At 33.8% G+C, this 61542-nt stretch overlaps 3 protein-coding genes and 1 long non-coding RNA gene across 7 annotated transcripts; 3 read left to right on the top strand and 1 right to left on the bottom strand.

The window, feature by feature from the left end:
• The first annotated feature begins 1902 nt into the window (after positions 1–1902).
• Positions 1903–6143, top strand: LOC120080457 (arogenate dehydrogenase 1, chloroplastic-like). The gene is made up of 3 exons (XM_039035110.1): positions 1903–3149; positions 3864–4854; positions 5708–6143. Exons 1-2 carry the CDS (start codon positions 2059–2061, stop codon positions 4807–4809), a joined length of 2037 nt encoding a protein of 678 aa, XP_038891038.1. The 5' UTR covers positions 1903–2058; the 3' UTR covers positions 4810–4854; positions 5708–6143.
• Positions 6144–7695: 1552 nt separating this feature from the next.
• On the top strand, positions 7696–13455 carry LOC120080458 (probable anion transporter 6, chloroplastic). Of its 3 annotated transcripts, XM_039035111.1 has the most exons (15): positions 7696–8197; positions 8335–8480; positions 9244–9343; positions 9547–9599; positions 9954–10028; positions 10315–10395; positions 10962–11020; positions 11129–11217; positions 11961–12076; positions 12167–12203; positions 12338–12433; positions 12521–12662; positions 12775–12827; positions 12899–12985; positions 13087–13455. In XM_039035111.1, the coding sequence occupies exons 1-15, from the start codon at positions 7811–7813 to the stop codon at positions 13186–13188; spliced, it is 1623 nt and encodes a 540-aa protein (XP_038891039.1). In that variant the 5' UTR covers positions 7696–7810; the 3' UTR covers positions 13189–13455. The 3 variants fall into 3 exon arrangements, 1 of the variants encoding a protein (XP_038891039.1); XR_005482518.1 differs by lacking the exon at positions 13087–13455 and having other exon boundaries at positions 12338–12516; positions 12594–12662; XR_005482519.1 differs by lacking the exons at positions 12899–12985; positions 13087–13455 and having other exon boundaries at positions 12338–12520; positions 12594–12662.
• Positions 13456–13464: 9 nt separating this feature from the next.
• Positions 13465–17539, bottom strand: LOC120080459 (heparanase-like protein 3). 2 transcript variants are annotated; one of them, XM_039035112.1, is made up of 9 exons: positions 16940–17539; positions 16286–16322; positions 15460–15643; positions 15228–15376; positions 14795–15025; positions 14526–14715; positions 14315–14440; positions 14099–14198; positions 13465–13949 (listed from the first exon to the last, which is right to left on the bottom strand). In XM_039035112.1, the coding sequence occupies exons 1-9, from the start codon at positions 17168–17170 to the stop codon at positions 13578–13580; spliced, it is 1620 nt and encodes a 539-aa protein (XP_038891040.1). In that variant the 5' UTR covers positions 17171–17539; the 3' UTR covers positions 13465–13577. The 2 variants fall into 2 exon arrangements, with proteins under 2 accessions (XP_038891040.1, XP_038891041.1); XM_039035113.1 differs by lacking the exons at positions 16286–16322; positions 16940–17539 and having other exon boundaries at positions 15228–15326; positions 15460–15626.
• Positions 17540–24244: 6705 nt separating this feature from the next.
• Positions 24245–26529, top strand: LOC120079126. The gene is made up of 2 exons (XR_005482211.1): positions 24245–24757; positions 25596–26529. It is a non-coding gene; the product is annotated as an uncharacterized LOC120079126 (long non-coding RNA).
• The last annotated feature ends 35013 nt before the right edge of the window (positions 26530–61542 follow it).

The raw sequence follows: 61542 nt of genomic DNA, 5'->3' as shown, positions 1-61542 counted from the left end.
TGAATGTGATCCTAAATCGTTCATGTGGAGACATGAAAGTGGAGGCATCCTATGTAAAGAGTTTACATAAGACTGAACCATGAAATAGTCACTTTTTACGTTCTAAATGTCGTTTTATGTATAAAACTGACTATTTCGTTATTTGATGACCTAGGTAACTTAATGTTAATTCTTAGCTAACTATGAACTCCTGTTATGAAATATTAAAACTATAGGTTATAAATATACTATGGTAAGTTGGTTATCATATATATTTATAATAATATTAATTATTAGATAATTATCTTTTTTTCTCTAATAACCAATGGAGTGGGAGGTTGTTAATAGTTTCATGGTAATCGTGAGATAAAAAGAAAAAATGTTTTCCTAAATTTAGTAGTATTGAGATTTTCCATTCTCGAAAATTACTCACGGTGGCTGTCAAGTGAATAGGATTCACTAAATGACAGCTGAAGAGAGACTAGACGATCATGGAATGTTTCTATACGATAGTCACTCAGTTGGCCGATTAACTAAACGATCGTGCAACTTTTGCTAAACAATCGCATAACATTTGTTAAACGATTGGGCATTGTTTATACGATAGACTTTGACATCTCCTACTTCCTCAACCATTTACACGATTACTCTTCCTCCGATCTCGTCCTCTAACCATGTCCACATAGAGCCCACACTTCTAGATTCTCACACCGAGAATACGAAGGTAGCCATTATGGTGGTGTCGTACTCAACTCGACATAGTCAAGGTTTTTGGAAGCCGTTCATGGTTTCGTGTGGAGTTCGCTATGTTCTGATCTTGGAGATCGCAGTGTTCAAGTTCTTTGTTGGTCATGTTGTGTTGCGGTCGAAGTGTTCGAGCGTTCGTGGTTTTCGTCTTGCTGTGAACGAACGTTCATGATCAAGGGTATTGAAGATGAGTCTTTAAAGGTATGTTAATTCTATCCCTTGATCTTTAAGAAAACATGTTGTAATTTCGTTTGTGCATAGTCTGTATGTTTCTGTTTCTTGATTGTAATTGTTAATGTTCATATACGAATTGAATTTGAAACGATCATTCTACTGCTCATGGAAATCCTCATGTCCAATTTCCTTCAGTCTTAAGTAGCTTCTGACCAACATTCCCGCCAGGTCCCCGCCCTTTGTCGCTTGCACCTATGTTTCTTACCTTTGTTTATGCTTTGAACATTGTTTTCAACAATGATGTTTTGGGATTTATGTCAAACACAATCCTAAATGTAATAGAGTTTCTAAGCTTGTCCTTGACGGATTCTCTTTGTCTAGTCACATCGTCCAAAGGTTGCAATTTCTTTAAATACTCATTTGCCATACAATTTTTTTAAATACTCACTTGCCAACAACAACTTCACTGACATAATCAACTCTACTCTCACCTTGGAGGAAGTCCATCATTGTGGACATCCATAAGCTTCTAACGACCATTGTTGCTTGGTCGTAGGTTTTCCTCGCAAGGATCGCTAGAAGTGTTAAGGGCTATATGAGGTGGTTTTTAATTATTGCGCTTCTAGAATGTTTAGATACAGTGCATTTGTGGTATCTGAGTTTGTTTTTGAAGTATTGTATCTTTAAATTCTCGTTTACACTTAGTTTAGTTGTTTTTAGGGTAGTTTGGTCATTTACTAACTATATTTTCTATTATTTAAATTCATTTTGCTATTTTATAATTTTGGAACTTTTTTTTGTCATTTTTCTAAATGAAATTTTAAAAATTGCTATTTCTCTCGTAAATCCAACTTTTAAGTTATTCCAAAAAACACATTTAATTCCATCCGATCTGTGTACACCTCTACTAGCGCATATGAAATATTAGCATTATATAAATGCAAAGTCAACTTTTAACCCATAGTTTCCCATGGAAATTTGAGGGGGAAAAAAAAGAAAAATAGAAAGAGCCATTAAAGAAAACTAAAGGAAAAAACGAACCACAAAAAGAAATCTGATACTACGCGGCGGCACGTCTTCTACAAAACCTGTAAAACCTGTAACATTTCTCTCAACCTCTCACGACGGCGGACGCGGACCGGAGCAATTTCGCCACCAATGCTGTCACCGTCTCCTCTCCGCCGTCTCTCTCCTGCTGTACCTTCTCTACCTTCTTTCTCTCGCCATCTTCTCTATAATCATAAACCCTTTCCGGTTCTCCCCTGTTTTCACTCTTTTCCCAAACCCCTTCTTCGAGTTCGAGCCATTGATGCCGCTCAGCCTTACGATTATGAATCAAGAGTCGCCTCCCGTTTTCACAACTCCCAGAAGTTGAAAATCGCTATCATTGGGTTTGGTAACTTCGGTCAATTTCTCGCCAAGACTATTGTCCGTCAAGGTCACACCGTCTTGGCTCATTCCCGATCGAACCACTCCGATGCGGCTCGTAAGCTCGGGGTTTCGTTTTTTTCCGACCCGGATGACCTTGCTGAAGAACACCCAGAAGTGATTTTGCTCTGTACGTCGATAATTTCGACTGAGTGTGTTCTTAGATCGTTGCCATTGCAGAGATTGAAGAGGAATACATTGATAGTGGATGTGCTTTCAGTGAAGGAGTTCCCGAAAAGCTTAATGTTGGAGTTACTGCCTGGGGATTTTGATATAATTTGTTCTCACCCAATGTTTGGACCTGAAAGCGGTGCGAATGGATGGAATGAACTTTCTTTTGTTTACGAGAGGGTTAGAATCGGGTCGGAGGAATCTAGGGTTTCGCGTTGTGAGAAATTTTTGAGTATTTTTGAGAGAGAGGGTTGCAGAATGGTGGAGATGAGCTGTGCGGACCATGATAGATATGCGGCTGAATCGCAATTCATTACACATACTGTTGGGAGAGTTTTGGCTATGTTAATGTTGGAGTCTACACCGATTAATACTAAAGGGTATGAGACTTTGTTGAATTTAGTGAAGAATACTGCTGCAGATAGCTTTGATTTGTATTATGGTTTGTTTATGTATAATAAAAATGCATTAGAGATGCTGGAGAGGTTGGATTTGGCTTTTGAAGCATTGAAGCAGCAGCTCTTTGGGCGGTTGCATGATGTTGTGAGGAAGCAATTGTTTGGAAGTGCAGAGAAATTGCGTACTTGGCCTGAAATTCCTCCTCAAGATGGGGCTTCTCTTGCACTGACAACCTATTCAGAGGCTACCAGGCAAGGTCCCCGAGCCTTTCATTTCAATGATGTTTAGAGTGTGCTTTTGTTCTTTGGTTCAACTTCAACCAAAACTTGTGATGTGTTTGGTGTTGTATGTTTCTGCATAGTTTAGTGTGTAGTTTTGACATTAAGCTTTGGGGCCTGCGTTTGGGTTATATTCTAATGGTGTGTAAACTTTTGAGCTCACACTTCTAGGAAAAGGGCGAATTTCTGTGACACGCTAGTTTCTTTGCTATTTTGGGAGGACTGGGAGTTTGGCTAGAGAGAAACAATAGGATTTTTAGAGAAATCGACAGCAGGTAGGTTTGGGAGGTACGAGGTTTAATGCATCTAGTGGGCTTAAGTTGTAATTATGATATCTGCTTGATTTTGTTGGATTGGAATCTCTTGTAGTTTTTGGGTTTCCTTTTGTGGAGCTTGTTTTTTTGTCTGCTCTTGTATATTCTTTCAACAATTATGAAGAAAAGGATCAATCGAGAGTCGGTGGGAGAGTTACAAATTTATTTTCTATAAAGATGTTCATATTAGTTAAACAGTTCGATGATCCTGATTGTTTCTATCCTCATTAAGTTCCTGAATTGTTTGTGATATTTGTTTCCTGATTGGTTGGATTGTGATTTGTTCATAAGGAGATGTAAATAGAGAACAACTTGTGCTGTTCTTTGTAAGTCATGCTTCAGAAGAATAAAAGCCCCGATATATTTCTTTCAGGTTTCAGGAATTTTCTCCAACTTCCGACTCCAAACCTGCAAAACCTGAGGAAAACTCAAAGCTCAAAATTGCTATTATCGGATTTGGTAACTTCGGTCAATTTCTTGCCAAAACAATGGTAAAACAGGGTCACACTGTTTTAGCCTGCTCGAGGTCCGACTACTCAAATGTGGCTAAGGAGTTGGGCATTTCTTACTTTTCTGATGCAGATGATATATGTGAAGAACATCCAGACGTAGTTCTTCTCTGCACCTCCATTCTTTCAACAGAGAAAGTTCTCAGATCGTTACCTTTTCAGAGATTGAAGAGAAATACTTTGTTTGTTGATGTACTTTCAGTAAAAGAATTTCCAAGAAATTTGTTTCTTCAAATTTTACCCCCAGAGTTTGACATCCTCTGCACCCATCCCATGTTTGGGCCAGAGAGTGGTAAGAATGGATGGAACGATCTTTCCTTTGTTTATGATAAGGTCCGAGTAGGAAATGAGGAATCAAGAGCATGCCGTTGCAATTGCTTTCTCGATATCTTTTCAAGTGAAGGGTGTCGAATGGTGGAAATGTCATGCTATGATCACGACCGGCATGCTGCAGGGTCACAGTTCATTACTCATACAATGGGGAGGATTTTAGAAAAGTTGAGTTTGAGCTCTACACCAGCTAATACCCAAGGTTATAAAACCTTGTTGGACTTGGTGGCAAATACTGCTGGAGATAGCTTTGATCTTTACTATGGTCTGTTTATGTACAACGCAAATGCCATGGAGCAACTTGAGAGGTTGGACCTGGCTTTTGAAGCATTGAAGAAGCAGCTCTTTGGGCGTTTGCACGGTGTTCTCCGGAAGCAACTTTTCGAGAATACGCAAGGCAACATAGATGCACAAGAAGATCCCGTGATGAAGCCAAATCAAAACGGCACTGCTCTTTTACCCTTACCTGATTCTCGTTGATCTTCATTAGGAGTCATCTTTCACTTTCACTTTCACTTCTTACTTGTAAGTAGTAGCACTTATATTTTCCTTGTTCTTTATTATTATTTTTTCACCATATTTACTTGGTTATTTATCATAACTGCATTTGTTATCTGTGCCCTAAGAAGCTCAGGCACAGACACAATATGTTGATTTTTAAGATGTTCATGTATTGATATTGTTATTTCTTCGTTACAGAAAAAACAACATAAATTTAGCATAAAAAGTTTATACTTCAAAAAAGTATACAAAGTTAACTGAAATTTGAATAGTTGAAAGCTATAGACGGATTTAGTTAGGGATGACCAATGTATAAGGATTAGAGTCTAAAAGATAATCTCTATTTTATTTCCTAGGTTAAATTCTTTCCACGTCTTGTCCAAAATTAGATTTTTTTTCTTTTTTTTATTTAATATTGCCGACACGTTTCTTAGCATATCAAACACGGAGATGTGTAGGCACGTGTCAGTGTTTCCTTGTGTGTGCTTCCTCTCATTGGTCACTATGCCAATGTGTCTGCAAAAAGTTTTTATTCTTTTTCTGTTTTGTTATGAATCCAAGTTCTATTTTTCACTTTCCATGTCATTTCTAATATTTGAGTTTGTGGCTACACATCTTCTATCTTGATAAAAACATCTTCCTTTGTTCAATAATCTTCCTTCTCTTGCATGATAAAAAGCCACCATTTTCTCCATTTTCACTTTAACTTTCTGTTGTTGAATGCAATGTCATATTAAGAATGCCTTCTGCTTAGTTTTGTCTGATATTAACTTCATTTCATGCACTCGTTTCTTTTTCTGCTTAGTTTTGTTTGAGTTTTCTGTAAGTTCTTAGAAGCATCTTTCAACCACTATATATATATTTTTGCTCGTTTTAGGTATGCTGGTCGTGTACGCTTGTGCAAACGAATGTTGTCTTCTAAATCAACCATGTCAAAGGTGAGATTGGTGGCAATTGGACCCCCCCTACAACTCCATGGCAGTACTACTACATTCTCATCCTCGTTCCAGTCGATTCTCGAACAAAGATATTGTTTCCAGGATGCACCCAAAATTCGACTACTGATTTGAATTGATATGAAGCTGCTGCTGGGACTATGGTGAGTAAAATTTAGGTGCAATTTGGGGACTTTTAGGAAAACTAGCTTAGGCTTTGATAGGATATGGAACAAGATGAATTAAAAGTATTAGTAGGAGTGGATTCTGGATTTGAATTGGGAGATTTTGGGTTCTTTCTTCCTCCTTATGGTCCTCATTAAAATATAAATTCATTTTGTATCAAGCAATTTATACCATAATTTTTGTTTGTGATAATTTCTTCTTTGGATCACAATCATAAAAGGTTTCTGGCATACATAAAAGGTAAATGTATAAATTAGCATCTTTGTTGGGTTAGATTGAATTTAATAATTTTCTGACATCAGATAAAGAATGTGAAATCTATTTTCAAGTAGTGAATGTTAATGAAAAAAATTAACACCATTATTAATGACTAAACTAAATATAAATAAATCAAGAATTGGCTCAAGTTCATTGTGTTTGCTCAAATTTTAATCTTTTTTTTTTAAAAAAAAATAAAATTTTAAACTTTGTAAACATTAATTTTGTTCCATATAGGTTTAAAGTGTGTATTTTATTCTTAATAGAAGAAAAGCATCTATTTTAGTCCTTAAATGGTACTTTGCCACTTGATACTCATTCCCTTGATATGCATACTAAGTCTTTTGAAATGATTTTTTAAATATTTTAAAAACTTTTCTAAACTTTTTAGATCAAATATATTCTTATACATCAATGCAACTTACATAATCCATTTGTCAAAAGCAAGTGAGAGAATAAACCAAATTGTTATTATTTAAAAGTTAAGCACTAAAATGGAATAAAAAAAGTTCAACACCTTCAAGAGTTTGAGATAATGGATTACAATACCTATTTTCAAATCCAAAACCCGCTTTTTTAAACTTAAAAATTTTGTCCTCTACTTACATCATCACGAGCCAAAGTTACAAAACTATTCTTAGTTTTAGTTTTTTTTTCCCTTTTTCTCTTCTTCCCAATTTTCCTTCCTTCATTTGCATCGATCATTATCCATTTTTCCTTTCTTTATCTATTGCCAACCATTGAAACATATTTTTTGTCATCAGAACGTTGCTTGGAATGTCAAAAGAGATCAAGAGTGAGTGAGAGAGAAAAGCAAAAAGAGAGGGTGAGAGCAACACAGCAAGAGAGCGAGAAAGAGTAAATCAAGAGAAATAGGAGGTTGAGAAAGTGAGGAAAGCAAGAGCGAAAGGCTAAACTATATGCATGAGGGCTTATGTTGGTAATTTCACTCAAAGCAAAGGGTAAAAAAAAAAGCCAACTTCAAAAGGTCGGACAAATTTCATTTTCTCCCCAATTTTGAGTCATCCATATACCGGACCTTTTTTTTTAATAGTAATGAAGATAACGTTTAGATAGCTCTATTAAACATAACCTTTAATTTTATATTAATAGATTAATTAATCTTTTAAATTTCGAATATATATATTGAAAAAAAATGGAATATAGGTAAAAAAAAAACAAATTCAAGAATCTATGAAACAATAGACATAAAATTGAAAATTAAAAATTTATTAAACAATGTTTAAATTTTAAAGATCAAACAAATACCAACTTAAAAGTTCAATAACCTAGTCAATTGAAGTCGAAGAATCGATCTTTCATTCTCGTTGTATTATTATTATTTTTTTTTTCAGAAAAAAGTGCGCAGTTTTATGAGAAAGATGGGTCCCTTAATAGAGAGCGTGGCATTCCGGTGGTTCTAAATGCATGGGAGCCTCACAATCTGCAGACTTCCGTGGCCACGCCAACTTTCTTCCCAACTCCCAACCATGGCCGCACCTTCATTCCACGTCTTTCCTTCTTCATCTTCCCGCTAAAAAGGAAAGAAAAGAGAAAACCCACTTCACCCCTCACTTTTCTCCCCATAACTCAAAACCCCAATGGCGAAATTCTCAACTCGACCCCATAATAGCCCTTTTCTCCCTCACCCCACTAACCCCCGCAGTTCAATTTTCCACTCAGTTTCACCCACTCGCTTGATTTCTCAATCCCATCTCCTTCGATTAAGCCTCCGTGTTTGTTGTAGCATCAAGGAGAAAGAAAATGTCAAAGGCAATGAAGAAATTCCCCCTGTTCTTTCTGGCTTGCGAGTCGATGCATCGGAGCGAACTAGGTCTATTTCGAAATCTGAAAACGATTTGAGCTCTGGAAATGGGATTGATGAAGTGGGGTTTGATTCGAATTGGCCGCCGTGGAGGAATGTTCCTGATAGATATAAATTGATTGGTACTACGGCGCTTGCGTTCGTTATTTGCAACATGGATAAGGTTTGTTCCTCTGTTTTTTGTGACTTTTGAATTTGATTGAATAAAATGTTGATGGGTTCGAATTTTCGCCGTGGGTCGTCATGTTTTTAGGTGTTTTTGTGGGATTTAGTTGAGTTTGTTGTTGTGATTGTTGCCAGGTGAATTTAAGTGTTGCTATAATTCCAATGTCGCATCAATTTGGGTGGAATTCTTCTGTGGCTGGATTGGTTCAGTCATCTTTCTTTTGGGGTTATGCTTTGAGCCAGTTGCCTGGTGGGTGGCTTGCCAAGATATTTGGTGGGAGGTCAGTATTTAAGTACCACTGTTAACAGGTTTATTGTTTCTTTAGCGAACCCTTTATTTATTGGTTATTTTTTGATCAATGAATTCCTTGGCTGAAGCGATAGTTAAAACAATTGCTTCAAGAACTTTCTGCCTCACAAAACCATTGAATAGCACAGTTTATTGGGTTTCCTAAAAAGATTCTGAGAGAGAAACTTTGAAGCTTTTGTTTGAGATGCCTTGTTCCTTAACACTTTTGATAATGATTTTGTTCTTTCGTTTTATATTTTTGAAAGTTAATTCTGTGGTTAGCTAATTCTAGCATTTTAAGGTTTTTCACTTATTAAAATTATGGTTTTAAAACGATTCTGAAAGAAAATTTGAAAAAGAAGAAAAAATGTCAGTAAACAAGCATAATTTTTAAGAAGAAAAATAAAATGGGTCCTTAATGTTTACCTTGAATCTTAAAATCGGGCTGGTATTTGTCAAAGGCCACTTGATGTTCTTGTTTCTCCCTGGTTATCTCGAGTGGCAAGTATGCTTTAATTCTTGTCATGCTTGAACTATGGAATGCCACATTTGTACTGCCAGTAATGTCAATGGTAATCTTAATCTTTACCATTTCTAGAAAAGCAGCAGCTTCAGCACCATTCACTGCCATTCATTATCATTTATTAGTAGCCTCAACTGGAATGCTATATGCATTCTTTAAATTTCTGTATATCACACAATAAGCTGATGGAAAGAGTCATACTTCTTAGCACTTTGTGATCTTTTTTAATTAGAAAAGTTTTGGAGATCGGAGTACTGACATGGTCGCTAGCTACCGCGCTTGTTCCATTTCTTGCTGGATATATGCCTGGGTTGATTTTTTCCAGAATTTTGGTGAGTGATGCTACTTGTAAAAGTATAACCACTTCCTATGGTTTCTCTCTGTTTTATCTTTGGCCATGGCCTTGAAGTTTGTAATTTCTTGTGGCAGGTTGATCTACTTGCTTATTCTGTTTGCTTGAACATCATTTGCACCCTTCATTCTTCAAATTTGATGGGTTATCAACCTTACAATTACTATTCTTCACTGCATATAGGTTGGCATCGGAGAAGGGGTTTCACCATCAGCTGCAACTGACCTTATTGCAAGGCAGGTTTAACTTGCATTATCATAAATGGTCATTTTTTGGACATATTTTCATCACATTTATCTCAAATTATTCTAAACTTTTTTTTCCTTTAAAAGAATATTCTTCATCTAGCTCATTATTCGATTTAACTAAGGTAATATTACCATGTTTCTCTACTATCTTTCATAAATTTCATTTTATGGATGAACAGAATTCGTTATAAATTTCATTTTAACTAGTTTAATCCTTAAAAGCCTCAAAAACATGAATTACAGTATATGTATCTTAGGGACATAAAAGCGGTTATAAGTTTACAATATCATCAATGAAAACTTTACATTGAACGGATTTGACATTTTGATTGGTGCATGCAGGTCAATTCCTCTACAGGAACGCTCACGGGCAGTCGCATTTGTTTTTGGTGGGCTGAGTGTAGGAAGCGTTTCTGGGTATGTTCTGTTGAATGTGAGTTACGGGATAAAAGGGATCTAACAACATGTGCTCCGTTAGTCTGTTTCTGAATGAAATTTGGATAACTCAATCCAAAAGGCTGATATTTGAAATCTAAATATATTGAAAACACAGGTTCATGAAAATTGTTTCCCCTCCTGTTAGTTCTTTGGACAGAATATTAGGATTTTGAATTTTTGCAGCTGATGTAACTCCGGAGTATGGTTGATGAATCTAATTTCTTGGACTGCCTTTGTAGTCATATATATATATTTTTTTTGGCAGACTTCTTTTGGCTCCTTCTCTCATCCAAAATTTTGGTTGGGAATCTGTGTTCTACATTTTTGGCTTTCTGGGGATAGCTTGGTAAGTTGCTTCACCTGTTACTGTCTTTTCTTGTTATTCATACATTAAATTGTTAGGATTAACTTGTAATTCTTTTGTGCAAGTAATAGAGAAGTAATTTTCGGGGATTTATTTGAGATCTGTTCTCTAGGGATAATTTGGTTGTTTCTGGTTATTGAAAAACTGATTAATGATGGCTGGTTTCCTAAATATGCAAGTGGAAACAAAATAGTTATTCTTTAAAAACTAGATGAAAGTCAACAATTGCAAGTGTGGAGGACCAAACCATCAATCTTTGGGTTTATACTTGGTTTGATTTTTGAAAATGAGTTTTAGATCCTTTCTTGGATTCACTTTCAAGTGCTTTAAAATATATTTTCAAGTACTTAGAAAGTCAATCCAAACAGGCTTTTAATCCTCACCATTTCTTTTTTTCCTTTTCTTTTTTCTTATTCATTTTAGTTTTGGGTTTGTGGGTCTAATAGTAGAACTAGAACACCTACTTTGAGGAAGAATTATAATTGAACATTCAAAATTGAATGAATATGAATTGGATGCAGTAATGGTTAAAGGCTTTGTGGTTGAAGGTTTGCAGGATTTCAGTTTCTGGATGGGCAACCGTCAGTACCCCTTAAATCCATTTCAGGTTTGCCTTCAGACATTAAAAGAAAATATGGGTTTGAAATTTGAATGATTAACAATAATAATAGTGTTAGGTGTAAGCATTTACTTTATTTTATTCTTTCTGCCGTAGCTGTATCCGAATCCGAGTCTGAGTCCGGGTTCCCCACAAAGAAATCAACAAAACCCTTCAAACTCCAACAACTACCTGCTGCACTCAAGGTATCTATGTGTGTCTGATTTGAAGCCAAGTTAGTCATTACTATTTTAAATTTAATTAACTAAATGTTCTAAACAAAATAATTATTTCTCCCAGTGAGTTCACATTTTTTTAAAAAAGAGTTTGATATTGTTTTTGCTCTCAAATCAACTTAATTTAGGTTCAATTGATCCTTAAAAAAGGAAAAAGTCAATTTTTACCTTAAACAAGTTCATTAAAAGCCAAGTTTTGTATTAATCAAGTTTGACTTGGCACGAATAGATTATCGAATAATTCTGTCAAAATTCACAATTTTTTGAAACAAACATCTCTAATATTGCATTCTTCCAAGAAGGCAACCTAAACATAACTTAGTGAATAAGATACCAATTACTATCCTAAGATGATCTAATCTCCACTCTTGTAGTTGATGAATTCAAAACATTGTTTCTCGTCCAACCATATCAATTTTATGCTAGATATATAATTTATAATGTATTGAATATACAAAAATATTTTCTATTTTTGATTCTGCGAATAAAAATTTATTTGAAGGTAAATTACAATACTTTTTCAAGTTTATGGTAAATCTTGTAACACTAATCCTATTTTTTAGTATTTTCGTTAACATATTGATATTAATATCGATGCCATGACATAAAAAAGAACTAGTTTCAAATTTCTTTTTGTGTTGTATATGGAAAAAGGTTTAAATATGTTTTTATTAATCATCTTTCTTTTTTTAATAATTTTTTTGAATTGTTAGGAAGTACCATGGAGGGGATTTTTGGAGTATCCACCAGTATGGGCAATGATATATACTCATTTCTGTGGGAGTTGGGGTCACTACACTTGTCTCTCTTGGCTTCCTACTTATTTTAGGTACTTTCAGTTTTTTGTTTCCTCATCATCTTCCTTGCTTTGTGTTCAAATGGTAAACTGAATTTGGATTTCATCCACATTCTTATGCAGCGAGGAGTTGAACCTTAATTTGACTGAAGCAGCTTGGGTACCTCGCTCTCTTTCTATTCTCCTTTTTTTTTTTTTTTGGTTCATATTCATATCATTATTTTATTACCTGATTGCAACCATGTTGCATGATGATTTAACTTTCTTACGACTCCTAGAAATTATTCAATTCAGGTATCCATCCTGCCACCCCTGGCTTCAATCTTCGTGACAAGTGTTGCATCGCAGTTAGCTGACAACTTAATTTCCAATGGTGTCGATACCACAGCAGTATGGAAAGACGAACTCCAAAATTTTCTTTTCAAGAAGCATTCCATTCATAATTTGTTTGATCCTCTTCTGTTTTCCTCTATGTAGGTAAGAAAGATTTGCCAAACAATTGCCTTTGTGTCTCCAGCAGTTTGCATGACTTTGTCCTCTGTTGATTTAGGATTGCCACCTTGGGAGGTAGTAGGAATTCTAACCAGTGGTTTGGCCCTCTCTAGTTTTGCATTATCAGGTACAATCTACATCAAAGATACTTTTATCCTTGAAATAATATTTTTCAGAGTTATTGGATCAAAGTTTCCTATTTCCCATAAAGTACCAAGATCATTATCTGTTTTCTGCAGGACTCTACTGTACTCATCAAGATATGTCACCTGAATATGCAAGTGTCCTTTTGGTATGTAAGCTCTATAATATTCCGGTTCATATCAACATTCCTAAATTTCATGCCTTAACAATTCTCCTCAGGGCATTACGAATACCGTTGGAGCAATACCCGGTATCGTTGGAGTTGCACTCACTGGCTTTCTTCTTGATTCAACCCATTCTTGGAGTGTAAGTTAACAACTTCCTCTTTTTCTTTAACATTTGATATATTTCATTCATATCCTCTGACTTATTTCTTATCTTCAACATTTCCTGTTTGCTATGTGTAGATCTCATTGTTTGCCCCATCAATCTTCTTCTACTTGACCGGGACAATTGTTTGGTTGGTCTTCGCTAGCAGTAAACCTAAAAACTTTTCGAAGAATGAATAGTGTTAGATTACACGAATGTGCTGAGGAGAACTCCAATACAAGCCATCAACTGCATTTCATATCAGGTTCTTCAGTTGTATATCTGTAGTGAATACATGTATGATTCCCCACAAAGAAGCATTATTACTGATCATGTAAAGATTTTGTCTTCTTATTGTTAGTCAGAGTGATCCTGCCAAAGTTGCATATGTTCTGTAAAATTTGTATCTTCTGCCTATAGTGCTATCTACGGCTATGGATTGATTTTCCGTGGTCAATGTTGATCCAGAGAGACTCTTGCTCTACATTTTTTTCACCTTGAAAAATATGAATCAAATATTACAATTGTTCTCTTATTGGAAAACAACCAATCTGGAACTGATTTTCAGTTCCATACATTGCTACCTATCCTATCTGCATGCAGGGAGAACAATATTTGGTATGTGAATGAATACAATTGAAAAGGGAGCCACCATTATTGGTTCAGATGAATTTACATGCTGAGGTTCCAATGAAGGTATGTTCCCTGATGAATTTACAGACAAAATCTTTCCATTTAGCAGCACAGTTTGACTATGCAGGTTTCCATCCCTTGCTGTTATATGATATTCCTCTCTGAAGGCTTCGCCTTCGAGACCATGAGGTCTAGGTATCCGAACAACCTTTGATTTATGCTTATAGGATCTGTGTTTATGGTGCAACCCTCCGGTTTTATTGAATGCAATTCCAGCATGAACTGTTGTGTCACCATCTAGGTTGAGCAATAGTAATGTGATTCCTTTCTGTAAAAGATTGAGAGTTAAATCAGAGTTGAGAAACTAGTGGCATTTCTTCATTTTCTAGTTTTAGCTCCCAGTTGTTTATTTCATTGACTTAAGCAATAGGGAGAAAAACCAAATTTAAGGTTATCATGGTATATACTGCCACTTACGGATTGTTTAGAACAATGTGCATAGGCTCGTATTTTTTTTGTCCCGTTAAAGCTTGTGGACAGAACATTCCTTCCCATCAAGCGATGCCATAGGAGTGCACTGAAATGAAGAAAGAAACAAGAAACGAGCAAGCTGATTGTTAGATAATTGTCCAATAGTAATGGGAAGGAATGAAGAGTTTAAGGTCAGAAATATTGGCTTAATCTTTCTTTCACCTGTAATAGTCTGGATTTGGTTCAAAGGTTGTCGTGTTCAGTAAACCATAGTTTCCACCAATCAATGTCTGCCTGCAGTATGTTTTTGTATCGAAAGTGGCCGCCATACCGAGCTGGTCCAAGTACCTGGATAATGTACACACATAAAAGAGTGTTGTTTATAAAGGTCTTGAAAGAAATTTACATGAATGTTTTCTAGAGTCTAAATTACCAGAAACTAAAGACAAATGCATTTGTAACCAGATTATGCCCACTGTTGTAAGCGCCTCCTGCTTCCCCAACCCATGCTTTAGCTGAAGTTGGAGAGTCTTCAAGGATCTCATGGAGCTTGTTAAACGTATTGACCATGCCATCGAGATAGGACGGGTCAAGAATCCTTTCGAGAAGATGCTCATCAACTCCTGTTAATAAGAAAAAAGCTTCAGTGCCTACCCATTTTTCGAAAATTCATTAGAGTATTACTTGGCCAATGAATGATACCTGGTCCTAGATTGTATATATGGTGTGTGACAACGTCTAGCGATTGGGTAGTTTTGCCAATGAATTCTTTGAACCAATTTTCATCAAAGAATCCTCCAGGTGCTATGATTAACGGTTTCGGTTCGATACCCTTGTAGATACTTTGGACCATGTTCTGAAGAGCAATTGTATCAGAAGCATACTGTTCTGCTGAAATTCTTGTTCCAACTCCATTTCCACTCAATTCGTTCCCTGAGCATAAGAAAATGGAAATCAATCATACATTAGAACAGAAGAATCCTTCTCCACTCTCAAATATGAGAGACAAGGTCATTTGAGGTGAACTAACAAGAACAACTACTCTCCAAAACTCATCGACGAAGAATGACAAATATCACTTCTCGGTCTCCGGTTTTGAATTTTTTGTGTAAAGAAAACAATTAGCAATTCTTACCAAGCTCCCAACCATGGATGGTGTAGTTCTTTTTGACAGTATAACGTATTAACATTTCAGCGTTCGAGCAATTCCAAGCTCCTACAGCAGACCCATCTGCTGCAATTTGTCGTCCATTGAGAGCATTTAATCCGAAGATAATCTTAGTACTGAATAAGATCACAAAACTTTAGCATTCAACTCTTGAGAAATGTTATTTCATGTGCAAAAAATGGGATGAGATTTTCATTACCCTCCTTTCTTGAAGAAGTCATTTAGTTGGTCCCATCTGTTAGTAGGCAAACAGCCTTGACTGAAGCCAAATAACTCTGAGGCGTTTCTTGAAAAAGAAATGCATGGCTGCTGGTGATCTTCAGTATCATATATGATCTTATCTTGCAAACTACCACCCAATCTAATCTTTAGGGGTTTAAATTCTGCACCATTCATGAAGAGGTATTAGCTTTCATTTTTGCATTCAAATATATAGAGAAGACTTAGGAGACGAACGACTAAAAAAAATGTAAGAACATAAGTGCATACAAAAAAAATATATACAAAAATCCCACTAGAGAGGTTCCAGCATCCAGCTAAGTACAATGTTGCCTAATTCCCAAAAAAGAAAAAGAAGACATCTTCGAAATCGAAACTCTATAAAAGACATGAAATCTCATAGAGGACCAAACCTCACTAAGGTCTCGTTCTACATCTCCAAACACTCCCTTGTTCCTCCAAACACTCCCTTGTTCCTCCAAACACTCCATTGTTCCTCCTCTCTAAATATTGCACTACTCGAGGTTTAATGTATGACTCATGTTTGGTTTGAGGTTTTGCTTATACCAAATTATAGATTCACTAATCCCATAAGATACCTGAGTTGAACCTATGAAACCGGTGTTTCATATTGAATATTAAATATTAGCTACCACAAATTATGAAGGTACAAATCAACGGGATAGTATTAGCCTAGAGTTTTATAGTTCATTTTTTATAGTTCATAAAGACTTTCTAACTTCTTTATAAAGCTAGATTCATTAAAACTGTGAGCCAAATAGTCAAGGAGCTAGAGGAATTCAAACCTTTGACTGCATTTAATAGAATGTTGTTGCCCAGGTCCTGCAATTCAAAATAAAATAAGAACGAATTTAAATATTTCAGGTAGTATAGCACTAGACAGATTATAGGAAAGCATATTTAATAGTAGAGGTCACCTCATAAGAATTATTATTCTTTAGTCAATAGAACCTAGTATAAAAGACATTAAATAATTGTAAACATACTTCCAAATCTCAAATCCAATTAATCTTTTGAGTTTCTTTGTTTTGTCGTCCACTTTCAAAAAGACCCAAGTAACTAAAATTCATAATTGAGGAGGATTTGGAAATCCATTTAACCTTCCAATCTTCTTTGTTTTGTTACTTCCAAGTTTTCTTTGTTTTATTATCCACTTTCAAACAAATCTAAATAATTGAAATACATAATTAAGCAACGAGAAACGAGACTGTACGTAAGGATGAAAGGATTCTCACTTTTCTTAAGCAATAAATACAAAAAAAAAAAAAAAAAAAAAAAAAAAAAAATCCATAAAGGAAACTTAAAGAAGAAGATCAAATAATAAAACCCAGATGCCAAAATCTATGAATACTATCTCATCATTCATAACAAAAGTAAGTCGCCATAAATGAGTTTGAAAATCATCGGAAATCTGAAAGAAATAAGGAAAAAAAAATTACTAGATTCAACAGAGAAGCTTGGCCCCAACTGCAAGTGCCGTAATCGCATTTCTCAGGAGGCCACCAATCGAGCGTAGCACAAACAAAATCTTCATCAATACCTCCAATGGCGGATTTTCCGTCAATCAGAACCCTTCCTCTCAAAAACCCTTCTGAGTTCACTGAACCGGAAGAGAGAAAGAAGAAACAGACCCAAAAACAAAACCCCAGAAGCCAAACACGAAAACCCATTTCTAAAAACTTCTTCAAATGGGGAAAGATCAAACGACAGAAAAAGAAGCCATGAAACTTCAGGCGATTTCAGAGCTGCTAGCCATTAATAAAAGGGAAGAAGAAGACAGAGTGTAAAGAAAGGAAGAATATGAATATAGAGTGATTGATGAAAAGAACTACTTGAAATGTTTATATATATACTATACAATACAAGTCTTGGAAATTAAGAAATGAAAATGTAGGTTAAAATGATGCTAATGAATGGACCATTTAACAATTTCGATGTCGGATCTGCATTAAAGAAATGGCGCTAAAGGAACCTTTCTTCTGTTTTTTCCTTTTTTTTCCTCTCCTGGGGGAGGTGTTGATGGAGAAATTATTGAGTGTTGTATGTATGAAAGAGAAACGATAAAAGTATCTCAAATTTATATAAGTATCAAGATTTTTTAAGATAAACATCTCAAATTTGTATCGAGTGGTTATGATTAGTAGTGTTCATGGGTTAGGTTGAAAGACTTTTTAGATCCAATTTGTTTGGGTTGTAAATTTCTTCAACCCAAATAACCTTTATTAAAAAAATGAATCCAACCCAACCCAACCATGAAATATTTGTGTTGGGGTTGGTTCGGGTTAATCAGTTCATTTATTTAAAATTTTGTTCTAAAAAGAAGCAAAACGTAAATATGCAAAAATCTAATTTAATTATTTTCATATATTAAATTAAGATTAACAACTCAATTTCAAAGTGAAAATTTTTGAAGAGTAAATTATTTAAAAAATATTAGAATTAAATAAAATTAAAATCAATATATGTATAAATAATTGTGTTATAAGTAATAAAAATATATATATTAAAGTTAATAATAAATTCGGGTTGGTTCGGGTTGGTTTGGGTTATATTAGTTGAACCCATGAACTAATCCAACCCATAAAATTTTCATTTATTTGAACCCAACCCAAATGAGTTGATAACCTAACTTAAACTGCGAATTGGGTTGGGTTGATCAATTTTTTCGGGTCATCGGGTTTTTTTAACACCTCTAGTTATAATATAGAGCGTCGAGATTTTTGGATTCACATAATGATTACAAAGAGTCAGTCACGTTATAACAATTTTATTGAATGGTTTCTAAGCACGATTGGATGTACGAAGGAGAAACTACACAAGTATCTCGAAATTGTATCAAATGATTATTATGAAGCATTCAGATTTTTGAGTTCACATCCAATGGTTATTAAGTGACAGATCTTATTGAATGATCCTTAAGTACAAATGTATGTATGTCAGAGAAACTGCAACAGTATCTCAAATTTGTATCAAGTGGTTATTATAGGCAGTGAGATTTTTAGATTCACATCCAACAATTATTAAGAGGTAGTCACGTTATGACAATCTTATTGAATGATTTTAAGAATGGTTGAACATATGAAAGAGAAACTATAAAAATATCTTGAATTTGTATTAAATAGTTATTACAGGACATTTTGTATTAAGTAGTTATTACGGGACACGGCAATTTTCAAATTCATATCCAACCATTATTGAGAGATATAGGCAATATTTTGATGAGTGGGGATAAAGTTTTAGATTGAAACTTGAAGTTGGTTGCAAGTGGACCCTTTATTGGTTGGCGTTTTTCCTTTTTTGTTAATGGAGAAATTAGGAAGAATGCTTAAGAAATAGGCATTTTCTTAAGGAAGGGTTTCTAGCCATTAGCACCCAATTCACGGTTTGCCATGTCAACTAATTCTTTTTTTTCTTTGTTCCTCAATGTGTTTCAAATTTTTGAACTAATCCAATAGTAAAGTTAGTGGAAGAAGTCATTTTCTATGTTATATTGAGCTAGTTTTAATCTTAAATTTTTAATTTTATGAGATTGTAGTTATAAATATTGGTGGGACGAGATTAAGAGTTTGTTTTTATTTACAAGTACTAGAAAATCATTTCAAACTGGTTTCAATTTTATCGATATTGGTTCTTTTGGTTATTTTTAATTAGGTTTGAACACATCTCTTTATTGATTTTATGGGATTTGGATATTTTCATGGTTGGATAAAGTAGGTTTGATTTTGTTTGATTTATTTGGGTTTGTTAAAACCTTCATCTCAATATTTCATTTCATTTGTTGAAAAGTTCATTGTTATGAATCCCTTTTTTTTGCTTTATTCCTTTTACAAAAAAATCTAATATTTTAGTAGATAATTTCAAAGGCATTAAGAGAGAAAAAGGCATTGCCATGATTTAAATTCTTTACTTTATCAAAAGGACAATTGACAAACTGAAACTTCACTTTTGTACAAGACAAAAGCTTTAATAGAGACCATTTTTTTAAAAAAAAAACATAAAACCTATAGAGAATGGACTTTATAAATTTCTTTTATTTATTTTTTAAAGAAATAATCTTCATCTTCAACCTGATAATGAAACCCAGATTTTAAAACAAACCCCCTTTTTTAATCTCTGCTTTTGGTTTTCATTTTATGGTCCTAAATTATAATAGATTGTAGCCTGTAGAACAAAGATATTGTTTTTTAAAAAAGAAAACATAAAATGAAAACTAAAAAATATCCCCATTTGATAACGATTTTGTTTTTAGTTTTATATTTGTGAAATTTATGTTTGTTTTTTTCTTATATTTCTTAATCATAGTTCTCAATTTTTTTGAAAAATAACTTGACTTCTTAGTCAAATTCTGAAAACAAAAATAAGTTTTTGCAAATTATTTTTTTAGTCTTAAAAAAAAATTAGTTTTTGAAAACATTAGTGAAAAGCGAATCACAAAACAAATAAACTTATAGGTAAAAGTACTATTTATAAATTTAATTTCCAAAAATCAAATGATTACTACAACTCCGTTTGGCAATCATTTCTTCTTAGTTTTTTTTGTTAGTTTTTTTGTTTTTGAAAAAAAAGCTTATTTTCTCTCATTTTTTATAATGGTTTGCATTTTTCTTAAATACAAGAGTTGAATTCTTAGTTAAATTCTAAAAACAAAAACAAGTTTTTGAAAACTATTTTGTTAGCCCCTTTGGTAATAGTTTTTTGTTTTTGAAAATTAAGCTTATTTACTCTCATTTTTTTTACAATGATTTGCATCTTTTTTAATTACAATGGTTGAATTCTTAGCCAAATTTTAAAAACAAAAACAAGTTTTCAAAAGCTATTTTTTTAATTTTCAATTTTTGGCTTAGTTTTTTAAACTATTGGTAAAAAGTACATAACAAATGAAGAAATTTGGAAGTTGGGGTAGAGCCTATAGGTTTTATTTTAAAAAACCAAATGATTACCAAATATGGTCTTAATCTTCAAATTTTGGCTTGGTTTTTGAAAATGGAAAAAAGTTGATAACAAAACAAGAAATTTAAAGGTTGTAGGAGTATTTATAGGCTTAATTTTTAAAATTAAAGACAGAAAAATTAGTTGATTACAAAACGGGGTATAAATAATTCGCAGTTTTTGAAACTTGGAATTTAACTAAGAATCAGAATGTTTATATAGAAATTTTTTAAAATGTGATTAAGAAATTATGTGAAACAAGTTCCATTTAAAAAATAAAAATAAAAAATCAAATAGTTATGAAAGAAGACTTTATTAATTGGATTAGGGTTTTGGATCAAATTAGGGCATAGGACAGATATTTTGAGCCATGCACCACAACCCAAAAAGAAAAAGCTAATCACTTGACTGCTACAGTTCAAATTAGAGGGCAGGGAAAAAAAAGAACTTTTTGAAAAGAAAATTTGCAAAATAATTGAAGAAAGTTGCCAAACATGTGATCTTTGTATAAATTATAGGACCAAAGGGACCAACTTGGACAACTACTCAAATATATATATATATATATATATATATACTGTCTCTTATACACATCTATATATATATATATCTCCCTTTTTTAGGTGAACTAAGCAAGATCTTTCTTTTCCTTTTATTTTATTTTTTTTAATCCAATGATCAAGTTTCATTTGTGTCCCTAGGTCAAGAGTTTGGAGCATTATTTGTAATTATAAAAGTATATCATGTGGGCAATTAATTTTTTTTTTTTTTAAATGGATGTAACCTTAATCTTTGATTAAAATATTGTTACTTTGAAAATCATAGGGGGGTACCCTTTTGACCATAAAATAGTAGTTTATTGAGAACTAAATTGTTGTTTTTATTCTTTATCTTAAAAAGAAACCCCTGGTGAAACCTCCATGCCTACTGCCTATGTGACTTTTGTGGGTTGATATAATTGGATTAAATTATAAGTTTTCTTGAATTTTTTTTTATGTCGATATCAATTTAGCTCCACTTTTACTTCTGTGTTCAATAAATTTTTGTTATCTAATAAGATCTTAAACATTTCATTTTGTAGGTAATGAATCCCTCGATTTTTTAGTTTGTATCTAATAGGTTTCCCTCTCTTTTTACCTATTCAATAACTTGTTAGAAAATATTGGACCTACTAGACACAATAATTAAAAGTATAGGACCCATAACACAAAAAATATAATTTTATATCTTATAGGCCAATTAATTTTTTTAAAAAAAGAAAATTGAATGTGTCAAAGAGTTGTTAAACACAATTTAAAGACCTTATAAATTTTAAAAAATTTTGAAATAAATACAAACCTAAAAGTTTAAAGCTAAACTTGTAATTTGATGTATAATTTGTGGTCAATGACACATTCAATTTCAACTAGGATTTTAAGGGATGTTTGGAGCATTGAGTTGAATATGAAGTTTGGAACTAATATATTGGAGTTAAGAAATTTATGTTCGAGATGCAAAGTTGTAAGATAGAGTTACTCAATAAATGTGCAAAATAGAGAAAGAATGAAAGATGAAATTTAAACGTTTTTATATCAAAGTTTTTAGTTTTTTTTTTTAATAAAAAAAATATTTTTTTTCTTTTTTTCCCCTCTCTCTCAACTCTTTCGGTGATGATCAGAAGATAGGGTTGGGTGGGTGACCTAACTCCATTGGGCACCTTTGTTTCTCATACCTAATTTGATCCTCTATCCAACTTTACAAAATTTCCTAAAGCTGCTCCACTCTTTGAAATTACTCCAAAAATCATCTTTCAAATGCTTACCTAATCTTTAATCCTTACCATATAACAATTCTTATATGATTCGTATCTAAAAGTTTACGTCTCAAGACATTTAATTTTTATAAGATAAGAGTATAGAGTTCTATAAACTCTTAAGACACGATTTTAATAACATTATATAAATCAATAACATTGAGTATATCTTTCTTTCTTAAGAAACAATAAACAACAAACTATATCGGGTAAAGAGAAAACAGTAATGAAAATGAAAACTCATCCAGTCAATTTTGCAAGCACATGCGCTAGAAAATTGTAATACTGCTTCATATAGGAGAAAGAAACGGCATTAAAGCTAATAACAAAATTCTTTGCCACATCAACGAAAATAGACACTTCGGTGAGATCCACAAAAGCCACATTAAGCAGATTAATGACCTCCAACGATCAAATTCCACCAAAATGAACATTAATGAACAAGAGATTCTCTACCACTGAAGATAGGTCATCGCTCCAAGAAACTTAATCTCATCGTGCTAATTTAATAATTCAAATTTTTTTTTTTTTTTTTTTTTTAATGGTTATAATAATTTTTGTCATATTTAAAATCATTATAAAATACTACTTTAATAATACAATTAATATAATATTTTTTTTTTTTTTTTTTGGAAAATGGTTAGTAGTAAATACCAATTAATTAATAATGCAATAAATGTTGAAGCATGTACTACATGCTTCCATTTATTAGGAGATGGGACCAACATGGCATTTACAATCAAGGAGGGACAAACATATATCATATTTTTAAAATGGCTTCTCTCTGTTTTCTCTCTGTTTTCTTCATTAATGTCTTTGTACAAAATGTCTCCTTGTGAATATTATCATTAGGTACTGTCAAAAATTATTATTATTATTATTATTATTAGGCCATTGGGGTTGGTGATTCTCTTCTTCAATAAAAAAAAAAGAATAAAATACAAATAAATAAATAAATAAATTACATGCCTTTTTCATATTTCCTACATTTGAGATATTCCTTTATGTTTAGACCTTTAAGAGATGCATGCTTTATAATTGAAATAAGATATCATTAATAATCGCATCTCCCTTTTACTTCATTGCAATAACAATTAGAATCATAATAAAGTAATTTTTTTCCTTCACTAAAACTATTTAGAAAAAAAATGTTCCACTTGGAAGTACTATTCACAAAAATCATTTTCTTAATATTTCACTGTCCCTTCCATGTGACCCAAATTTTGAACCTTGATTTTCATCATTGGAAATTAGTAGAATTAGTGATAGTGGACACAAAAGTAAAAGCAAAATGATATCGATATCGATAACATAATATCTCTAGTAAAAACAACTTCATTTGATAGGAACAAGCGCATAGACAGTTTTTCCCACTTGTTTGATCATAAAAAAAGATATATTGCACATTTCAAGTTAGAAAGTAATATGAACTTTGATTTAATCTCTTTGAGTTCTCGAGCATCCTCAACTTGAGGTAAAAATTAGATTGTTTCTGTGTGTATATCTTTATTATAAGTATTTACTTACAATTTTTATAAATTGCTACAAAAAAAAACATTTGTAGAAAAAGTTAAGAAATAAATCGTCCAATATGAGCTAGCTTAACGATAAAGCTAAAGTATATATTTTAGAATTTATTAGACGTACATGATTATCTTTTTCAACAATTTCTCAAATGAAAATCTACCGTAAATTCTATAAATTGCAACATTTTTTTTTTAAATTTAAACTAAAAATTGTATCACTACCAATAAATTTAAAGCGTCACTATTTATAGTTAGTTAAGTTTAATGTTAAAATTGATCTTTAAATTTTTTAAATCAATTATTATTGTTGTTGCTGTACAATTAGATGTACATATTTAAATTTAAAATGTAGATATCGACAAAAATTTTAATCAATTCTCAATCATAACTCAAATATCAATAATTGATGTTGGTAAATATTTTTTTTTGGGAAAAAATTATAAAAACAAAGATTAAATTTTAATTAATTAATATTCTATGTTTTTTAAACCGATTATATATACATTAGGGGTAACACTTTGCTACTTTATGTATATTTAACATTGTAATGTAATATTAAAGAAAAATAAATTATTGTTGGGGCATTTTGCTAGAAGTTCCCCAGATTTCTCCGGCGCCAGCGGAACCGGCAAAATGCTGAGAAGACAACCCACCAAGATCGATGTCAAAATCGAGGATAAGGAAGAACTCGAACAACTCCGAAAACGCGCCGCCCTCGCCTCCGCCACCGCCTCCACTGACACAACCTCCACCAATTCCTCTCTCCTCCATAACCTCAATCGCAACAAAGACCCGGCCTCCAAAGCTCAGCGACTCGGTATTTCCTCTTGAAATCATCCATTCCATATACTTCTCAAATCTCCGATTAGTTGGTCCAGTGAACGGGAACGATAGAGGATTTTCCGATTCTATAACGACGGTTCCCACTGTGTGATCTCTATGATGTTCTGAGCGCTTCTAATCGATGGCGTTTGTGGAAGATTCGATCGGAGAAGCAGCCATTCTGAAGAGTAAGTGAACTTTTTGTTGGTATTGTAGGAAGTATACCTTGTCTGAAATCTGTTTGATTATTTCTGATGGACATGAAGATTCCTGTAGAATATAGTGGATGAATTGAGAGCATTTAGTTTTGATTTGTATCATCAGATTGTTCTGTACTTTTTCAAGTAATGGTATTAGATAGAAACATAATATCAGATTTTTCAGGAGAAAGGAAAACTGAAGAAATTGCTCCTTACTAACAAAAATTCCAAGTTTGAAGATGAAACTAAATTCGTATCCTAATGACTTCTTGTTGGAGGATGAATGAATAATCAAATACTAAACAAATCCCAGATCAAACAATGTCGAAAGGAAGAGTTAAGAAACTAGTTCTTAACATCTTGTTCATGTATCAGATTTTTTAAGGCGTTTTTTCTTCAAACAGGATTTCTTGTATCGTTGAGTCTAGTGATGGAATGGGATTGCGATGTAGGAAAGTAGTATGAATAGACTTGTATTCTAGACGAAGTCCATAAGTATGGCCAAATGTTGATAATAATGAGTTAAACCAACAGACTGAAAATGCGTAAATAGAAAATCCCACAAACTCTTGGCATCATCAAATGCATCAAACTAAACATAGATGGTAGGTATAGAAGTATTCCCGAGTATATAATGATTTTTACTGTCCCAATCCTCTAATCGTTCAACAAACTTGACCGGTTGAGGGCTATCACGGGCACCATAGCTTACGCCCAATTAGAGAACTATTCATTTGATGGGCCCAATAATTCATCCCATCAAGAACAGTACTAGTAGAGTGGAATACTAGAATACATGATCTTTTTTCATGCGACTCGACGGCAGGAGGAGCTTGGCTCAACTGGGGAGAGACGAAGGGAAAAAAACAGTTGGGCAGCTCGACTCAATCAGGAGAAACCAGAACAGCCCGGTTTGGCAGATCAACTTGACGGCTCAGTTCTATTAGGCTCGACGTGGCGTGGCTCAGCGAGTTAGCTCGATGAGTTAGCTCGGCGACTTCGGCGTGGTCGACTTGACGTCAATGACTTGATAGCTCGGGTTGAAACGAACAGATCCATTCGAATCCACGAATTGACAGCATAGTTGAGGCAGACGAACCCACGAATCGACAGATGGAAACGACGGACGACGCACAACCCCGACAACAGAGGCGAACGATATGGCAGTGGACAGAAGCATGACTGTTGATGCGGCAGTGGACAAAAGCGCAAAGAAAGACGGACACCGACGGAAGTGCAATGAAATTGAAATGGCGACTGCAGACGAAAAACGTACGACTCTGGTGGCAGAGACGAGCATAACTGGCAGAGACAGATGACGCAAGTGGCACGAATGGCGACTGTGGATGGAAAACGGAAAACATGATGACTGAACGATGCACGGACCACGAGGCTATTGATGATATGATGACAGAGGCTAAGCCTAATTCTTGGCTCTGATACCAAGTTAGAAATATTAATGTAGTTCACTGAGTTGTATTTTACAGAGAAATTGAAGATATATATACAAGATAAAGAAACTAAAAATAGATCTAAAATAGCTCAACCATGACCTAAAGACTCTACTAAGTATACATTAACCCATGTTATACATTTTGGTTGGTGATTTCCTTCCACTTTCTCCGTTATGTGTTATTGTGCAAGTGTAACATTCATTTGTATTCCATTGATCTCAAATACTCATTTGTAATCTTAAGTTTATTGACTAAACTCTATTTGTACTAATTTATAAGATAAAATGGCTACGGACATTTTGTTCATTAAGTTTCTGGAAACCCCTTTGTGCTGCTTCATTATTACATGACTATGAGTGTATTTATTATTGTTGATAAACTAATATTTAGAAGCTTTTCTGCCTTGGTTTGTGTATGAACTGAGAACTCGAAATTTACCAGTCAAATTATGATATGAATTAGAAAGATAGCTGGTAAGCAAGTCGAGTAAGACAATTATGATTATGTCGGGCAAGTTTTTGCTAGTACTAATTAAAGATAGAAAGCTAAAGGTTGAATTCTCATAGAGATGATAGGTACTTATCTATTTTGATCTCACTAATCTTCCTTAAAATTGCTACCAATTCCTTAACATAAGTGATATGCTTGTGAAGATCGTTTCTGGTAGAGACGTGTTAATGAAATTCATCCCGTGAAACAAACTATCAATCACCAATAGTTATTTTATTGAACATTTTTCTTTAAATTTACCTAAAGTCTGTTTCTACATGGGACCAATCCACCCTAATTAAGTTGTAATGTCACAATCGCATAATACCTTGCTTGTTGCTCAACTTGGCTCAATTGGGGAAATTTTGTAAATCCAAAGTAAGTCTCATGGGGAGTTTCTGTTCATATCATCCAATCTTAGTAAAAGTGGTTTTTGGTTGGATCACTTCTTACCAAGGTGATTTTTGGAAAATTCAAACGGAGGGAAGCATCTGAAAGCATCTTTGGTTTGATGACCAAAGACAATACCTTTAGACTAATAACCGAGTGGAATTGTTTAGGTCTCATCTGATAATGATTTCGTTGTAGTCTTTCATCAAGAAAACACTTTAGAGAGAAGTGTTTGACCCACTAACTTCACAAGTTGGCATTAAATAACTCAACTCCGATAGTGTTCATAAATAACTCCATCTTTATCTCTTTTTATCTTTTACACATTTATTGACGAACTTCATCTTACAACACTGTATCCCAAACACAAACTTCATATCTCTAGACTTTAGAATACAACTTAGCATCCAAAATTCTCCTCATATTTATAGTTAAATTTATAAAATAAAAACTACATTTTAACCTTCCAAAACTTCAGGCATGTCACTTAAATGCTTAAATTACGTGGGGTGAGAGACAACTTCAAGGCATGTCACTTCGAACAACCAGGACAGGATACCTTTTTGTGCATCCTCATCTGCCTTTTAGCTATCGTGCAATGGTTCTTCACACTTTCGATTGGTTCTTGACTTTGTCTAACAATATTTATGATATTTTTCCCTTCATTTTTGTAGGACATCCCTTTCAAGGTGTCAAGAAGATTGTGTGGCTTACTCTAAACAGGGTTTTCCTCGTGTTTCTATTGGCGAGAGGAATGGAAGAATTTTTTAAGACTCTTTCTCTACTTTTGATAGTTTTATAGATTTCATTCTCCTTCGTGCTAGGTAAACAACACCCTTTTTTGGATCGGTGTTTCAAATTGGAAAGCATTCTTATAATTCACTTGTAGATGTTGGGATCTTTTACTCTGTTTACTTCATTCATCAATGATATTGTTTCTTCTTATAAAGAAAATCTTCTAAACACGTCACTATAAATAGTAACTACAAAGTTTACCATAATGTTGTTGTATGATTTATGAAAAGCTTAGGACAAGAAGATAAAATACGAATATGTAGGCCAAAGAAATCAATAGGTTCGAGAAGCATGATTTATAATTGAAATAAAATATCATTCTTTCATGATTAAGATATTGAGTAAAATAGATTTTTAGTCTCTGAGGATTGAGTTTAATATTTATTTGGTCCTTGAAGTTGATAATGTTTGGTACCTAAAGATTAAACTAAAATTCGTTTGAAAAATCGTTCTTAAATTGTTAGTTGACCTATAAAAAGGATGTAAAGATAAACTTCTGATAATTATGTATTGTTGAGCTGATACGTCTATTAAAATTAATTTTTTAGTATAGTGATTTCTTCTTTTCATTTTTCTCTTTTCTCTTCCTTTCATCTTCCTCTCCTTTGACTTGAGATCTTTCCTGAAGGCCCTCATTTTGTAAGAAAAAATCAAATCATAAGAGACATGTTTGATTTGTGGATTTTTTTATATAAAAAGTATTGATTTGTAGATTTTCTAAGGTTGAAATGAATGATAAGAAGCTGTCCCCATTGGCATCCTAAAAAGCATATGCCTTTTTGCATCCCACCCGAACTCAAGTTAATAATGTAGGACTTGTGAACTCAAAATAATAACATTAATTGTATAAAAAAATGTAATATTTATAATTAATAATAAAAATAAAAATAAAAAGTGGGAATTGTCAGCTGTCTATCATTAATGGGACTCTCGTGGCATTTGTTCCAATTTTTTGATTTTGAAATTAGAGATTTAGTTTAGCATGATTTAATTCAACTTTCATTTTTCGTTTTTAATCTAAAGACCAAAATATTTTTTCTTTCTTCCAAGGATTAAGATCAAATTGCTCAAAAAAAAGGAAAATAAGATTAACGTCAAATTGTTAATCGCAACAAAATGGATCGCGATTCTGTTCTCATGAAAGCAATAATTTAGTCTTTGTATTTTTAAAATTGTAATATTTAGTCTCTGAACTTCAGTAAGTAACACTATTGTTCGTGTATTTCATAGTTTGTAACGATTTAGTCTTTATTGTGAAAAATATTAAAAAATGTACAAATAATCGATTGTATATATGATGATAGACACAATGATGCTGATAAAAGTAATGAGACAAACGAAACAAGTAGAGAAGAAAAATAACACACAATATGTTAACCTAGTTTGGTATAACTTTACCTACATCTGGGGGGTATAGTGCCCAAATTAAAGAGAAGCTCAGTATAACTCAGAAGGTTTACAAGAGAAATAACTTAATTGATAGAACCACTATCATGTAATGCAGTAAACCTTAGATAGGAAATTTGTTTAAATTCCCCCTAAACTTGTGGCACCTATCTCAAGATCTTTTCTCAGCTCAGGCTTTATTGATCTTGTACATTTAGGCTCCCCCTACCCATGCATGATAACAAAATTGCAAACCTTATCGTTTCTTCGTTTTCAGCAATGGACGCACTCTAAAAACCACAACTCCACGATCAGTTCACACACAAAAAACCCCCCTAAATTAGACATTTTCATACTTTTTTTTATAACGATATCAACAAGGAAGTTATAGACAAGGAAACCAACAAGATCGGAATCATTCCAAAAACAACCAACCAGACAGTCCAACACGAAGTCAACCTGAAGAGATCCAATATTTAAACAAAGGAAAATTTACAGGACAAATAAAAACAATAACAATCTCTCCCTTTGGCATAACAATTTTCTTTTGTTGGCAATCATGAGATATCACAAACAAAAACTACAAGGCAACAGAAAACAACAAAACCATAAACCAACTCTCAAAACAACAACAACCAAACCGCCCAAACAACCACCAACAACAAGCCAACAACACCACCCACAAAAAAACAACACCACAACCACACTCCCCTTTGATTGCTAGAAGAAGAAAATTAAGCACGTGGAGAGGAAGGACACTGTGAAGGAGACAGGGCATCATTAGAGGGTAATGACAAACTCAACAACTGGACTAATGTATCCACAGTTGTCCGTCGATCTGTAAGAGAACGAATTATATCAGTCAAAATTCAGGACTCAGAAGATAGCATCTGTAAGATATGTGTTCCAAGATCAAAAGGAATCAATAGTCCACCTTTAGAAGCGTGAAGATCCTTGGGCATGGGAATGTCATCAACTCTAGGTGGTCAAATGTTGTGCACAACGCCTAGCACATAGGATCCCTGAAAAAGCTTGTGGCTTAGATTGATACACTTGGCAGCAAGTCCTTGAGCATCCGTAGGAGTAGGAATGGTTAAGCAATGAGAGAGCATGATACCACACAAAATATGGGAAAGCAAATAGGTAGTTTGATAGCAAAGGATTAAGCACCTAATTGTAGACAAAAAGGTCAAAATTGAATCAAGAACCAGTGTCAATTTGGTATAACAAACTAGCAAACAACAAAGATACTCCAGAACCATGTATAGAAGGACACTAGTTAGCAATACCAATCTTATGAAGTATTGCATATTTGATGCTCAAAGTGGCAGCGGACAATTGACCACATGAAGGCCAAGAAGAATACGTGCCCCCAGTTAGCTCAGTCACCAAAGTTTATGTGGAAGGATGTGAAGCACCAGGAGCTGGGGTATCATCACGGTCAAGAAACTATAACTTCTGGTGAAATAGTAAAACAAACACCTCTAACATGGAATTTTTTGTATTCACTACTACTTGGATCATGAAAAAAATTAGGAAGTTTGACAAAGAACTCACGAATAAGTTGAGGACAAAAAGGTCCAAGCTGTGAAACTATCTTTAGCAAATGAGCCTGATTTAAGAGCTCCATGATAGCCAAACATGATTCTGTCTTATCTGAAACATTATGTTTATCTGCAATTATTCAATCAATGACATATTTCCATTTTCGAACATTTTCTTCACGGTGATAAGAAACACCATCAATGGGAACAAACGGAACATTTTGAGCAACCTTTCTTTTGCTAGTTTTGGTGTTTACTCTTTTTGGTGCCACTATAGCATCAAATACATCAGAAGATGAATGAAAATGAACCTTGGAAACCGAATCAGATGAATTCTTAGATGAAGGAGGTAAACGTGAGCGCATTCTAAAAGAAGGACCAAGAATCTGAGACATTAAGACCATCTTTTTTTATTTTGTGCTTACCTAGTTCTGCAAGCACAACATGGTCGTCAAAAGAGTCTGATGCAATGTCTTTGTCAATCACAGGATTACCAAAATTGGTATTAGGGTTTTAAGGGACAAGTGCTTTAATGATAGGTGAATCATCAATGATAGGGACCAAGACAATCGTATTCTGTTCAACATTCTCATCAGTAGTAATCTGTGCATGCATTTGAGAGGTGGGAGGAGGCTCAGATATCAACACACCAGAAGATTCAAAGTAGAGAAACCCTCAACATTATTTGGAACTAAATTTTCTTTAACTTTACCAGACATATCAACATTCGTCGAGTCATTCATAAATATATATATAGTAGCAACGAAAGAAGGCATACCAGGAAAGACAGTAGTATTATGATGTTTAGACAATACATGTAGAGGAGAGAAGACATAGTCACTTCTAGGTAAAACAAAATAAAGCAAGTTCTCATCATCACCAACATAAGGCACAATAGCAAGAGGACCAATTTCAACATAGTTTATAGAATTAGATGCATGCACAAGATTTTCAGTGTTGATAGGAGATATAATACCTTGATTAGCATACACAACCTTAGAAGTGGCTGAACTCAAATGTTGTCGTTTGGAAGTGGAAGCAATTGGCTTAGCATTGCAAGGACACTTTAATGATTTTCAAGGGTTTACCACAGACTAACCGTATTTCGTGTTCGACTTCTTGTATCTACCATATTGAAAACATAGAGAGGCAGACTACTCAACACTGGACAACTTCTTCCTGAATACAACAAGAGAAACCCAAGATCACTGATAAGAGAACGATCATGAAAGATAATTCTGAGACCTTGAGAAGACATTAAACGATTTAAGTAGAAGAGGGTAGACATTTTAACTCTTGCAATAAAAAGGGCTTTCATCAAGGAATACGAAAACCAACTGTTGATCCACATCTCTCGATACATTAGAACAAACATTAATGGTTATAAATGTAATTTACACAATCCAAGGGTTTCCCTTAGCAATTCAAAAGTAATAGTTTCTGTTCGTGTGTTGCAGTCTTAGAGATTGAACGAGTGTCATGATCGAGGGAGTTTGAAGATGAGTCTTCAAAGATATGTATAATCTTTACCTTGATCTTATTATAAATCATGCGGTAATTTCGTGTTGTGCATGACTTGTAAGTTTCTGTTTCTTCATTATAATTGTGTATGTTCAAATACGAATGGAATTTGGAACGATCCTTCCGCTGCTCATGGAAATCCTCATGTCTGATTTCCTTCAATTGGTATCAGAGCCAGGTTATTTTGATATTCCAAATTTCATTTCTGTTTTGAACTTCTTTTACAGTTGTGGTGGGTTTTCTGCATTGCGTTTAAATGTTAGATGCGTTTGTGGATGGCGTTGATGAATGTTTACGGTTTTAATTGCCTTTGTTTAAAGCTTTCTTTTGATTACAAAGTGTTAATTTATAAGGGCCCTTGTATTTTTTGGCATAATTAACAAGCAATCGAGTCTGTAATTCAAAGTGTTTGAGTTTGTCGAATCGTTCGTGATGAAGTTTCGAAGCATGGAGATATGGTTCTCAGCAGAAAAGAAGACCAAGAGTTGGTCGTATCATGTAACATCAGGTAAACAATTGTTGGATTTGGCTAAATGATCGTGTAGATTTTTCTATGTGATTGTGTAGTATTTACTAAATGATTGTTTAGCTAATACTAAATGATGAGGTAAAGTGTTTGCTCGATCACATAGACGTTGAAGGTAAACGATCGAGTGGGAGCATTTGATGCTCATCGTTTAATAAAAGATGCGCGCACTAAACAATCGTGTAGTTAGCATGCCTCATCGCATAGTTACTGCCTACACGATCATGCGATATACGATACTTAGGCACTCGTTAAGTGATCGTTTAGACGATTGTGCCTCACTGCATTGTTGTCATTTAGATTATTGTTTAAGGTTTACGTTGTGCGTTGCACACTGCATGATCGTGTACCTCATGCTTCATCGCATAGTAAAAGGTATATGATCATTGCTAAACGATCGTTAGCTCTAAAACCGTTAGTAAACGATTAAGTAAAGCGTTTACTCTTTCATGTAGACAATCGTGAGGAAGTTTTGTACACAATCAGTGGAGATGCGGGCTTCAACCGGACGGTTCAAGACCCAGTTCGACTGTTAGAACCGGTGACTCTTTGCTTTTGTTAGCTTTTAGTTTTGAGGATTTGAGGCTAATTATCCCGATTCATCAACTTTTGTTTAATATACATGAGTTGTATGTGGTTTATATGACATAATGTATGACATATAGATTTAAAACTCACCTTAGGTTGTGCAATTATTCATGCATCATATATTATAAGTGTTATAATATGGCATGATGAAATTACAAGAGAGCATACGCATGCATCGAGAAATATAAGAGTTATATTTATGTATGCACTAAGCATATTCATGCATCATCTTTATATTATAAGCATTATAGTATAAGGGTGAATAAGCATGTTTTGCTTGGTTCGTTGCTTATTTGTATAATAGTTATATAAAAAGTAGCAATGAATGAACAATGCATGGAGTATGACACTTAGGGTGTTTATAAAAGCAATGAATGCCTTGTATGTGTTTGCTTTGCATTGTGAATGGTTTTGGTTGTTTCTGTTATAAGTATTATAATAAAAGTTAGAACGAAAATCGATAAGAAAGAGTTGCAAGTGTACTTAGGGGAACTCATGTTTTAAAAGGGTTTTAAAATTGGGTGGAGATAGATCTAAGTTCAAAGGTTCTAATGGGATTAGCAACCTAGTTTATTCTTTTTAAATCGGTTTATAATAGAATTAAATTGATTGGCACAAAAGATTAAAATTGTATTAAATCTATCTATAAGGGACCTTTTGTCTAAGGTGGGTTCTGTCTAGGCTGGGGTACTTAAGCTGACTAAAACAGAACACTTCTACTTGGGAACCTACCTGGAAAGATGAATTAGACAGATTTTTTTGCAAGTATGCGATAGTTGGTCAAAAACTCCGTTAAAGAGTTTAATGGATAATGATCAAAAGTTGTTAAACTATCCAGGGTAAAAGTTACTTTTGGGCAAACCTAAAAAGTCACGTAATTAAAATTATTAGCCATGTTTTTTCTAAGTAAGCTAAATTCTAAGTTATAAAATACTCAGTGGGAGGAAGAGATGTATTTGATATGTCAATGATTTCACTCACGTTTATCCCTGAATGTTCACGTTGTGAGATTCATGCTTGGCCTCGTGGTGCCTTGGGAGCATCCCCCTTCGGATGGTGTTTGCATGAGTCAATATCAAGGTGGACGGAGAGAGTGTTTATAGTAAGTGGGTGAAAGGTGTGTGTCAACACGTCCTAAGGTCTCTATCATTGGTTTGTACCGTGAGATCATTCTGTACTCCCTCGTGGCGCCCTGGGAGCGTCCCCCTTAGGATGAGTTTTATGCAGTTGGTCAATATCAAGGTGAACTCCAGAAATGGATAGGGTCACTTTAGTTTTTGCCCCAATCAGATTTTTCCCTTCGGATTGGCTGCTTGGGGCGGAGCTCTAGGGCCTAAAATAACAGGTCACACTTACGAAAAATTGTTAAGTAAGTTAATGATTTCTTGACCAAATCAATGATGGCTAGTCGTTATAGGAGAAAGAGTTATTCTGGTATTAATGGTTGGTTGATAATGTTTCAATTCAGAGGAGGGATAAATTGACCACCCTTTAGCGGCTTTTGTCTTAAACCTTTGAAGCGTCATTGAGAAACTAGATGTCACACGGGGTTCATGTTAGATTTGCTAAACCGTATTGGATGTTGTATGTTTTTCAACTAGTATTTTCTTAAAACCTAACGTAGGTCGATATGTTTTTGTTTTCAGCAACATGTTTGTTTTTCCGTTTAATGCCTCTAGTTTGACCGGTTACATACAGTGGAAATAGTAAATATATTTCGTGGTAAACGACCTCGAGTTTGTCATGGTTGAGGAATGTCCTCAAGTCCTGACCTTTGATGCATCGTGAAGTGTTCGTAATGCATATGAGGTGTGGATAAAGGCTAATTCATTGGCCCGACTTCACATATTGGCTAGCATACCTGATGCTTTGGCCAAAAGTGTTGAGAACGTGGTCATTGTACGTGAGATCATGGACTCGTTGTAAGATTTGTTTGAACGTCAATTCTTACTTTTTGAGCACAAAGGGATAGATGACAAAACCAGTAGTGCCAGTTCCCAAGTTAAACTCCAGGAAGAGAAAGGAAATATTACTGACTCTGTTAAAGTTCATAGACGAGAAGTGTTCTCTGAAATGGAACTTAGAGGTTATTTAGGTTCTAATTCTGATCCCACTGCTCTCCAGAAGAGGAGGATGTCTAAAGACAGTAAATATGATTTATTGGTCTTGGAGACATGTTTGGTAGAGAATTATGATTCTGCATGGATCATTGATTCGAGCGCTACTAACCACGTGAGTTTCTCTTACCAAAGATTTAATTCCTGGAAAATGTTGCCACAGGGAGAGATGACTCTTCGAGTCGGTACTGTTGAGGTTGTTTCACCTGTTGCTGTAGATAGGCTGAAGTTATTTTTGGACAAGAAACATTATCTGTTACTGGATAAGGTTTTCGTAGTTCCTCATATCAAGAGGAACTTAATCTTGATTTCTTGTCTCTTTGAACAAGGTTATACCGTCTCCTTTTATGAAAGTAAAGTGTTTATTTTCAAGAATGGTATGGAGATTGGTTTTGGTTCAATGGAAAGTAACTTATATGTATTAAGGCCATTAGTCATAAAAGCCTTGTTTAATACTGAAATGTTCAGTACGACGACAACAGCTAAAAGACCAAAGGTTTCTACTAAGGGAAACACCCATCTTTGGCATCTAAGATTAAGTCACATCAACCTCAATAGGATTAAGCAATTGGTGAAATGTGGACTTTTAAACAGTTTAGAAGAAAACTCCTTGTCGGTGTGTGAATCATGCCTCGAAGGCAAGATGACCAAATGACCTTTTACTGGAAAAGGTTACAGAGCCAAGGAAGCCTTGGAGCTTGTACATTCAGACCTCTGTGGTCTGATGAGTGTTAGAGTTCGAGGTGGGTATGAATATTTCATCTCTTTCATAGATGATTATTCAAGGTACGGATATCTTTACCTAATGCAACGTAAGTCTGAAGCCCTTGACAAGTTCAAGGAGTATAAGGCGTAAGTTGAAAACTTGTTAGGTAAGAAGATAAAAACACTATGATCTGATCGTGATGGAGAGTATATAGACCTCAAATTCCAGAACTATGTGATAGGATATGGGATTACGTCTCAACTCTTGACCCCAGGCACACCTCAGCAAAATGGTGTATCAGAAAGGAGAAACAGGACCTTGTTGAACATAGTTCGGTCTATGATGAGTTATGCTCATCTTCCAAATTCGTTTTGGGATTTTGCAGTGGAGACCGCATGTAACATTCTGAACAACGTTCCCTTGAAAAGTGTTTTGAAACACCTTTTGAGTTGTGGAGAGCTGTAAACGTCATTTACACAACTTCAGGATTTAGGGGTGTCTGGCTCATGTGCTTGTGACTAACCCGAAGAAGTTGGAACCGCATTCAAAAGTTTACCTCTTTGTAGGCTACCCTAGGGAAACGAGGGGTGGATACTTCTATGATTTGAGTGAGAACAAAACATTTGTTTCTACAAATGCTATCTTCTTGGAAGAAGACCATATCAGGGATCATAAACCACAAAGTAAGCTGGTTTTACTTAAGATTTCTAGTGAGACTGAGACTACTGAGGGTTCAACAAGAGTTGTTGAACAGACTGACAGAACAACAAGAGGTTTTGAGGTCGGTATATCTAGTCAACCAACTCAAGAGTTGAGACTTCCTCGACGTAGTAGGAGGGTTATGAACCCACTGGATCGCTACATGGGTTTGACTGAAGCCCAAAAAGTCATTTCTAATGATGGGACCGAGAATCCATTATCTTTTAAGCAAGCAACGGAGGATGTTGACAAGGATGAGTGGATTAAGGCCATGAACCAGGAGATGGAGTCTATGTACTTCAATCAAGTCTGGGAGCTTATGGATCAACCTGATGGGGTAAAACCTATAGGGTGTAAGTAGATCTACAAGTAAAAGCGAGGTGTAGATGGAAAGGTGCAAACCTTTAAGGCTAGACTCGTGGCAAAGGGTTATACCTAGATTGAGGCAGTGGACTATGAGGAAACTTTCTCACCTATTGTCATGCTAAAGTCTATCAGGATACTTTTGTCCATAGCCATATTTTATGATTATGAAATATGGAAAATGGACATCAAGACTGCCTTTCTTAATGGTAATCTTGAAGAGACCATCTACATGGCTCAACTAGAGGGGTTCATAGTTTTAGATCAAGAGCAAAGAGTTTGCAAGCTTAATATGTCCATTTATGGCCTGAAACAAGTGTCTAGATCATGGAACATTAGATTTGACAGTGCGTCAAATCGTTTGGCTTTGATAAGAACATTGATGAGCCTTGTGTTTACAAGAAGATCATCAACAACTCAGTAGCTTTCATAATATTGTATATGGATGATATCCTACTCATTGGGAATGATGTAGGGTTTCTAACTGACATTAAGAATTGGCTAGCTACCCAGTTTCAAATGAAAGATTTGGGTGAGGCGTAGTATGTTCTAGGGATCCAGATCATTCGGGATTGTAAGAACAAGAGGTTAGCCTTGTCTCAGGCATCGTACATAGATCAAATGTTGATCAGGTACAGGATGCAGGATTTAGGCACGGAATCGTATTGTCTAAGGATCAATTTCCTAAGACACCTCAAGAGGTTGAGGAGATGAGATGGATTCCCTATGCTTCAGGTGTTGGAAGCTTAATGTATGCAATATTGTGTACCAGACCCGATCACTCTTTATTGTGATAACAACGGGGTTGTGGCAAATTAAGGAACCTCGGAGTCATCGTCGAGGCAAACATATCAAACGAAAATACCACTTGATTAGGGAGATTGTGCATCGCGGTAATACGATAGTCACGAAGATCGCGTCGGAGCATAGCATTGTTGATCCATTTACAAAGGCTCTCATGGCTAAAGTGTTCGAGGGTCACCTGAAGAGTCTGGGTCTACGGGACATGCGGCATCTTATCTAGGGCAAGTGGGAGATGATAATGGGGTATAGAGTATGCCCTAGTGTATTGTATATTGTACTTGTATTTTTTCATGTATTGTACATTAGTCTTCCGAGGTATTAGGACAAGTGGGAGGTTGTTGGGATTGGTGTCCTAATTCTCTCGGAGTCTCGTAATTTGTAATCTATACACATTGTTATGAATAAAATAAGAGTTATTTTATTTGGCATTAACTCATATCCAATAAACAAAGCTCCATAGTTATTGTATGAAAACTTAAGCATGTATATGAGATATACAAGTGGATCATGCCTTAAGTGATAACCTAAAAAGGTTTGTATTATAAGGATTAAGAAGGGATACCTGATCTTGGTGACACTACAGATACGACCCTCGAATGAACTATCATATAGTTAACGCCCACGATCGTTTAGTCTCTCTATTGCTATCGCTTAGTGAAATAATTTCACTTGATAGCTTTACCGTGGGTTCCTTTCCGAAAGTGGAAACTCTTTAATTTTAGGAAAATATTTTTCCTTTTATCTCATAGTTACCAAGAAACCACCAATAACCTCCCACTCAATTGTTTATTAGAGAAAAAGAGATAATTATCAAATAATTAATATTATTATAAATAAATATGATAACCAACTTACCATATTATATTTATAATCTATAGTTTTAATATTTTATCTCATGAAACATATAAACCATAGTTTTTTTTTTTCTATTTTATGGTATTTAATGTAAATCATATTTACGTCAATCCTCCACTTGATGTATCTCATACATCACACCAATTATATCATATATAATTGAATTTTCTCATGTTAATTTAAACACTTCGAATCAACCCGAAGAACTGATTCTCAACTTGAATCCACTGAGCTACCAATGGGACCTTATGAACCTGTAGCTTGAAGCTCCAATGGTACGTGAATAACTGACTATACTCTTTAGTCATGGGATCCATCATCCATTAACTGCCGGGCACTCCACTAAAGACCGACAGCTGCACTCTCCTCACTACAGATATATTTTTATGTCCATATCCACAACCAATAGTGCGATAACCCTTCACAGATCGCTCGTAAGTACAGTTGGGCCAACTTACCGTTTTTCCCCTGTAGTTACATATAGCTTCTTAAGTACCATTGACTCCTCTAATGAACATAAGTCATAGTCCTACTATGACCGAGTCCTCTCTTCCGAAGAGAGAATGTGACCACTATGTTCAAGACCTAGAATCAGCCCTTAAGGGATCAATCTATCTACTTACCCCTGCTTTGAGGAAGGAGTGAATTCTATCTTGTGTAACTAAGTTCCCAGCTCCCCAATCAGACAAATCCCTAAAAAGGTAAGTTTGTTGAGTTGACAATCTAGCCACTCTCACCCATACTAATCAAAGGATCGTCCTCAAAGGCAGAAGTTCCCAAAACACTCAGGATTAAGGTCATGTCACCTATGGCCGTTTAGGTGAGATGTAAGTCTCAAGTATCAACAGTGTTATATAAAGAGACGAATCATCTTGTGATTCGGTCTTATACAAACTCTTTATATAGGACACCCCCGCTCGCATGTCTCCACATGAATCATCAAGATCAGACCATCTGTAGTAGTTCACAATACTTGCAAACCTCTACAAAGCGGGTTGTATTCGTAGTGTCACCAGGATAAGATATCTCTCCTTTATCTTTATACTACAGACCTTTTAGGTTATTACTTAAGGCATGATCCACTTGTATATCTCATATACATGGTTTAAGTTTACATACAATAACCACGAGTTTTTGTTTATTGGATATGAGTAAATGCAAAATAAAATAACTCTTATTTTATTCATAACAATATATACAATGTTTACAAAATACGAGACTTGGGGAAAATTAGGGCACCAATCCCAACACTAATTACATTTTCTCAGAAGTATGTATATACATAAGTTGAAGAGATTGAATCCCAAGCGGAAGCGTGTGAACGCCTTGCATTTAGAAGTTCGATTTTTAATAATAAAAAAAAAACTAAAATAAAAAAATTTTATGTGATATAAAAAAATTTTCCTAAAATGACTATAAGGATGTATTTATATGGAGAAGGGTTAACCCCTTCTCCAAGAATTTTCTTTTATGCCCTTAGTGCTAATTAATTAAATAACCCTTATTTAACTAATTGACACATTAATTAAATAACCACATATTAAATCCTATTTAATATACATTTAATTAATCATCATAAATATCATATATTTATACTAACCTTCAATCTTCATTATTTTTTAATCAATTAATCAACTATTTATTTATTAATTAAGTAACTATGTTAAATCATATTTAATATGGAGTTAATTAATACATAAATATCACAATATTTATATGTATACATCTCTTTATGAATCTAATTCATATATGTCTAATATTTGAATCTTATTCAAATATATCTCTCTTACATAATTTGAATTATAGATCATATCTATAATTAACCAGTATATATTAATCTCATTAATATAAAATTCCCTCATTTAATTTGAACAATTAAAAGGAGGGTCTCTATCAAATACAATGGACACAGACACCTCATGCAACCTCATCACCTCTTTCACATACAACTGCGCCCACTTGTTCACTGGAAACATAGACCTTTCAGGAATAAAGTGTGTTAGCTTAGTGAGTTTGTCCACCACAACCCATATCGGTGCATAGCCTTTTGTTGTTCTTGGTAAGTGCATAATGAAATCCATCGACACATTCTCTCACTTCCATTCTGGTACACTCATGGCTTGCAACAAGCCTGTAGGCTTTTGCCTCGGGGCTTGCACTTGCTAACACACCAAATATTTACTAACAAACTCGGCTACCTCTTTTTTCATATCATACCACCGATAAAACTGTTTCAAGTCCTGATACATCTTGGTGCTGCCAGGATGCATCGAGAATGGGAACTATGACCTTCTATCAATACTGCATTCTTAAGATCATTCTCTGCAGGTACACATAACCGTCTGACGGATCCTAAAACTTATGTCGTTTATAAGCTTCAAACTTGATAAAAAAAATTTGTAAATACCGAATTACTCTTCTCACTATAAAGACGTAGCAATAGTGGTAAGCCCGAGTTGACCTACAGGGGAGCGCAATTTGTTTCGTTAAGTTAATTTTCTAACTAGAGTGGTAAATGAAGGGTTTTGTGTGGAAGAGATATATGAATGAAGTGAAAAATAAAAAAGGTAAATGTAATCTAGAATAGTATCTAATTTCTAGAGCAAGAGAGAGTTTCCTATGCAATTTCTTTCATTAGGCATCAATTAATTACATTGAATCTGTCAATCCTTCAACCTATTAGAAAATCTAATAGTCTAATTAGTCAAATTCGATATTAAACCAAATTTAATTCAATTTACAACTCTTCTTTCTAAGCGACATACAAGTTAAAATTGAATTACATTACGAAAGGGTTCAATTGTTGATACTACTAGCTGGAAAAGTCATATCTTATAGCATGATTTATTTGGAAAAGATTATATTAGGGCATACATGCATTTGGTCAGAAAAGGTTTAGACGTTATACATGCGATCCTAATATGCGCAAAAAAATCCATCAATATATACATAGGCTATGACGATTTTGCAAAGAAGAATTTCAATAAACTAATTTGTCAGATCAATTTATAAAAATTTCATTAAGATTCATCAAATCATCCCAAAGAGTTCACAAAAATTCAGTTAAATTAATTAGAAAATCTTCAAGAAAATAAACATAGGGCTCTTACTCAAAAGAAATTAGATGGGAGTTACCTCTTAATTCTTAGACAAATCACAACCTAAAATAAAAAGAAAAACTAACCTAAAGACACTAAATTCTGAAGGAAAAGGAAAAAGAATGAAGTTTAACTTCGGCCTTCATCAGTTCAGCCCCCAAAAGTTAGCATATTTTGATCTAAAACCGAAGTGGAATATTTATAGAAAATCAGGACAGCGTCGCAACGCTAGAAATTACGTTGCAATGCTGAAGTGGCTGAAGGGGAGTGTCAAGGCAGAAGTCCAATGCTAGGGGTAATGCTATCTCGCGTGCGAGCTTCGCACTCCGTTTGTCAAAGTTCGTAGCGTTGCAACGCTAAGCATTCAGTCATACAGTGTTGGGTTGGACCATTGCACGACATTACAATGGTGGCGATGTTCTAACTTTGGAGCATTGTGACACTCGGTACCGTTGCAACGTTCCCCTGTATCACAATCTACTACCTCGAAGCATTGCACGAGCGTCAGACCTAAGCAAATTACGAGCATTGTGACGCTCCAATAGGAATATTTTGGTCTTTTCAACTTCTTTAAAGCCCAGATGCTCAAATCAATTCCAAATTGTTTCAAATTAACCCATTCTCCATTAAATGATTAATTCTACCTCTTGATTGCTCGATATCTATAAAATAGAGAAATAAACAAGTAAAATTCGATGACGAGCCCGAATTAAGCTAGGAATAATAGCTCTTTTTGAGAGCTATTAGTGTCCTTAGTAATGGAGATCGTTATCGAGGGATACTAAGAACTCATTATCCTGTCCTATCTCCACTTTGCAAAATTTCTCAACAAGGTAAGGATCACCCTATTGTGCATCAACAATTCTCTGCCTTAAGTTCAGTTGTACTGTTAGTTGTGCCAGCTATTCAATGACTTTTCCCACCGCTACTACGATTTCAACTCTTTCAAAATCCTTTCATAAATGAGTCTATCTGGTAATTAAAGTTGCTGAATGGGTTGCCTTCCTACTCAAAGCATCTGCTACCACATTCACCTTGCATGGATGATACAAAATTTCACAGTCATAATCTTTCACTAACTCTAGCTATCTACGTTGTCTCATATTCAACTTCTTCTAAGTGAAGAAGTATTTCAAACTCTTGTGGCCTGTGAAAATCTATATCTTCTCTCTATACAAATAATGTCTCCAAATCTTTAAAGCAAAAAACCACTATAGCCAACCCGAAATATGTGTATGGTAGTTTCTTTCACGATTCTTCAACTGTTGAAAGACATAAGACACTACTTTTCCATGTTGCATCAACACACACCCCAATGCTTTCTTGGAGGTATCACTGTAAATAACAAAACTCCCTAATGTTGGGTTGTATGTCCTAAAACTCACCGTTTATATAGTTAAAAATATTCTATTATCAATAAAGATGTTATTCAACATTACTTCAATAAAGTTGTTATTGGAATCTATAAATTACACTTATAAAGTTTAAGTCTAATAAACTAAAATCCATGACTATTATATGAATACTTGAACTTTATATAGACATAAAAGTGGATCATGTTCGAGTAAATAGTCAAAATGATCTATAGTATATGAATAATGTTGGGTGCCTTATTCTGGTAACACTATCGGATGTGGCCCATTCTGTAGTTGTAACAATTTGTTGTAAAGGTGCTACAAACGAAGTGATCCTGATTCTTCATGTATGGACATGAGGAGTGGGGGCGTCCTATATAATGAGTTTGCGTAAGATCGAACCAAGAAATAAGTCGCTCTTACTTTATAACGTTGTTTACTATGTAAGACTGACTATTTCATTTAGATGACCTAGGTAACTCGATTTTAATCCTGAGCTAACTATGAACTCTTGTTTACTCGGAATTTTTCTTAGATTTTCATAGGTGAGGGTTGGCTCAACAGCGTCGGCTCAATAAGCCTCCCATATCAGGGGTAAGTCGGGTAGATAGTTAGGGACATAGGGTGCAATAAGAAATTCACGCCTACATGATTTAGGACTAGGAGAAAGGTTGTTCTCTTAAGTACTGAAACCAAGTCTTGAACAAGAGGCCCCACCCTCTCATTGGCCCGAGAGGAATTGAGTTTAGTGATTGGATCACAAACCAGTTGTTCATTAGAGGATCAGTGGAACTTAAGGAACAAGATGTAATATTGGTGTTAAAACAACATATTAACCTAGCCGTTATTAAGAACAACCTGTGAAAGGTCGACTTACTGATTATGGTTAAATCAAGTGGACACAAATATATATACAGTGAGAAGAGTGTAACTATCAAGCTATAGTGGTGTGACTTGATAGTTAAAGAATACTGATTAATTTGGTCTAAAGAGTTTTAGCCAATTAATCTTAAATCGTTGGCGCTCGTGATCTATAGGTCCATAAGGTCCCTCTACAAGCTCGTAAAATATGAACATCTTGAATTAATAAATTGAGTGAATCTATAATTATATTGTTGGGAATGGTGTCCTAAATCTCCTTATAGTCTAGTTTATAAACTCTGTATAAACATATTGTTATTAATAAAATGAGTGATATTTTATAAGCATTTACTCAATCCAATAAACTAAGACATGAGATTATTTAAGAAAACTCAAACAAGTATGTAGAAACATATAGGTGGATCTTATTTAAATAATAACCTAAATAGTCTATAGTAGATGGATAAGGTTGGGTACCTTATCCTGGTGACACTATAGATACGACCCATTTTGTAGGTATTACAAGTGTTGTAAAATGCTACAAATGATCTGATCCTGATCATTCATATGGAGACATACGAACAGAGGTATCCTATACAAAGAGTTTGTATAAGATCAAACCACGAAATGATTAGTCTCTTTATATAGCACCGTTGATAGTAAAGACTTGCATTTCACTAGGATGACGATAGGTGACATGACCTGAATCCTGAGTGAGTTGGGAACTCCTGCTCATGAAGGTGATCCTTTGATTTATATGGGTGAGAGTGGCCAGATTGCCAACTCAACAAGCCTACCATTTTGGGGATTCGTCTGATTGGGGAGCTGGGAACTCAGCTACACAAGATAAATTCATTCCTTCCTCGATGCAGGGGTAAGTAGATAAATTGGTCCCTTAAAGGCTGATTCCGGGTCTTGAACATAGTGGCCACACCCTCTCTTGGGAAGAGAGGACTAAGTCTGTCTCTTATACACATCTAGATGTGTATTAAATTGGTCCCTTAAAGGCTGATTCCGGGTCTTGAACATAGTGGCCACACCCTCTCTTGGGAAGAGAGGACTAAGTCATAGTGGGACTATGACTTATTGTTCATTAGAGGAATCAGTGGTACTTAAGGAGTTAGATGTAACTATACGGGCAAAACGGTAAATTGGCCCAGCTGTACTTACGAACTATTTGTGAAGGGTCATCGCACTGTTGGTTGGTTTTATCCAATGGATACAAAAATATATCTGTAGTGTAAATAGTACAACTATCGGTCTTTAGTGGAGTGTCCGACAGTTAACGGATGGTGGATATCGTGATTAAAGAGTTTAGTCAGTTATTCATGTACCGTTAGAGCTTTAAGCTACAAGTCCATAAGGTCCCCTTGGTAGCTCAATAGATTCAAGTTGAGAATTAGATTTTGGGTTAGTTTGAAATGTTCAAATTAACAAGAGAAAATTTGATTATATATGATATAATTAAATTAATTCGATTATATATGATATAATTAAATTAATTAAATTATATATGATATAATTGATATAATGTATTTGATACATTATTATTGAAGGAATTAATAAAATAGGAAAAGAACTATGGTTTATATGTTGCATATGATGCAATATTAAAACTATAGGTTATAAATATAATATGATAAGTTAGTTATTGTATTTATTTATAATTTATTAATTATATGATAATTAATATTTTTTTCTCAATAACCGACTTGAATGGGTAGTTATTCACGGTTTTATGGTAACTATGAGATAAAAAGGAAACTATTTTTCAATTCATTCATTCGAATGTTTCATAGAAACAAGCTATCGGATTACTAATCGAATGACTATGCGATAGTACCGAGTATACTAGACGATAGCTTGAGAGACTACACGATTGAGTATCCAGTCTATACAATAAACTTTTTCCTCTATATGATTATTGCTTACTCGATCGTTTACTTCCTCCACCTCTCTATCCAAAATCATATAGAGCTCACAACTCCTGGATTCTCACATCGAGAATACCAAGGTACACTTGTGGTGGTGTCGAGCTCTGTTCGAGGATCGAGGATTGAGTTGTACTTGCTGGTGATTGAGGATTGTCTGGTTGATCGTTGTGTTCGTGCTATTTGGACGCGTTGGTGACTGATTGAGGGAAATATGTGAAGAAAGGGTTCTTCAAAGGTATTATCGCGCAATCCTTTGTATTTAATTTAAGAAGCATGTTGTAATTTATTCTTTATGCATAACTGTTTCTGTATGATTATAAATATATGTGTTATTTCTCAATGGAGTTTGAAACTATTTGCTTTCACTCACTGGTTCTCTAGATTTAGAGTTTCTTCAATCAAGTTGAATTGTTCAAATTAAATTTCAGTTTGAAAATGTTCAAATTGAAATCAGGGTTTGAATTTGAATAGTTCAAAATTCAAATTAGGATTTGTATAATTATATTTGATATAATTTATTAACATTTAATTTATTGAGTTAAATGAAATTGAAGAGTTTATAATATTTAAATATTGATTTAAATATTAATTACATGAATAGGATTTATGTTTTAAATTAGGTGTGTGATTAATTTAATATTTGTTATTAAATAAAATTAAATATGTTTAATTAATCAAATTAATTTCTCACTTTATTTCAAATTTTAGATTTTGAAATTTTGATTTTGATTTTAATTAATTTTGAATTAATTAAAATTAAAACCAAATAAAATAAAATGGAAATGATATGAAAGTGGGAATTTCCCACTTCTTGATTGAAGGATAGGTGTTCCTCCATGAATCACACACATTTCCCACTTTCTTCAACAAATTGAAGTGTCAAGGTTGCTGAACTTGAGTACGTGCATATGGATAATGAATAAATACTCTCATATTTTTAAGGATTAAAAAAAAAAAAAAGAATAGTCGAAAAATAAGTTTTAGACTACTGTTCATCTTCTACAGAAAACTCACTCAATTCCCTTCCAAAATGCACTCCAATCTGAGCTCCACCACTCAAATTCAAGGCTGAGAATGGTAGAGAAGATCTCTTGGTGGTTCACTGTTGAATTGAAGCTGGAATCACGTGAAGAGCAGCTTAGAGCTAGGAGAATTCATCAAAGACATGTAGTTTAGAAACCCTATTCTGAAGTTTCTGTTTAAGCATGCTTTTAGAACTCAAACTAAATGCAATTAGATTGCTTATTGATTCTGTTTACTTTCATTGCATGTTATCTTTTCCTAACACCTAATCCATTTGGTACGGTAAGACTGGTGTAGAAACCAACTTCTATTTAAGATCCTGAAAACTGTCTTCACAAGCCTTACTCCAAACAAAAGAAACTCCCTTCCCGGTCAGCTGAGTCAAATGAGTGGTTATGCGAGAGAAATCCTTTACAAACCGACGATAATAACCTGTTAAACCCAGAAAACTGCATACCTCACTAACTTTGGTGGGACAAGGCCAACTTGTACATGCTTCAATATTTGCAGGGTCAAAAAATATTCCTTCCTTTGACACCACATATCCCAAAAAGGACAACGGACATAGCCAAAATTCATACTTGGAGAATTTTTCATACAACTTATTTGACCTCAAAGTCTCCAAAGCTTTCCATAAATGCACCACGTGCTTTACCTTTGTCTTGGAACATACAAAGATATCATCAATAAAAACTATCATAAAAGTGTCAAGAGAATCCTTGAACACCATATTCATCAGGTCCATAAATACTGTAGAAGTATTTGTCAAGCCAAACGACATCAAAATAAACTCATAGTGCCCATATTTCAAGATAATTCCATGCTTGAAAGGTAACAAACTCTTCTTGAAATTTTGCATCAAATATCTGACAAGAACTTTGTCAATATATGATGCCTAAAACAAGGCTAATGATTTGTTTTTCGATCCCTAGAACAAATTGTGCTTCACCCAAATATTTCATTTGGAATTGAGCAACTAACCATTCTTTAATGGTAGTCAGTAACCTACATCATTTTCAATGAGTAGAATATCATCCACATATAACACAAGAAAAGTTACTAAATTGTTGATGGTCTTCTTGTAAACACAAGACTCATCAACATTTTGATCAAAGCCATAAGATTTGAGTACAACATCAAACCTTATATTTCAAGATCGTGATGTTTGTTTCAATCCGTAAATGGACTGATTAAGCTTACAAACCTTTTGCTCTTGACCTTGTTCAATGAATCCCTCTAGTTGGGTCATGTAGATGGTTTCGTCAAGATCCATTCAAAAAGGTAGTCTACCTGGGTATAACCCTTTGCTACTAATCTAGCTTTAAAGATTTGTACCTTTCCATCTACACCCAGTTTCCTCTTGTAGATCCATCTGTAACCTATGAGTTTAACTCCACGAGGTTGATCTACAAGTTCCCAGATAGAACGGAGTACATGGACTCCATTTCTTGATTCATGGCTATGATTCATTCATCTTTGTCAACAACAATTGCCTTCTCGTAAGATGATGAATCCTTAACCTTATCATCTAATATGACGGTTTGAGTTTCTATTAAACCCAAATAGTGAGTAGGTTACGTTACAATCTTCCCACTACGTTGAGGCTCTCTTAACACTTGAGAATGATGTGTTTGACTAGATGAAGCAACACCAAAAACTCTTGTTGAAGTGCTCGACTCTTCAACAATTCTTCTTGAAGTTTCAGTAGCTTCTCTGATAATTTTATTTAATATGATTTGGCTCCTTGGCTTATGTTCTCTAATGTGGTTTTCTTGTAAGAAACTAGCGTTTGTCGATACAAATATTTTGTTTTTTTTTTATCGAAGAATAGACCACCTCTCGTTTCTTTAGAATAACCTACAAATAGGCATAATCTTGAACGTGGTTCCAATTTCTTTGGATTTGTCACAAGTACATGTGTTGGACATCCTCAAATCCTGATATGTCATAAACTACTTTTATGACCTCTCCATAATTCAAAAGGTGTCCCAGTAACACTCTTTGATGGAACCTGGTTTAAAAGTTAAGTTGCAGTCTCCACTACATAACCCCATAATGAGATAGGTGGAGAAGCATAGCTCATCATAAAGTGAATCATGTCCAACATGATTCTATTTATCCTTTCTGATACATCATTTTGTTGAGGTGTACCAAGTGCTGAGAGTTGAGATGTGATTTTACGTTCTATCATATAGTCATGGAATTTAATATCTATGTACTCTCTACCTCGATCTGATCGAAGTGTTTTAATCTTTTTACCTAACAAATTTTCAACTTCAGCCTTATACTCTTTGAATTTTTCAAGTCTGCCAGACTTATGTTGCATTAGGTAAACATGCTCATATCTATAATCATCCATAAAAGTGAAAAAATATTCAAACTCTCCTTTGGTTTTTACACTCATCGGACCTAAAGATCTGAGTGTATAAGCTTCAAGGATTCTTTGGCTCTATAACCTTTTCCAGTAAAAGGTCGTTGTTATTTTTCCTTATAGACAAGGTTCACATACAGGTAAAAAAATTTCTTGTAACTCGTTTAGAAGTCCATTCTTAACCAACCTCTCAATCCCATTGAGATTAATGTGACCTAGTCCTAGATGCCAAAAATGAGAATTATCTTTAGGAGAAAATTTTCTTTTCTTAGTTTTAGTGGTTGTAGTATTGAACATTTCAATATTATGGAGCATTTTAGATACTAACGACCTTAGTACATATAAGTTACTTTCGTTTGTTGCAGAATAAATATCAATACCATTTTTCGAGACAAACACTTTATCTCGAATAAAAGATACATTAAAAGAGTGTTCTAACAAACATGAAACTGAAATCAAGTTCTTTTTAAAATTAGGAACATAGTAAACATTGTCTAACAACATAAAGTTTGATTCAAAAACCAACTTCAAACTCCCAACTGCAAGACAACCTCTCCTGTTTCAACCCATAGAATGATCTCTCCCACAACCAGCTATTTCCAGGAACTAGTTTCCTGTAAGGAAGTGCAAACATGGTTAGTGGCTCTTGAATGAAGTATCCAGGTATGATTATCATTTTCCATCAAACATGTTTCCAGAACCAGTAAATCTTTTTCCTTTTTTTTTCTCGGTCAAATATTTGGGCAATTTCTTTTCCAATGCTCATCTTGGTTGCAATGATAACAGGTTCCTTTTGCAACTTTGACCTTCTTGCTCTTTCGGGTAGCAACAATAGTGGTGCCTTTATTTCTTTTCCACCATTCTTTTTTTTTTCACTTCTTAACACTAGATGAAGAGGGAGACACAAATTTAGTTTCAGAAATCGAACATCTGATGAACTTTTTCTTGTTAGAAAAGACAACATTTCCCTTCCCATTATTTATTTTGGCTTTCATTAAAGACTAAAAAATCTATAGCTCGTTAAGGGCGATGGTGAGACTGTAGTCAATTTTGTTCATAACATAATTGCTACGGAATTGTAGAAAGTTGTCCGACAGCGATTGCATGATAAAGCTCACCTGATTGGACTCATTTATGAGACTTCCATTCATCTCAGTGGTATTGAAACGGTTCATCATGTTAAGGACATGTTCCCTAATAGACGATCCTTCGGCCATCCACGCACTGAAAATGAACTTAAGAGCATCATGCATGGATTGTGAGGAAGGTTTTCCAAACATGTCACACAATGATTTCATGAACTGGCATGCAGTGATCATGGTCTGATGCTTTTTGTCCATGACTTTAGATAAGCCTGCCAAAATATAGACCTTTGCCTTATCATTGGTCTTAGTCCACTTCTTATAAGCATCACGAATACTTCGTGATGCGTTGTGCCTAGGGGCTGGAGGAAATTCCTCCGTAAGAACGAATTTGAGGTTATCCACTTCCAAAACCGTATTCATCATATTTTTCCAAGTTGTATAATTTTCTCAAGTTAATTTTTCGGTGCCAAGCAAAGTAATGATTAAGCTAGAATGTTGATACAAAAACAAATTACGTATTAGACACTTATGTAAAATTTCATTTTTCATTTTAATCCAAACAGTTTAGAAAAATTCAATAATATTGGAGTTCATTAATTTTTGCTAATGAATCTCAATCATTAAATTTTGCAATGATACATTCAGTGATTTGGAATATAAGCCACCTCAGGGTGTACAGTTATTCCTATCACTGAAGTGAGACACTCTCAATCAAATATTATTCTAGAATAACTTTTTATTCATATAATATTTAATTACCATTCGTTTGGTCAACAAATTATTAAGTGCCTTAATGCTTTATGGTAAGTGTAACCCTTCATTCTCAATCCTATAACCCCGCTCCAACCAGTCTGCCTTAGGGAAGAATATAATTAGTGCAATTGGTTATAGCGGTCTTATCCATTTTTAGAGTTTGTAATGCCCTTCCCCCATGCAAATACCTTCCAAAGGGAGGGCACGCCCAGGGCACCACGGGCTGAGCATGAAGGAAACATTACAAATTAACGAAGGAGACCGCAAGATATATTGTCACACGTCCTTCTCCTACTTATTATAAACACTTTCTCCATTCACCTTGATGTTGACCCATGTAAATGCCTTCCTAAGGGAGGGTGCACCCAGGGCACCACGAGGCCAAACATGAATCTCACCCTGTGAACTCTTTAAGGGAACGTGGGCGGAAAAATGACATACCATATATATCTTTTTCCTCCCACTAAGTGTTCTACTTTTTGAGTTTATTAACTTAGAAAAAAAGAAAGCTAGATTATTTTAACTAAGTTATTGTTAAATTTGCTCAATATAACACTTATATTGAATAGTTTAACAATATGTATTTTTGTTCATTAAACTCTTTTAATAAAAAAAAAAAAAAATCACTTATTGTATGCTTATAAAATATTTGCCCAATTCACCTCCCAAGTTCATTCCCAGGTAGAGGTGTTCCATTTCCATCAGCTTAAAAACCTCGGCCTAGACAGAACGTTCCTTAGATAAAGGTTCCTTATAGGCAATTATTTTATAAATTTGATCTTTTAACCAAGTTCATTTTAATCCTAATAAGACAAGTTAAAAGACTAAACTATTTTTAATCTCATTAGAAATATGTTTAACATATATTTAAGTGAATCAATTTCAAACCATTTAAAAAAAATTTAACTTATGTTTACATGCAACTCTTGATTATCGATTTTAATCTAATTCATTGAACTTATAACCTTTATAAAACAATGAATTTTTCAAAATCCTTTTTCGTTTGCGTTATGATGACTTTGATTAAATATAGTGTTTACATTAATCTAAGTAATGTCATGTTCAATGCAAAGTTCATTTTTAATCTAAATATAACACTTATAATTATCATACATGAAAACTAAACAAACACATTCATTTCTTTACATCATACATTATAATATTTATGATGCATGAATATACTTACTCAGAAGATGCATTCAAATAATATAACAATTATATTATAATTCATGAGCATGCTTATATTAATCATGTAACCATATAATATTTATAGGATGCATGATCATGTTTATCCTAAGGTAGAATTTTAAAACTATATGACATACATTATGCAACATATAAAACACAGTTAAATAATACATCATATGCATATAACACTATATAAAAGGTATGATAGACCAAATATTGGCAAGTTAAATAATACATCATATGCATATAACACTATATAAAAGGTATGATAGACCAAATATTGGCAATCTAATTTTAATAAAATTAAAATTACAAAGGAAAGTTGCCATTCTTGCATTGGAAGAGACTCTTTCGATCAGGTACCTTCCATGATGCAAAAAACGAGATGGACAAAGGATTTCTACTAAATTCCACGCATGGCCGACGAAGGGCATGACACATGGTGCCTCGCTCGACGCATGGGTTTTAAGTATCGCATACGTTAGACAATGAAGCTCAATACATGGGCATCGTCCTTTCACATGCGACTGTGAACATTGCATCTACTGCCCCTAAGCCCCTTCATTGCATGGGCATCGACCCACCACATGAGTATGCTACATGTAGCATGAGTTTGCGTGCAGCCTTGTAAGTGTCGACGCATGGTATGCATTGATGCACTTACCTTCAAGCTCCTCTGCTTTGCAAGACCATCACTCTATTGCATGGAATGCATCCAACTGCAAGCCATTATCGCATGCCAAGATACCAAACGCCGTGAAATAGAAGAAAATCTTCTGTTTTTCTCTGAAAAATTGGGCTCCAGATAGCTTTGTTTTTTACTTTAAACGACCCAAAAATACAGGCTCGATTGCAAAAATAAAATGTCCAAACAATAGGTACTTACATTGATCAAATCAGCATAATGTTTTACAATCTATGGTGCCAATAAATGAAATTAGCTATCAAGCAAACCTCATACATTTTCAAGCAAAATGCAGAAAAATAACTCACCTCATGAATTGATTTTTGTTTCAAAAAACAAAACATCAAAATGCAAGAAAAACTGACTCTAATACCAATTAAAGGAATCGAATTCTCGCAGAAGTGTGTGAACCTAATTTTAACAAAATTAAAATTACAAAGGAAAGCTGTCATTCTTGCATTGGAAGAGATCTTGCGATCAACTATCTGCCAGGTACCTTCCATGACGCACAAACCGAGATGGACAAGGGATTTCTGCTGAACTCCACACATGGCCGACGAAGTGCTTGACGCATGGTGCCTCGCTCGACGCATAGGTTTCGAGTATCGCATCTGTTGGATAATGAAGCTCAATGCATGAGCATCGTCCCTTTGCATGCAACTGTGAGCATTAACCCGCCGCATGAGTATGCTACCTGTCGCATAAGTTTGTGTTCAACCTTGTAATTGTCGACGCATGGTATGCATTGATGCACTTACCTTCAAACTCCTTTGCTTTGCAAGGCCATCACCCCATCGTATGGAATGCGTCTAGCCGCAAGCCATCATCGCATTCCAGATACCAGGCGTCATGAAACATAAGCAAATCCTCTGTTTTTCTCTGAAAAGCTGGGCTCCAAATAGCTTTGTTTCTGGCCTCGAATGACCTAAAAATACAGACTTGATTGCAAAAATAAAATGCCCAAACAATAGACCTTTACATTGATCAAATCAACATAATTTTTTGTAATCTATGGTACCAATAAATGAAATTATCTATCAAGCAAACCTCATACATTTTCAAGAAAAATGCATAAAAATAACTCATCTCATGAACTGATTTTTGTTTCAAAATGCAAGAAAAACTAACTTTGATACCAATTGATGGAATCGAATTCCCATGAAAGTGTGTGAACGCCTTGCATTTAAACATTCGATTTTTATGGAAACAAAAACAGTAAAATAAAACATGCATTTGTAGGATAAAATTCAAACAAAACTATAAACATGCTAGAAAAGAGGAAGAAGACAAGAAATCAAAACTCATCTTTGTTGATTCTTTTAGCTTTCCTTTTCCAGCGTTATCAACGGTCTTGAACTTTACCAATGAAGAAGGACACCACAAACAAAGTTACCTTCCTATGCTCTAGGACTCCAAAAAACTTGGAAGAGTGGTCTTCAAGAACTTTTGAGGAGAAAAAGGATAGAGAATTTTTAGAGAGAAGTTAGAGAGAAGGTAGAAGCTTGGAAGTTTTTTTTTTTTTTTTTTTTGGTTTAAAAAATCCTTGCCCATGGGCTATAAGGATATATTTATATGGGGAAGGGTTAACCCCTTCTCCAAATATTTTCTTTTATACCCTTAATACTAATTAAATAAATAACCTTATTTAATTAATTGGCATATTAATTATATGACCATATATTAAATCCTATTTAATATACATTCAATTAATTATCATAAACATCATACATTTATACTAACCTATTATTTCTTAATCAATTAATTAACCATTAATTAATCAATTAAAACATCATACATTTATACTAACATATTATTTCTTAATCAATTAATTAACCATTAATTAATCAATTAAGTCATATTTAATATGTAGTTAATTAACATATAAATATCACATATTTATATGTACATCTTTTTATGAATCTAATTCATATAAATCTAATATTTGAATCTTATTCAAATATATCTCTCTTACATAATTTGAATTATAGATCATATCTATAATTAACCATTATATATTAATCTCATCAATATAAAATTTTCTCATTTGATTTGAACAATTTAAATCATTCTTCATTGCTATCTTTTAGTGAGTTAATAAGAGGATCTTATGGACCTACAAATTAGAAGCTCTAATGATACGAGATTAATTGATTGAACTCATTTAATCTAATTAATCAATATTCATTAATTATCTATCATTCTACTAAAGACCGATAGCTACACTTTTCGCACTGTAGATATATTTCTGTGTCCATGGATATAACCAATCAACAGAGCGATGCCCCTTCACAAATGCTCATAAATATAACTGGATCAAAATACCATTTTACCCTTGCAATTACATCTAACTTCTTAAGTACCATTGATTCCTCTAATGAACAAATAGTTTATAGTCCAACTATAAACTAACACCTCTTGGGCCAGTGAGAGATTTAATTGTGAAAATCAATTACAATTAAAAGAACGAAGAGTAAGTCTTCGTATCTTATTGGTGAAATTGAGACCTCATTGTTCAAGACCCGGAACCAGCTATTAAGGAAGCAATTTATCTACTTTCCCAAGGAATGGGAAGGAGTGAATTTCATCTTGTATAGCTGTGTTCCCAGCTCCCTAATCAGACAAATTCCCAAAATGGTAGGGTTATTGAGTCAGCTATCATGGCCACTTTCACCCATACAGATCAAATGACTGCCATCATAAACAGGAGTTCACAACTCACTTGGGATTAAGGTCAAGTCTCCTATGGTCATCCTAGTGAAATATTAGTTTCTTCAAGTAACGGTGTTACGAAGAGAAACTAATTATTTCGTGGTTCGGCCTATGTATAAATTCCAAATACCCTCATCCATATACCTTTACATGAACAATATGGCTCATATTGTTTGTAACACTTACATCTCATGTAATAGTTACAAAGTGAGTTGTATCCGTAACGTTATCAAGATAAAGCACCCAACCTTCATCCCTTTACTGCAAACCTTTTAGGTAATTACTTGAACATGAACCACCTGTATGTCAACCATATACTGTTCAAGTGACATCATATAACATTGGATCTTAGTTTATTAGATTGAATTAATGCTATTTAAATGTCAAATAAAATACCTCTGATTTTATTAGATAAATAATTTGTGTTAACAAAACTACAAACTATGAGATATACTGGATTTAGGAATCAATCTCAATAGTCCGTTCCCGTAGCCATGAAGTTGGAATATCGCAACTTTATCTTTAAAGAGAATGTTTGACCAGCTCGTGTTTTTGGATTGCCTTTTTAATAATGAACAATAATTAATTTGTTTCAATTATGTATTTAGATTTGTAGTAGATTTTGTATGTAATCTTGGTGGTCAATATTTTAATTATGCAATTATAAGTTAGTTATTTTATTTTATATTTTTTTTGTACCTCCGAAAAAGGGAGAGATATATGAAACACATAAATTGCATCCTAACGTATTGTACCTTTTTTTTTCATGTTAATCAAGGTACCCCTCAAAATAACCTAAATTTAAATTATAGATAGTTATAATTCAGACTATAATAACCTGCACTTCAAAAACAGATTATCATAACACAGACTAAAATAATCAACACCCTAAACACAGACTATTATGAACCAGACTATAATAGTCTGCACCTCAAACACAGACTATAATAACACACAATTTATTATAACCCACAAATTATAATAATCACAGACTATAATTATCCACTCTTCCCCTGAAACGCCCCTGAATTGCAAATAATGTTATGATGTAAAATAAAGGTTAAAATAACATCTACCCCACTTTCTTAACGCACTCTCCAAAATGCTTAACCTATTTTAAATTGGTGCTCCAAATACTTCCTAAATTTTTAAAAATATTTACTAGATGCATAAATTTTTAAGGACAAAATTAAAATGCACATTTAGTCTCTTATATTTTGAGTGGATGTCTATTTCATCAATTTGAAAAGATACATTTTAGTCTCTTAAGTTAAAAAAAAATCTCTAAGGTGTGTTTGGTATGTGATAAAAGTAGAGAGTTGAGTTGGTAATTATTATTTGGAGAGTTAAATTATCTAGGGAGTTAAATCGTCTGTGTTTGTTGTGCAGAGTTGAGTTGAGTTGGTAATTATTGTATGTGTTTGTTGTGCAGAACTGAGTTGAGTTAGTAATTATTGTATGTGTTTATTGTGCAGAGTTAAGTTGAGTTGGTAATTATTGTCTGTGTTTGTTGTGCAGAGTTAAATTGAGTTGGTAATTATTATCTGTGTTTGTTGTGTAGAGATGAGTTGGGGATCTGATGCAGTTTTTTGTGAATGAGCTATATTAGTTCTATTTTTTCTGTTTGTTTTTTATTTCATTCTTTTATTTTTTTAGTTTTATGCTTTACTATTGTTGATTAATTTTCAAATATACACGTATTTTCTCAAATCATTTATGACATAAACTGGACAATCTCAATTTTTTTTCTCAATTTGTAGAACATAATAGATTATTTTTCATATATTCTTTTCAAAAACTGTAATAATTCTAATTCTCTTCAATCGGTAAAATATACCAACAAAATATATTTCATATTGCTACTCAATTTATTAGTATATTGTATATTGTATATATATATATATATATATATTGAAGGTAATTATCCCAATTACTAATTGGTATATTGTATGTATATATATTGAATCTTGCTAACTTAACTTTATTATTTCACATATCATACAGTTTATTTTTATATAGTATGGATAGTATATTTAAAATTGGAATTGTACATAGGATAATTACCTTTCATTTGATTATGATGGTGAGAATGTGATGTAGTACAGTAACATTTTTCATAAGATCACAAAAATAATATGAACCGACCGAACATGTGGCCGTTTCCCAAAAAAACCACAAAATATATGTTCTTTTCGATACTTATAATATCCGTGTCATAATACAAACACAAAAATTATATGTCATGACGTATGCAAAAGTTATCATTCATTTCGACATGACAGTCCATTATCCATTTGTTTGTTATCCAAAAGAACTATAAACAAAATATAGGGGTGTGGTCAGTCTACATGTTTCTTCCTAGTAGACGGAGGCAATACCTCTTCCGTGCGTGTTCTGGTACTGTAAGGAAGCAATCTGTCTTCTGAATGTCTGTGACAAGGAGGTCAATAAGGGTAATCTGATCATCCTCATCCAGGCCATCAAATGAACGTATTATTAGATAAAAAAAACTACATAACAGTACTATTTCACCCATAATTCATTACAAATTTGAGAAGTATAGATTAAAAAATATAATGTCGCCAACCATTAATAAAAAAATTTGTGAACTAGTATTCCCAAAAAATGTGACCAACAATTAACAAATAACATATTTCCATAAAAAAATAAGTCCTAAAAAAGGAGATACTCTGAACCTCAAAATAACAAACCTCCTCAAACTAATTAGGAATGATTTGTGCAATTAGTTTGGACCCTACAAGAAACACAAAATAATGATAGTTAGATTAGAAATAAAATAAAATAAATTGAACTAAGAAGTAACCAACAACCAAAAAAAAAATTGAACTAAAGAGTAACCAACAAAAGCATACTTTTTTAAGGTTTAACTAGTGGAGAAAAACAGTGGAAATATAAAAAGTATGAGTGGAAAGTCATTTATAAATAGAAGAGGGAAAAAGAAGCGGTTGTTGGAGAGAGTTGGGTGCATTGGAGAAAGAAGTGGTTGTTGGAGAGAGTTTGGTGCATTTATTATTAAAGAGTGAAATTAATTTAACCTCATTAATTAAATAGTGAAATTAATTTGAATGTTAGTTGAAAGTAAGTAGCTTGGTAGTAAAGTCAAGTAAATACAAATAGTAAAGTCAAGTAAATAGAAATACTAAAAAAATAATGAAGATCTCACTCATGAGGATCTTTATGAGCGAGATCAAACATTTCTTTCCTAGCGATACTCACCTTACCAGCGAGATTCAACCCACATTTCTAGCGAGATTCCCTTATAGAGCGAGATCCTCATCACAAAATTAGCGAAATTTCCTTCTAGAGCGAGATCCTCATCACAAAATTAGGGAGATTTCACTTGTCGAGGGTTGAAGTTTCGACTTATGTATGTCGAAACTTCAACCTTCGACAACCCTTCCAAGTTTTTCTTTGTTTGTCGAGTTCTCAACGTTCGATTAATGTTCGACCTATGTATGTCGAAACTTCAACCTTGACAACCTTAATATACATATTGTTTCAAAGTTTTTCTTTGTTTGTCGAGTTCTCAACGTTCGATCTCTACATTAATCGAATCCTCCGAATCCTCAACCCTCGACTTCTAGCCTCGATCTCCCAAAACAACAATATTTCTCTAATAAGTTTTAAAACAACCTTATTTCCTTAATAAGTTTTGAAAACAACCATATTAATATAAAAGGTCCTAGTTTTGAGGGGATAAAAAAGGAGAGTTTTGAGTGTGTAAAAAAGGAGTTTTAATAATCCATAGGTTTTTTTTATGGGCTTAACAAATATGGGTAATAAATACTCATCCAACTCAATAACTCATACCCATTTATCAAACACCTCATAACATAATTTAAAATTAATAAGAAAACTTTTTTATTTTGGTACAACAATAAGGTGGTTACAGTCATGTCAAATAATGAAGGCACATTTAATGATTTTTTCTTCTCACACATTTAATGAGATTTTCTTTAGTACAGCAAATGTACAAATGTGGAGTTTTATGCATTTAATGAGAATTTTGAAATTTTCAATTTTATCTGAGTAGATTTGTGAATTTTGAAAAACTGGAAAATTTAGCCCTTACTTGATAACTATTATTTTTTTAAAAAAATAATTAAAATAAATTTATAAATACTAATTTCACTAATAAATTTCTAAGTTTTGTTATCCACTTTTTATTCTTATTTTGAAAAACCAACCAACAGTTTGAAACTAAAAACAAAGTAGTTTCTAAAAATCTTTTTAATTTTAGAATTTGACTAAAAATTCAAATATTTATTTAATAAAGATATAACTTAAAAATTAAAGAGAAAATAAGTATTATATTTAAAAAATAGAAAAAAAATACTTTTTTGGTCCCTGAATTTTTAAGAATAGGTGTGTTTAATCTATAAAAACTTATTGAATAAATTAAGGGTGGAATCGGTTTGGTTTGATGGTCGAACCGAACCGAACCGCTTTTGTATATACATGAAACCGAACCGAACCGGTTCCATTCGGTTCGGTTCGGTTTCAAGAATCGGTTTGAGTTTTGTTTTTTTTTTTGCCTTTTTTAAAATTTTTTTTTTGCCTTTTTTTCCTTTTTTTAAACCTTTTTTTTTTGCCTTTTTTTTTGCCTTTTTTTTTTTGCCTTTTTTTAAAAACCTTTGTTTTTCTTTTTCCTTTTATTTTCCTTCTTCGGTTCTTCCTTCTAAGTTCCACTCTCTTTTTTTTTATACTCTAAACATAATTTAAATATCAATCCAGTAATCCACAATAAGAACATGTCACATAACACAAATCTCTAGCACAATCCAAATAACTACAATAAAAAGTTAAAAACTAAAAGTTCTCCAAAGTACACATAGCACAAATCTCTTAAATATCAATCCACATTCACAATAACTCATAAAAACATATCAATCCACAATAACTTATAAAAACATTTCAATCCAAATGACTACAATAACAAAGTTAAAAACTAAAAAGTTCTCCAAAGTAGAAGTACACAATACACAAGTCACATAAAAGTAAATAACAAGCTAAAACACTAGTGGTGAATTCCAAAAGTCCAATCAATACAAACAAATTTGTTCGCTTGTCAATCATGATTCTCCTTCTCCTTGTTTTTTGCCGCTCCGTTCAATCCTGTTATGAAAACTTAAGAAACAATCATAAACTTGTTAGTAGTTACTACAATTAAATATATGAATAAATATGTTAAAATATATTTTCTCCAAGTATATGAATAATATTTAGTAGTTACTACAATATATATATATATATATATATATTATGTTTAGAATATACGAACCTTCCTCTTCATCTTTCAATTTTCTCCAAAGTATTGTCGTAAATCAGTGCTAATTTCATAACAGTAACCAATTTTGTGCACATACAAGTGCCTCAACAGTGGTTGGAGATAATGAGGTAGAAAGGAATCAATTACTCTCTACTGTAGTGTTGAATGTGGACTCAGAAGCAAC

This window comes from Benincasa hispida, chromosome 6 (genome assembly GCF_009727055.1).
Source record: "Benincasa hispida cultivar B227 chromosome 6, ASM972705v1, whole genome shotgun sequence".
Lineage (NCBI taxonomy): Eukaryota > Viridiplantae > Streptophyta > Magnoliopsida > Cucurbitales > Cucurbitaceae > Benincasa > Benincasa hispida.
Note: the sequence above shows the minus strand (reverse complement) of the source record. Positions and strands in the feature narration are given on the sequence as shown.

What these genes read in the sequence shown, in the direction of transcription:
- LOC120080458 (XM_039035111.1), top strand. Translation starts at nt 7,811, where the DNA reads ATGGCGAAATTCTCAACTCGACCCCATAATAGCCCTTTTCTCCCTCAC. An exon ending in TGATTTTTTCCAGAATTTTG is followed by an intron (nt 9,344 to 9,546) that starts GTGAGTGATGCT and finishes CACTGCATATAG; the next exon opens with GTTGGCATCGGAGAAGGGGT. An exon ending in CTCTAGTTTTGCATTATCAG is followed by an intron (nt 12,663 to 12,774) that starts GTACAATCTACA and finishes TGTTTTCTGCAG; the next exon opens with GACTCTACTGTACTCATCAA.
- LOC120080457 (XM_039035110.1), top strand. Translation starts at nt 2,059, where the DNA reads ATGCTGTCACCGTCTCCTCTCCGCCGTCTCTCTCCTGCTGTACCTTCT. An exon ending in ACCTATTCAGAGGCTACCAG is followed by an intron (nt 3,150 to 3,863) that starts GCAAGGTCCCCG and finishes TATTTCTTTCAG; the next exon opens with GTTTCAGGAATTTTCTCCAA.
- LOC120080459 (XM_039035112.1), bottom strand. Translation starts at nt 17,170, where the DNA reads ATGGGTTTTCGTGTTTGGCTTCTGGGGTTTTGTTTTTGGGTCTGTTTC. An exon ending in TCTATTAAATGCAGTCAAAG is followed by an intron (nt 15,644 to 16,285) that starts GTTTGAATTCCT and finishes TGAATGGTGCAG; the next exon opens with AATTTAAACCCCTAAAGATT. An exon ending in GACTTCTTCAAGAAAGGAGG is followed by an intron (nt 15,377 to 15,459) that starts GTAATGAAAATC and finishes GATCTTATTCAG; the next exon opens with TACTAAGATTATCTTCGGAT.